General features: G+C 39.6%; 1 protein-coding gene across 1 annotated transcript; it reads right to left on the minus strand.

Annotated features, from left to right (window-relative positions):
- Positions 1-823: 823 nt before the first annotated feature.
- On the minus strand, positions 824-51,766 carry ntsr1 (neurotensin receptor 1 (high affinity)). Its single transcript, XM_076739994.1, has 4 exons — positions 50,995-51,766; positions 24,578-24,779; positions 13,327-13,411; positions 824-5,862 (listed from the first exon to the last, which is right to left on the minus strand). The coding sequence occupies exons 1-4, from the start codon at positions 51,661-51,663 to the stop codon at positions 5,607-5,609; spliced, it is 1,212 nt and encodes a 403-aa protein (XP_076596109.1). The 5' UTR covers positions 51,664-51,766; the 3' UTR covers positions 824-5,606.
- Positions 51,767-72,089: the final 20,323 nt, after the last annotated feature.

Raw genomic sequence — 72,089 nt, forward strand, 5'->3', positions numbered from 1 at the left:
AATGGAGAGCAAGCTGTACCCAGCATGCCATTCCACAGTGTTACAGTTAATAAGGGTCCCCTCTCAATACACAAAACAGTGTGTACTTCTGGTGGTAGTAACACACTACCAATAAATGTGTCCTGTATATCCCAAGAGCTCACACTTGGCACAGCACTTCCTTGGGTCTACAATAAATCTACCAAGTATGAAGTTGATCAAATGATCAGATGAATGAAATCAAAGGACAGACAGATACATACATCCTTCCATTTTAGTAAGATGCAGACGATGCTCAACTTCACAGTAAAGGCCAAAGACTAGTGCTGACCTAAGCTCTGAAAATGCATCTTTTGGCCAGCAACTGTCCAATCGTAGCTTTAGCAACGGTAGGCATGACAGACCTGTCAAGCTTACTACCTACAGTTGTACTGGAGTGTGACTTCCAAAGCCAGTTGGATGTTTACTGTATGCTCTGTGGTGGGGTTTGATTCCCTGCTACACAGAGGATGAGATAGTGATGTGCCATGATTTTTCCAGTTAGCATATTAAGTCAGACATATGGCTTGTTTGACAAAGCATCAGCCTTCTGGACCAACATGCACATGCTTTGTGAGTGACATTTCCTTTTTCAAGCCCTGGCCTGTTAATTGTCAGGAGTGTATTTTAGAAAAGGTCAAACACCATTCTGTTAAGTGGTGTGTGTGTGTGTGTGTGCGTGTGTGTGTGTGTGTGTGTGTGTGTGTGTATGTGTACACTTCTCATTATTCGTATATCCTTGCCTACCTTGCCTGTGACAGAGCCTGTGTGGCAGTAATAAACAAAGTCAGCACATAAGGGTGTTATATATCTTCATTCTTTTATTATTTGCTTTTGTGATGAAATGAAACACCATTCTATTAGAGAAACACGTGATATACATTTAAACATGGCTAATCTTAATCATCTCTTAAAATAAAATATTCATTTGACTTAAATACAATGAAATTGGGCTGAAACACATTCAGATTATAATATCCATGTACAGGTCTGTACAGAAGAGTACAGAAAATAGGTTTCTAATTGTATGTGCAGTTTGCAACATTAAAGGGATATACAATGTTTTTTCAAGGTATTTCATTCAGTGTGGCTGTCTGGTGGATCTGTAAGTGAGGCAGTCAGATGTTTGGCTGGATTAAATTCTAATGGAGTGACTAAAACTTCCACATATTTAACAACTACACAGATACTGTACAAGAACACAGAGATATATCAACCAATACGAAGCATAGCTACTAACTATCACCAGTAATAAGTAAGCACACTATATTAAAAATAATTAGTCAATAAAAACAATACACAGAGTTTGGGCTTTTTTGGGGGGCATAATTTACTGCTGTGATATGCATGGAGAAGGTGCTAGCAGAGTTAAATTGGCCTATTTTTACAGTACAATAGTGCTGAGGCACATTAGATGGCAATGTATGAGTCCTAATGACTTGCATCTTCTCATGCCACCAGTCGGTCAAAGTTATCACTTATCCAGTGAAATATCACAGCAACTGCTACATGGATTGGCACAATATGTACACAGATATCCATGATATCCTGATGATGCATCCTAATGAGTTTGGTGACTCGCTTACTTCTCCATCTAGTGTGACCACAAGGTTCACATTCACGTTGATTTTCATGAAATTTGGTATAGTCATGTTCCTCTCAGGATGAATTACAATCACTTTGGTAATCCCTTCATTTTTTCTGTAGCGCCATCATCAGGTCAAATTTTTAATTTGTCCAGTATTTTGGTTTATCTAATGACATTTCCATTAGTCCAAATTAAGATTGCAACCATATTAAACGTTGTCTACTTAGCACTAGCATTATTGTAATTGTTGCATTTCGCTCAAACCACCAGTGTGCCCAAGTACAGCCTCACAGAGACACTAGCATTACTGCAGACTCTTTTGAGATAAAGATTGCTAAATTGACTGTACTCATTCATGGTACATCTACTCAAACTTTGGTGTTTAACCTGACAAACATAAAAAAGGGTGCAAGATAAAAATTAAAACGTAGGACTTCAGCAACATAAACAATACAACGCTGAATGATCCGGCTGCTGTGAACCTGGTACCATATCATTACTACAGCTTTTTACAATGACATACATTGATTTCCATTTCTAACAAACTTAAATCAGTGTATAGCGTCTCATGAATTAAACCTGCAGCGCAGAACTTTTGTCTCCCCCTTCTGGCAGTGAGATAAATTACACAAACACTGTCAACTTGCTTAAGACTTAAGAAGTGCTTAAGAGGGCTCCGCTATACTCATCCTTGCTGTTGCCCACTCTGTCACTACCACTGCTCCCCTGCCCTGTTAAATTTTTGTTACCGCATAATGACATGAACATAAAACCGACACTTCTTGTATCCATTTCAAATTAAAGCCTGTAAAAACTACAAAGACTGAGACATTAAATTTAATTTATTCAAAGCGATGGAAATGTACTTTTTGCTTTGTTGTAGTAGTTAAATAACAGGCCGCGGGAGTTTATCTACACTTGTTTTTCTCTCCCAGCCTGTATTTGTCTACAAACACTCCCATTTCACACAGTTCAGAACTAAATTTTCAAAGAAATGCTGCTTACATTGGACGGACATTACAAGTTGCCTGGCAAAAAATACTTCCCACACACAACTATCCCTAATCTTTACAACAATCTGAGAGAGTACATTTCCAGTAACATCACAGAGAACCACTTCATTGCTCTGACTACTATGGTCCAGCACTAATATCTCCTATATGTCCATAACAGCTAACTGTGTTTCTAATGATTGGACAGTAAAATCCAAATGCCTCAGTACTACTTTCATCCCGGGGAGTTACACCGAGGTCCTTGCTGGAGAGTTCCAAGAGGGACAATAGGCATGGGGAATAGAAGAGAAAAAACAATGTGTATCATGACAGACAACAGAGCCAACATTGTTGGAGCTGTTCAAGACCTGAAGTGCCTGGGACTCAACTGCTTTGGCCACAATTGGAATATGGCAATCAACAATGTATTGAACTAAGAAAGAATTAAAACTGACCAGGCTTTCAGTTTTTGTCGCTCTGTCAATGCAGCCTTTTCATACAGAACTCTGAAAACAACTCTGAAAAGTTCAAGACCAGCTAAGTTTACCACAAGATAGTGATAACATCCTGTAAAAAAATACAAAGAAAAAAACATTTTCTTTGCTCATTGACCATCCCTTTTAATCGGAGGACATTCGCCTAGAAAATGTCCAACTCATAAATGCTCATACACTGTATATTTTAGTTACTCAGTTTTTTAATAGCATTAGGTAATGGGCTGGGGCTGCCAGTATGGAAAGACAGCAAGGATCCTAGAACAGCTACCTGCAAAATGAAGGGTTTTTGCTGATGACAGGAGTCAGCACCAACTACCAACCTTAACCTGGCAGGGTGTTGTTGTACTGGTGGCGGTCAGAGTTACAGTCTGTTGTGGGATTTACAGATATTATGTCAAGTGAGTGTGATGTGACCATATCGTCCCTATTGCCTCTGCTGCACCTTATGAACGATGAGCTCAAGGAAAAAGAAACTGATGTGAAGATGATGGCAGAAATCAAACACAGAATCTTGGAGCAGCTCAACTTTAATCGTCACCCTTCACTTTATACGTACAACCACCCTCCTTGACCTGTGGAAAAAGGCCAATCACATACATGCTGCCAACCTGGACCACACAGTTGACAGCTTGAGGATGAGATAGCAGCCTTCTGCAAAGACACCAAACCACCTGTAAGTGTCAGGATGGATGATGATGAACCAATCAGCCAACCAAAAAAGCTAAAACACTTGGCAGAATCAAGCCTCATTGCTCCAGCAATGCAGTGAGCACATGCTGAGATGGCAAATTATGTTTAAGAAGAGGTAACTGATGGAGATTCCCGCATTCTTGAAATGTGGCAGGTGAATTAAAGGCAATTCCCCTTACTTGCAAAATGGCAACCAGTACGGTTTCTGAGTGCATTTTCAGTGGAGCAGGTAATGTTGTCAAGGATCTAATAAGTCTAAGCTAAATACACATTATTTTGAAGTGATGTTGGGTGCTTTTTTTGTATTTGTGTAAGACAAGCTACCTCATATTGGGCTTTTTCCAATTGTTTGATCAAGTTATGTTTTGGGAATGTATTTTGTTAGGCTTTGCACCAGAACATGGGCCTGTTTTCTTGGCAAAGAATGTGTAAGCATACATAAGCATTTAATAAGCCAAAACGAAACATATGGTTATTTTGAAGTGATATCATGTTATTAGCTGTTTATTCTATTCATGTAAGACAAGCTAGTCTGTCTTATGACTTGGTGATATACCAGTAGGCTTTGTGCAACAGCCTGAGAGTTTCATGTATCTAAATAATCTAAATAGACTTGTACTATCTGCTTTTCAGTATTTAACACTTTACTTTAAAGCGCTGACCTCCCAATTAAATATGCAGTCGACCATCTTAAGTACATTTTAGATTTCTGAGAGTAATTAAAAAAGTTACTTGTTATCTGAATTTGATTATTGTGAACTGTTTATGGGTGAATAAACACATTTGTGCTGTTTTCATTACCCTACTTACCCTACAACATTTTCAGCAGTTGTAGTAGAAGTAGCAGTATATTTATTTCTTTTAGTTAAAAAACTTATTGGAGTGTCTGTTTGCACCCAGGTAACAACAGTCACACAGCACCTATTCAGCTATTTTCACCTCACTGCCTGTCAAAACAGATATTTTGAACAATCATCTTGAGCATGGCTCAGCCTTTGATGGAGCTTTGAAAGAACTGAACCTTGAAGCTTTCTGCAAGCAATATAGTTTAAGCTACGTGAATAAACATATATAAAGAGTGTGAATGTTATAAAAAAAAAAATTAAACATAAAAACCTACTTAATAGCCTCCTCTGTTCAAACAACAGCTCCCTTTTAAAAGTGCATGTGTCAGTGCTTGGTGTAACAGTATCACAGCATTGTGTTTGGTTTAATGTCTTATCCATAATATTTACTGCTCTTATGGAGCACAGATCAAAGTTTTGGTGAGCAGGCGCATGGAGAACAGAGAACTGTCAGATCCTTGGAATCCTTGGATCCTTGAATGGCATGGTGAATTATACATCCTTTAATTAAGTATTTATAAGGATTTGTAATTCACCCATCATTAGTGCTGATTAACAGGGCTTAACGCAGTGGGGCACAGATTCTAGAGATTATTTTCATGACATCTTAGTTCTGATACTAAGCTAGTTAAAATCACTGGAGTATTGAAGTATCAACAAATTATGATCCAACTGCCAGTCAGCACAAGCCTCCATCCCTTCCTTCTTTCATTCCTCCATTGTCACATTTTGTGTTTTGATTTCACAAACTCCTGTCATTCTAAATGAAGACAGAGCACACAATAAGATAATAAAATGTGGATCTGAAATTAAATCAAATCACAGTGGTCTCAGAGTGGACACATGACAATGATGGTGACCCCAGTACTAGATCAGCCTGTGCCAACAGTCCCCAAACCAGTGGCACAATTTCCTTGATGAAGTTGGACCAGTAATCACTGCAGCGACTGGGTTTCTAATAGGAGAAAGTGCTCAATCAGTAAGCCGTCTCTTTGATGATGTTGGTTGAGAGGGTGTGGTTACTCGAGATGCTGATGGAGTGGCGGGTCAGGGGGTGGAGGTGCCTCCTGGGTTTGTGTCGGCAGGGCATGCAGAAATAGCGTAGCCTGGAAAAGAAGATCTGGCGGTAGGTGGCTGACACCAAGTTGTAGAGGATTGGATTGATGGCCGAGCTAACGTAGAACAGGACGTTGGTCAGCATGTAGAAATAGTGATAGAAGTCATACAAGTCACTGTGAGAGAAAAGAAGACAGAGAGCCATTGTTACGTGTGGCACATTAAACATATTTGCTGAAGATAAAAATGTGGTATCACTGCATGACTATTTGAAATCCTTTGGACTCAAGAGAGAATATTCATATCCATTTTGTCCCAATGCAATTAAACGTAAGAAATTAAAAATATGTAGAAAATTCTGTTTATTGTAAAAAAAACAACAACAACCAACCAACCAAACAAACAAACAAACAAACAAAAAAGGGAACAGTCACTGCATTGAAATCAGTGGTTTGAATACCTTTCTTAAATAAAGTGTGTGACATTACCAACCAAGCCAACTAGCTTGCTTAGGGAGCTATTGTCAGTTTGTAGTGCAAGCATGTTCCCAGCTGGCTCGCCATGTTAGCCGTTAGCTCCTCAACAACAGTTCCTACTCATAGCTTGCTGGACAGATACTAATAGAACTCTTGTGTTGATTATCGACAGGCTAAACTGTTGTTCAGCAAATCAGAGAGAGTGATGCCTGGTGGGCCGATTAATGGCTGTTCAGCATGTGTTACACTATCCCAAGAAATGCTTCCCACTTCATGAGCAGATCAGCTATTAAGGAAGAAGAGTTTCCAAGTTTTTAGAGTGGGCTTTCCACCTCTCTCTGGCCTGATTAAAACTGCCAAACCTACAGAAAGAGGAAGAAACATTTTCTATGCTGGAATTAAATAGACACATACTGGATAGTAAGAATGACTTTTGAAGTCAGTGCGGTACAGATCTTATCTTCAGCTGTTCAAGGCACATAAAATTGGATTTATGGACAACCATAAAGACGGGTCTACTGCAGTTGAGCTTAAATCCTTTAGAAAATGGAGCATTTTCATTTTATTTTCAGGTCAATAAGGAATTGAAATGTGATACTATAAATTATTTTTTTTTTTTAAATGAATTTTTATCATATCATTACTATATGCATTTTTTTACACTCTGCTTCACACAAATGAGGTTTAAACCTATGTGTTTAACTGAATCATCTGACTCTGGGCCTCTGGTTTCTGTTGGACAGGAGCGGGAATAAAATTAAGCTACACAGCAGGAGAGGAGGGTTATAATATATATAAAGAATAAGAATACAAAAGATGGGGCAGGAGATTGGAGGAATACAGAGATAGTAAGGGAGGAAACAAGTGGATGAGGATGATAAGAGGAAGAGGAAAGATACTACAACATATGAGTGCATAAGACAACAATCAAGTTAGTGTAATGGTGATACTGAAGTGGTAAAACACAATGTAAAGGAATACAATGTACATGCTTAAAGTCTGCAGCTGTTACATTTTTCCATTTTTCAAGAGACTTGACACATTTGTGGAAACATCATCTATGTTTTAAGCCTCAGAGTGGGTGTTTCCCATCTCAGCAGCTGATTGACATTCAAATTTGGATATATTGCCATGAAACAGGAAGTTGTTGTAGAGGGTCTAGGGATGCTCAAAAACTCACATAATCTGGCCCAAGCATCAGAAGCGGTGAAAACTGATATCTAATATAGGTCTCAGGATTGGGTGTGGCAAAAATGCACCCCCTACAAAAATTTCAATGAAGTAGCCCCGACTGTACATTTACCCTAGTTGTATGCCTTGTGGTTGGCACATGTAACATCCAAAGAGATTTGGTACCATCACCTAAACCCAAAATGATGTCAGCCATTTTGAATTTATTTCGAAATTTTAGTGCATTTTCACAATGGTCATGTCTGTCCCTTTCAACATGTGGCAGGACCCATGATGCTGTGAAGTTGGCATGTTTTTCAAATGTTAGAACTAATTCACATTAAATGCTAGTTTTTCTTCATGTTATTTCAACATATGGAAATACGAGGCATTCCACAAAAACTAAACAGATTTTAGACAGACAACAAATGGCAGAAGACAAAAACATCAGATGTGTGTGGACTGACATACATAACATATATAATTATTTTTTCCACCCAGTTTGCCATATTTGAGATTTGACTGGCGCTCTTTTAGTTACATCATTTTGTTGGCCCTCTCCTTCAATACTTCAGTGATACTCGATTGGTCAAATAGCCGCCAACTGTAATCAGATAACAGTGGATGATAATGTACATCCATTTGCATTTTCTTTTTCAGATTTTCAGAAAATGTGTGCTACATTTGGATGGAAACTTGACTAATGCTCCTGCACACACAGTGCTGATAAATAGGTCTAGTTTTGGTGATGGCAATTGTCCAGGGTCAGGCAATCTTGTAACCTCGGCAACTAACAATTTGTCACACAGTAACACAGGTAGAGCTACATGGGACTACGCGTACACTAATGACATAGCCCCTAGCTGGTTGACTGCCTGTGTAGCCGTTGGAAAAGCAGTGATATTATAAACTATTTTAGTGCCTGCTCTCACAGATATTGCAGCAAAGAAATCAAATTACAGTGCTGAAATCGTCAGTCAGACCCACAAAAATCCACATCCTTTGAAGAACATTAATGCACAGGGCGTTATCACTGTAGAAAACAAGCTGGAAAAAAAAAAACCAAAACATTAACTTTATCCTTTACGACATAAATGTATTTCTTAGCAAAAAAAAAAAAAATGTTTTCATTTGCATTGATGAAGCACCAAAGCAAATGATTTCCCAGGGAACATATTTGTGAACTTGGTGGTTATGTTGTCATCTCTTTATGGATAATTTAACCACCAAGACATCTCTCATGAGATCACACAATATTGTATTTCTTTGAGCGCACAGGCAAAGCACAGATAAATGTTTACTCAATAGGTGGGTATGCAACACAGAAACAAGATGAAAAGATAACACAACTACACACACATGCAACTGACAATATAGGCAACCTTAAAGGTTATAAGTCAAAACACATCAACATGTCACATAGTGTGGCTACTCCCGGGTGAACTGTAGTCTGGTGTACTGTATTGATCTGTTCCAATCTTGCAATGGACAAGGGTCACTGAAGTGTGCAGAAAGTCAATTATGTGTGTGTCTGTCTGCATACAGAGACACCATTAAAGATGAATGGCGATAGGATTGAAATGGACAACAGGGATAGTTTTGAACATGACCTTTTCATTATATATACTCAAGTAATGGAGGATGACACATGAGCCATGAGCTGGCCCTTTCTCCACTACAATTTTGACTTTGATAGGAATCCCTCAAGCACCTGACAGTTTTCATTGTAATAACAGAAGACATCAGGAAAACTATGCACCACAGGTGCAGCATTGTCAAATGTGTTGATATTGTGTTTCATATACATTATTCAACTTCCTATTGTGGCAGAACCATGCAGGACCTATCTGGCTGTCATGAATTTATCAAAGAGGACTGCTATTACCTGGAAAGAAAAGCAAAATATTTGAGTGGCCGTGACAGCTTCCAGCTCCTACAGTACTGACCAAAGTCATCTTATCCCAACCCACATCCATCTCCACGGGGTGCTTCTTGGCATGAAACAACAAAATTCAGTCAACATGCACAGAGGTTCCTGTGAAGCCCATTTATATTTATCCTATTTTATTTAAGAGGATGTTAATTAATGTTGGGGATCAAAGTTAGTCCATCATTTGCAGTCCCTGGCAGGTTGATGGCATATAAAAAACAAAAGAAAACATTCAAAAGCATGTAAGCACATTTAAACACAAATAGTAAAACAACAACATAACCATGTGTCTTACAATTTTTTTTTGTATGACACAAAATCAATCAATTCTTTCTGTTATTTGCACATTGCACCACTGATTTAAGAAAGAGGAGCCCGGTGTCTGTCATTGTCATTATACAAAGATATTTACTGTCAGGGGCCATTCTATACATACGCAAAGTGACAGAATACAGGACCAGTCTGTGTCCACTAAGGATGGAAATGATTAACAAGTTGTCAGTTAACTGCCATTAATGAAGCACATGATGATGTTATGATGGAGTTACAGGTTTTTGTGTTGAGGAACAGAATAGAGAAGCACCCCTCTTTCACTGCTCTCCAGTGATGGCAGATAATTGCACCTCACTGTGTTCACTGTGGCCGTCCTGAGAGCTAGAAAACTCCCCCGACTGAGAAAGTATTCACTACATATTGATGAGTACTGCTCCATGACTTTTAACATTTTTCTGTTGGAACAGAAAGATTCTATTTTAATAAATCATGTTTTATGCACATAAATATATATGTTGGCATCTCTTATCATAGTTCAAGAAAAAAGAAAGTGAATTCAGGCTACATGGACGAGGATATGAAGATGGAGAACCTGTTTTTATGTCCTGGAAGTTGTGTAGCATTATTTGGTATATTTAATTCTCTGAACCTCTCTGGTCATTTGATGATAAGCAACAAAGGGGAGTGTTTAGCTGAAGGCATTTTTTAGTTCTTCCTTTCAATTCTGTTTATTAAATTCATTACTTAAATGCATAATTTATGTACTTTTGCAGTGATTATGAGCCAAAACAATATTTAACATAAACCTAAAATATAAACACACCCAATGATTGAGGAAATTGCTTGAAAGGTGTATACTTAGTATCTGGTGTCATCAGCGTCATTGTTGAAAACAAGGCTGGGTTTAAACTTAGTCTATGGTTGAATAGTGTATGGTCAATGTGCTTCTGAAGCCGTAATCGAGGACTGTCCACGCCTTGCTCGAAAGCTTTGTTCATGCTGGACACAAAATAAGAAGAGGCCAAAAGGATTCTATTTTAATAACACACCCCTTCCACTCCTTCACTGTCTGTCCTCTGTCTCTGTGTGTCCAAGAAAATTTATAGTTAAGGACATACAAGCAGAAGACATTAAAGAAATTGAATTGTCTAGCATCCTTTCCAGCTGACTTTGAGTGAGTGACCTTATGTTATTGCTGCCTTTTGGCTCAGAGAAGAACATTATTTCTAAAATTACACTCTCCTACAGCTGAAATGTATCAAAGCTGAATAACGCTGTCCGTTCATATTGCTGATGCCGTAACCTGTGGCCTATTGGGTGCCTGTAGCTAAAAGACTATGAGACAATAATAACAGTGCCTGCTTCTCAATAATGCCTTCACTGCAGGCATGATGCCGAAAACACACATCAACACACCAGTACGGTATTAACATAATCCATTTATTGTAACAGCTGCTCACATTTTTACAACCACTGTTGGACGGCAAGCAGCTTAGTGATGTGATATAATAACCACTGAAATCTCTTGTTAATAAGTAATAACTAATTGTGAGTAATTTGAGTACCGTTACAGTTTTGTTGCCTTCCAGGTAAATCAGAAATTGAAACTCAAAAGATGACAAGGTGTATCACACTGCAGTTTACAAGAAAAAAAAGGGTTGCTTTACCCTTCCTTATACAAATAGAAAACTGTATATGTTTAGCTGTGTGCAAACACACATAATCACATAAAAACTCAAGCCAGACAAAGCTTTGATGTACAGCAGGCAGATAAGCAATATCTTTTAAGCTCTTCCTCAGGCAACGATGGAGAGGAGCAGAGGAAATCCTCGAAATAAGAAAACTGACACTTATCTGAGATGCTTTTACTGATTACAATAAATACACATATACATACATACATACATACATACATATATACACACATACATGACAGCCACTCTGTCACTTCTGTTCATTCACACATGCCTAAAACATCAAATAACAGCTTGTGTTTCCAATCATTTTTAATTTCAATGTTGTGAAACAGCTATTGCTTATTTTTCTTTGATGAGTTTTCTTATACGACAAAGTCAAATTGATATTTGAATTCTCTATAATGCCTAATGATACTACAGATATTGTGGATATTGTTCCATTTTTTGAAACAGGGTAAAATACTTATCATGGACATATTTGTGATAACAGCCTCTGAGCCTCAGGCCTCTGGTTGATGCATTTGTAGAGATTCACTGACATTTGGTGACACTCTCAACTGTAGAAGTATTATAAGAACTGGATACCAGACTTCAAAGACGGTGCCCATTGACTGGAATGAAAATTGCTTGTCAAGCGCAAAAGGCAAAAGGTGCTTATTGGTTTTCTTATGTGTTGTGTGGCTTCACAAAAGGTGCAGCATTGGCAGCACATTAGCGGAACAGCAGCAGCAGCAGCTTCAGTCCTCCATTTACACAGGATGCATTCAGGCTTATTATTGAGTGTAGGTCACTTAACATTTTGGCAGTACTCACTCAATACACAAGTTCTGTTGTTTTGCATGTAAATCAGATGAAAAGCATGTGGATGCCTGCAGAGGCTTTTTTGGACTGAGCGACTTTCATACGAATGAATGGGGAGCCGTCTTTGAGCACAGTATCCAGTTCCCCATAATATGCTCATGATTTCTCATATTGTATATCCTTTGAATGTTGATATTAAATGTTTTTTCCTTTCAGAAAACCCTCATAGGCCATGTCCCGTGAATGTTGAAGAGGCATCTTCAACATCTGGAGGGTGCCACCACAATCCTCGGTTTGTATTACACTCGGAAAGCAGAATTTAGCAAGCAAGCTAGTTAACTCCTACTCTATGTTACTTTTTGTTCATGTTAACACCTCAATACTGCTTGCCCCACTTGGTACAAAGGAGGGGATATATCAAGGGTTAGTTCTATTTTTGTCATGGGTCCAGTTGTGGTATGACATACGACCAGACTGTTGAAACTCACAGTGAGGTACGTTAGTCTTGTAACCTCAGCACTCCACACATTTATTGTAATTCAAGTCTTAAATCCCCTCATGCTCCCTGGAGAGCACAGATGTATCACTATTACTGTAGAAAATGAAATAAATCTTTATCTTTCATTAATACAAGGTCAAAACAAACACCAGCAATATAATCAAAATGAATTTTCACTGTTAAAATTGAAATTGAAATATGAGAGGTTGACTCATAATAAATTACTGCCTTCAGGATGGAATATGTAATGAATCTGTGGCACAGGGAATTAGAAATGAAATTGACAAACTTACTCTGGTTCAATTTCTGTTATGTCAGGAGGCACACAGACTTTGTGTTCTGTGCAGTCGACTGACTGAACAGATGGTGTGTTTTACATCTATGATTCCATTCCCACATTCACCAACTGGGAACTAACATCCATTTTCTGAAATGGTGTCTGTTTGATTTAATTAGGAAAACAATATATAATTTGGAAAGGCCAATCATTAGACAGAGAGAGAAAAGAGAGAGAGGGAGAGAGAGAGAGAGAGAGAGAGAGAGAGAGAGAGAGAGGGGAATGTCAAATGAAGGCAATCTAATCAGGATGATATATCTGTCCTGCCTCTCTATGTCAGTTACTCTTAACTGATGACTCTCTAAGTGATGGCTATAGCCAATATTTGTGTGTGTGTGTGTGTGTATGTGTGTGTGTGTGTGTGTGTGTGTGTGTGTGTGTGTGTGTGTGTGTGTGTGTGTGTGTGTACAATGGTTTGCGCATGTGTGAAAGCGTGTGCAAATTAGTCTTTACTCACTTGGACCAGTCAGAGATGTAGCAAAACATGAGGCGGCGAGCGTGATAGGGCAGCCAGCAGACCACAAAGGCTATGACCACCACTCCTGAACACGAGGGAGAGAGAGAGAGCATCAGAAGCCAAGAAGAAGCTAAAAGTATACTCAGATTGATAAGGAGCAATACACACACACACATGCACACGCACCCCCACACACAATTACACACAAAAAAAAACAGAAAAAAAAGGCTTGCAAATTGTGCAGAGTGTTCAGAAGATTATAATGTGAATGTTTAAGAATCAGGTTTTAACATGTATATATACAGTATATATGTGTGTGTGTGTGTGTGTGTGTGTGTGTGTGTGTGTATAGAGGGCACAAGAATACAGAGAATAATGACATCTTGACTGTTCGATGAAAACTGTTAGAGGTTATGTGCCACCATTCAACCATTCAATCATACTCTACAACCCAGTGACAATCTTTGTGTACACCTTGCAACATCACATCAACAGGGAAATTATTTGTGATTGTATTTCATTGAAGCCTCATACCACGTGAATATGAGTGAAGTTGTAGATAGTGCCAAGAAGAAGAGAGTGAAGCCTTTGGAATAAAGGTGGTGTATGATTTAAAATAAAAAAAAAAAAACAGCCCATAGTAGCACACTGGGTCATTTAAAAGGGGAGGTTGAACGTGCAATTGGACAAGATTCAGGTGTAAATAAAGTCTGTCTTGCATGTCTGTGAAAAAATATGAGAAATCTATTCACAAAAATCTGAAAAGCTCTCTTTGCATGGACTTTTGAGGTGTCCCTTGCTTTAGTTCATCAGTTCTACTACTGTCCAGTCACACAGCTGTGACGGGTCAGGATATGGGATCATGAGGTAAAAACAGCAGAAGCAGAACACTAGTCAAGCTTTTTCTGCACTGCACAACAAAAACTGATAAGAGCTGTTGATGAGATTTGGATAGCAGAAGGTTAAATCCCCCATTGTGTGGCCATGGTGTAAGTTTTGATGCAGGTTGGGTTAAGAACACATTGGTTTTACACACAGCTTTTAAATAGGTATAATACTGAGGACTTTGCATAAATGAATAGATCCCACCACAGAGTGAGCTCAGCTGATTCTTGCACTGTGAATGACGTCTGTGTTTTGATTTGACTGATGCTCTGAGAAGAAGTGCTGGGACAAATTGTGTCAGTCAAAAAACGACAGCAAAAAAATTTAGATGCTGTTTTTAATCTTTTATCTGTGTTTGTATTTGCTTACATCCTGAGCAGATGCTCATATGCGTGGCAGCATTCCTCATTAAAAGAGAACCTAATTAAAAAAAATCAATACCAAATCAAAAACAGAACAAAAGAAGCAGTAGAGGGGAAATTAACCTGTGTTTCAACAGATGTACAAAAAGCATTGAGGAAAAGATCTGTTTTATTTTTTCCTTCTCTCTCATCTACTTCTGCTTTTTTTATCAGTATTGTTATAACTGCATGACAAGCTGGTACACTGCATCTGACTGTAGGTCAAAGTGTCCTGTAGGAATTTGTAGTCTTTTAACCTCCTTCTCAAGCCAGAGAAGTCATTACATTTTGTCATTACACCTCTGTCAATACAATTTCCACACAACTGTCAATTGTCACTGCATTCAACATACTTTCCTTGGCAAAAATGGATTCACGTTGCCTCTGGCAGAATGGGCTCAAACAACTCAACTCGGGTTAAAATAACTAATTTAGCACTAATGTGAAAACTCAATATGGTGTCAAGTTTTTCAACACATTTTATCATCTTGAAACCAGGATGAATTCACTGATTTTCCATTCTCCTTAAGAACTGTGAAAATCTCAGGATCGCTGTCTTCAGACGTGAACAGTAACAAAGTGCTCTTTGGCCAAACACCCAAGCTGTAATTTCTTCAAGTCTAGGTGAAAAAGTGAGCATGTATTCTGTGACTGCACCTAAATATATGGATCAAATCCCTCACGTATTTTGGACTGTATCTTTGGTATCTGTAGCTGAACTGCAGTCTTTGCTATACAAGACGACACATTCACTGTTTCAGGTTGTGGCTCAGCTGTCAGCCAAACTTGGACTATTCATCTCAATTCCTGTGGGCTCAAATGAAATGAAGTCAGCGGCTTTAAATAAATCAACTGCTGCTTGGCCACAGCCTTAAAAACATGTGACCGGGAACCAAAGGCAATCTATTCTGTCATTAAAACCAAGGATCCATCAGTTTGAGTGAGGGATTATAACTGAAGTGTGGTTTGGATGGAACCAGCGCCAGAGAACAGAAAGTGGAGAAAATTTAGGAGGTTAGAACAAAGTCTGTTTGGGAAATTGGTCATTCTTGCAGTCCTTTGTGAAAATGAGCTTGACAAGGTCCCAATAAGGATGAAGACCAAGACCACAGACACAAAACAGCGCTCTTCAGTATTCTTATTTTTGTTCACAGTTTGAGCATTATTACTGTCGTTTGACCTTATCATGTATGTGTTTGGTGACCATATGACTGATTCGACTCAGAATGGGAAACATTTGTTTTGACTTCAGAAATAGAAATTGAGGAGTTTAATAAGTGAATCCTGACTACAAAACAAACAAAAAAGAACAGCCATGCTGGAAGCTCTGTGAAGATGCACTCTGGCACAGCTCAATACACTAAATGCTAAATGCTTCCATCAGCATGCTAATATGGTGACAGTGACAATGCTGATATGCTGATGTTTAGCAGGTATAATGTTTACCACGTTTACTCTCCTAGTTTAACCAAAGAATCGGCCAAATTAAATTTTCAACTTCATGATCAACAAAGTCCATCATGAGGGGGACATGAAAATGTTACCAGATTCCATCCATCAAATAGTTGTCAAGAAATTTCACTCAAAACGAGAAATGCCAGCCTCATGGTGGCGTTAGAGCAGGGGTGGGCAATTAATTTTTTACATGGGGCTGCATCAGAAAACTGAGCTGTGTTGGAGGGCTGAACCAACAATAACTTGAACTTAATTCTGCTCAATATTAATTTTCTCCCATTGTAAAAAGCAGTAAATTATATATTTCGATTAGCTGCTACTGGTAATCAGAAGAAAAAGGATATTCTGTAAATATTTCTATAAATATATGAAATTGTAGTGTAGGTCAAATAGGAAAATACTCCTATAGAAGTAAAAACAAAATCATTACATCAGTGTTTCATTTTATTTTTAACATGTTCATCACAAATACTGAAAATGTATTTTGCAGTGTGTTAAAGATCAGCAGTTGGTCAACTTTATACAAAAAGCAAAATGTGCTTTTAATGTTTTTCACTTCATTTTACTTGTTGAGTGGAAAATTGTGCTTGAAATCTGGCTGAATGTCTGAGAATGTCTGCATTCTCTTCAAAAAACAGTTCACTTTTTCTGGCCATTTTGTGGGGTATGACATAACTTGTCTTGACAGCTGCATCTCTGGATGTGCAAAGTTTAGTAAGAAGTCCTTGTTGATTTTGCAGCTTAGCTAGCAAAGCATCTGACTCCCTCGCGCGCTCTGGATCAGACAACTTCTTGTATTTCTCCTCGTGTTTGGTCATAGTGGCAATTCAACTGTAATCCTTGAACACAGTGACCCGTGTACAGCAAACTAAGCACACGGCTTTACCTTTGACTTTTGTACATAAATATTTAGCAGTCCATGTCTTTTTTTATTATTATTATTTTTGGGGGCTTTTTTAGCCTTTATGAAGGTACAATAGGAAAGGGGCAGAGAGAGTGAGGTGATGACACGCAGGTGAGAGTTGAACCTGCGGCCACTGCAGATGACTGACAGCATCAAGACATAGAGTGCACACCCTACCAACTGAGCTATAGGAGCACCCCAAACAGTCCATGTCTTGTTGAAAACGTGGCATTCGGTATCAACTCTTTATTTTGGCATCAGCTGACATTTTGAGGGCTAGCTGGCCAGCATCACTTGTAGCTGTTCACCTATGCATGTGCATCCTTATGTCAATCAAAAAAAAAACAAAAAAAAAACGGCATGCTTTTCAAAATAAAAGCAACACAGTTGTATTGCGTGCACAGCATAAATACTTTTTCATTTATGTTCTAATTTACGATTGACCTTGCGGGGGCCGGACAGGGATTCCCTAAGGGCCGGATGTGGCCCGCGGGCCGTAAAATGTCAGGGGATCACTGTCATCAGAGTACATAGACTGGGAACCATGAATGTGTGGAACAACAAAGTCCTTAAGGTTCACCCTCTGGACCCCATGGATATCTGTACCAACAGTTGCTGAGACATTTCAGTGAACCAAAGTGGTGGGCCAACCAACTGACCAACTGACGATCCCTTGAGCTGCACTGCCAGGTGGACTTGGCTGAGACCAAGAAAGGTCCACAGCCCTGATGTCAACCTCGTAAAACATTTATCTAACCATGTTTAGCACAACTTTAGCTTGTAGTTGTCTTTGCCTTGGAATGAACTGTAAGATGTCATAAAATAACTTGCAGACACGTTCACGTTATAGGATGATGATACATTCATTTATTCATTTGAAACCAGCTGTAAAGTATGTGGCTTGTCACATAATGTGCCATGGTGCATGAACACGTATTACCTCTCAGTCCCAATGTGCTTGAATGATCAGAGGCAGTTCACAGCGGTAATGGCTACTGCTGTCATTTGTGGCAACTGGTTTTCTCGCAGCTTCTGAAAACAACCCTGCTGTTATCTGCAGAATTCCACTTTTTTTTTTTTCGAGGAAGTACACTCCAGAAAACAACAGGTGAAATATCACCACTGGGCTTTTCTGAGAAACTACTGTAAGAACAAAACTTGTCCCCTTGGATTGGCTATTTTGGGGCCTTGCCTAATCTTACGCATTGCAGGAAACTCATCCGGTGCAACACTGAAAGGGGCACTTATCACTGCATGATAAGGCAGCAGCACAACAGAGATCTAACAGATATTCAAGAGCCAATTCATACGTCTGTCAAACGAGATTACATCAGGGTCTAACATACATTTCTCCACAGGTGGTGCAGTATAGCTATGTATTCTTCAGGTGACATTTTGGGGTGCAGTCAAGAAACACTCTCAGCTCACAATGTCGCTAATGCTTAGCACTGATTGTTTGCTACTCCATAGTGGATATACGAATGTGCTCTGTTTACTGAAACATCAATGCATCTTAGAAGGGCAATTGTTTACATCTGTTTTTTCTTTGAACTGTCAAAAAACTGTCAAAGTACAGGGATGCTTAAATACACAAACAGTGGGAGAAGACAGAGTCAGCATGGATTCAAGGTGTGTGTGTGTGTGTGTGTGTGTGTGTGTGTGTGTGTGTGTGTGTGTGTGTGTGCAAGTGCATGAGTGTTTGCAATACATCCATGTCGTCCGTCTGTAAGTCAGCAGCAGGCAGGGATCTCATATCTCATTTATCAGGAGTCTATTCCAGCAAACAGCTCAGTCTTCAGCTTTCTGCCCATCGCTGTTTGCCACTTTCAGTCACTCCCAATCAGTAAGTCAGTCATCACACACACAGCCATCCATCAGAAACAGCAATTCTGAAACTATGGCAACCTAACCTCTGCTGTCACAGCTGTGTGACATACTGCATACGGCTTTGTACATTTTACCCAGGGACAATGAGTGATGGCTGAAACCTGAAATCACTATGACTTCAACTCTAAAAGGGTTACCTTTGTTCCAAAACTAAAGAAAAGATTAAGAATTACATCCCAGTGAGTCAGAGAATAATTGTGTACCACATGGTTCCTTGTCCTATGTTGGGATTAGACCTTCACAAGCACCCAACTTTCAATCCTTAGAAGTGGCTTTCGAGCCAAATGAAAGCAATATTTCACCCATTCTCTGATGACATAATATGATTGCACACGCTGTTCCACTGATCGACAGGTGGTGGCAGTAATATGCAAAAAAAAGTATAGCCATGCATCATCTGTGGCGAAGAAGACTGCCAGCTAACAAGCATTTATGTAAATAATGCACAATATTAAATTATTTTAAATGACTAGCTGTGGAATTGTTTGATAAGGAATGAAATTCAATACACTTGTTAGACTTCAAGAATACACATGAAGTGTTTTGGTGAGCAAAACTGAATTAACATTGAGCATTAACAGGACAGCAAGCCTAACTAGAAACCGGGAATCCCGAGTGGGTAAAATGTGTAGATTTGAGTTAGTCCAACTAAATGAACAAAAAGTCTAAGTTTAACATTTAGGCTGACTTTAAAGGATTAGTTCAACATTTTGGGAAGTATGCTTATTCAGAGACTTAGGTGAGAACACGTAACACTACAGTCTCTGCCGGACAGCCTTGATATCTTGAATTTTTCCGAACCACACAGTGTCTGACATCATTAAACAAATGTCCTCTCAGTGGCTTGTGTGATTATCGGTGGTGAAAAGATCTGGACACTGCCCGAGATTTCGGCTGATAAATACACCTTAGCACTAATACTCTGGGTAGTGACTGATGCAGGAGGAAGAATCAATCATAAAGCCTGTTAATGCAATTACATGACAAATATGTTGCTCCATTGTTTGGTTTAACAGTCTATAACCACTAATTTTATCTAGTGTGCACTAAATTACATAAAAGCTAGAACCATTAAGACAAGAGACAAGAGGAGTCTCGCCCCTCCCTGATTTGTGTGTGCAAGGCCCGTATGAGTAATGCATGGAGTCTCTGTATTCCAAAAAATGGCTTCCTCGCCTTCTCAAAGGTTTACCTCATTCTGGACAAAGGTCGTTGGTTTTTTATGTAGTGTATGAGAATCAGTCAGAGCTCTGAGAAAATACTCCACAATGAACTCACTTCCCTGCAACACAAAGCTGGTGTTTAAACAACCGCACTGCTTTGTGGTGAAAAGAAAAGTCATTCCAAGAGTGTGGGATAGCTCTTTCCTAGAAATTTGTGGCTATTTCTGGAAACCACAACTCACTGTGGGCAGCTTTATTTAATTTTCATCAGTCATAGGATTAAAGGTCTATAGGTTCATTGACCTGGTCATGAAATCCTTTGAGAAACTGGTGTTGACTCACCTGAAAGACATCACAGGCCCACTGCTGTAACCCCTGCAAATTTCTGACCAGGCAACACCTCAACCACCCAGGCACATATGCAAGGATGCTGCTTCTGGACTTGAGCTAAACCTTCAACATGGTTTGGACACAAATTCTCCCCTTTGGAAGGTGCTATAGATAACTCCAAACGCCAGAACAACCAGACACAAAAACATTTTCTTCCCACAAGCCGTCACGCTGGTGAACAGCTCGCTAGTCAGACAGTGTCACTAACCCTCTGATAACCAAACATCGACGCACTGGCCATTATTATATATAATCATTCTTTGTATATGTTGTTTATTGTTTATTTTATATTTTTTCACTATTTAACTTGTTGTTCAGTCTTGTCTTTTTTGTCCTTGTTGAGTTGTATGTGTTTTCTCTTAAGTACATTTAGCGCTGTGTTTAAACCAGAGTGAAATTCCTTGCATGTGCGCACATACTGACAAACTGGATTTTGAACTGGCATTGATTCGAATCTGAAGCATTATGACACACACACACACACACACACACACACACACACACACACACACACTAGTGATGGGAATTCCGGCTCTTTTAAGAGAGCCGGTTCTCACGGCTCGGCTCTCATAAAAGAGCTGGCTCTTTTGGCTCCCAAGTGGCTCTTCAGATTTTTTGTTGCTTAAATTTATTTATTACCAAAATAATGTAAAATTTTATGTAAAATTAATTACTAATGTGCAAAACATAGTTTACATCAAATGTTACTGCATTTCCTGCGGTCACTCATTTTCTCACCTTTCCAGCGTTTTGTCTGTCGCAGCTCTGTGTGTGTGTGTGTGTGTGTGTGTGTGTGTGTGTGTGTGTGTGTGTGTGTGTGTGCGCGCGCTGTGTCTGTAACCCCCGCTCCTCCCCCTCCTGCTCAGTGCGTACACACAGAAGCCACCACACATCATGTAGTTGGCCAATCACGTGCAGCTTGAATGGAAAAAAAGTCGAGAAAAAACAAAAAAAAAACCCAAAGCAGCTCCTACTCCGGCTCCCAGGCAGGAGCCGGCTCCGATCGCTCACTTCAAAGAGCCGGCTCTAACAGCCGTTTCGTTCACGACCGACACATCACTAACACACACACACACACACACACACACACACACGCAAAGAACAGGTCTAATTCAGTTAAAGATGACAAGGACAGGGAGAACAGGGGAATTACACTGTGCCCCATGCCGAGTCAATGCCTCAGTCAGCTTTCATTATGGATGAGTACAGAGGCACATCACAGTGAAGGTTAGTCATTTCCTATTTTACATTTGTATGATCAAAATGACAATCACAGAGAGTAGTGTAAGAAAACATTTTTAAAATCCTTTTTATGTAATTAAAATTGCCTGACATTGGAAGTGACTGCTGTAACTGGGAATATTACAGACAAATCCAGACCCATCTGGCCACTACCTTCATCTTGATCCAATTGAGCTTCAAATTCGATCTGTGACATGATGACATAGGTCAGACCAATAAAATGGGGAACATTATAGAAAGACATCATGTTTATTGCATATTCCTAATAAATTGCCAAAAATGTCAAGGTGTCAGAGCAAGTAAGGGTGAAAATCCAAAGAAAAAGACTTTTACAGTTGAAAAAACACATCGAAGCAGGCATATTTGTGTATACAAAATTTAAAGGAAGCGCAAAAGTAAAGTTATTCCACAAAAAAGGACAAAGGCATTGTTGTGGCTCCAAATATTTGGTTCTGCTTAAGCACTCATCATCAGGAGCAGGTGGAGGTGTCTGAAAACCACAGGCCAGGCGGGCCAGCTGATTATGTGTATGCAATAATTAGGCAAATGATGTCACAGGTAATGAACTCAAACACAGAACTCATCTTATCTTATGTGTTGCAAATCCATACTAAATTAACCAAACCAGGACTTGTATGGGTTCAGATCCATGTTTTAAACAGTCAGTCAGGTCCAGGTCCGGCCCCTTTCTATACTGTGGTCCTAGGTCTGTTTGACAGTAAGCGTAATACCCGAGTGGAACAGTCAGAACAGATCATGATGGAAGTTCTGTGCACGTGTGTGTGTGTGTGTGTGTGTGTGTGTGTGTGTGTGTGTGTGTGTGTGTGTGCACGTGTTGTATGTGTGTGCATTATGACTTGCAACATTGTAACATTCGGAGGAGAAAGTTTAGACCGGGAAATAAGGTGAAACTACCACAAGAGCCACACATGATAGAAAATGATCAATGCTAATGTTGGCAACCGTGGCAACGAACGCGCGCAATTTGTAATATAGTTCAAATGGGCAAACAGTCGACTTTATCTTTATTAGGATAGATGAAAACTAAAAAAAACACAGTGATGAGAACAAAACTGCCAAATTGATTCTAAATTAGTCGCATTTGTCATCATCACCTTGACAACTGGATTAGCCATGCTGTTTCAATCAGTAGGAAAGGAATAACAGGAAACCTGATTGTATTTTACCAACTTCCTTGGGAAGGAAGAGCTATTATGTCATGTCAGGGCACAGGGGAGAATGCTATTATTGTTACATTAGGTAAGACATGAAGTTTTGTTTTGACAGCTTGTAAATTAACATTAACTTGTTAATAGCAATCAGCTGTGAAGTCTGTGCCGATTGGGTCTATGTATTTCAGCTGGGCTCAGGACTTTTCTCGGCTCTGCATCATCCGGGTCCCATAGATGGGGTCAATCTGGATTCAGTTCTGGCATTTCTTATTTCTGCTTGAGTTCAGAAATAACAGACAAGTCCAGTTCAGTTCTGGGTAGCACAATTTTGGGTTTTTTGGAGTCAGCATGAGTATTTGGACCTATGAAGACCTCTAAAACACATCAATCATCAGCAGATACAAACCACCTCTGAACAGTGGTCTTAAACCTTCTAATGAACTAAAGGTGTTTCATGATGTTGAGACCTTTGGATGTTGGCGTATATGTGAAATTGGTATACTAACGTTGTTCTACCTTACAAGCAGTGTAGACCTGTGATTATCAACAGCCTTACTGATGCATCTGAGTATCCAGCTGGCACACCTGGTTGCTATTAATTGCTGTTTCCTGACACCTCTACCTACTCCTGATTATAGTTTTAAGTAAAACAATAAGCTTGACAATGCAAATATGCCTCAGACCTTTTTTTTTTTTTTTTACCTTATATCTTTTAAATATCTGTGGATCTCCTGAATGTCATGGCATAGTTTAGGTCCTAATTATTGTTTCACCTTTCGTAATTAGGAAAATCTAATAATTTCTCTGGAGTACTTGTTTGTTGTTGAGTGAGTGAATTGCAGATAAGTGACAATTTCATGGGGCAACTCACTCACACGCAACTGATGTATAAAGATCTTGATATCTTAAAAAAATGTGTGCATGTGAATGTGTTTAAATAAAGGTTGACTGAGTGTGTTGCCTTCTTTTCCTGCTGCATGATGGTGTGGACTACAGGCACAAAGGGTAGAGGACAAGCTAGGAGGCTGTTTGATGGTAGATCTTCAAGGCTTAAGGCCTAGTCAGACCGGAATTTAAAAATTTAAGCAAAATCCTGTGATAAAATCATTTAATGTTAATGGAACTATACCATTTTGAGTTTTTCTATTATTGCACCATGCACCTTTTGGGCCACAATGTACCACAATACTTAGTATTTGATATACAAAACAACACTATGAACACTTAGATACACTACGGAACTACTTAACCAACCTGCAGTCATACGTATTTGACAGGCAGCCAGGAGCTAGCTTGCTAACCCACAGTTAACAAACTAGCTAGCTCAAACAACCATTGTAACTGACTGAAGCTCACATGTACTGGCTGGCTGCTGTATTACTAGTTAGTTAACAGTTAGCTACAGTAGTTCACCAATAAGCACTGTGAATAGTAAAACCAGTATGTCTTCCTTTCTTTCTGCTGTGAGCTGGCCTTCACAGTTGGCAACAGTCAGGCAATCAGACAAACTAACACATAACATAGCAGACACTCAGTACATTGGCATAAGGGATTCAAAATCAAGAAGGTTTCAGGTAGTGAAAATGCGAACATGCAACGGGAATGACTGGACCACTGACATGCAGCAGATGAGCTGAAAACTGAAAACTCTGGTATGATATGTTGGAAAATATCACAGAGCAAAATCTTTTAGAGGAACGCTTTCAAATATCCAGCTCTCCTGTGTGTATAGGTGTAGGGGTGTTCACTTACGGAGAACAAGAACTCCATGGCGAAGCGACTGGGCACGGTTGGGCTCCACGGTGACATTTAGAATGGTGGGATTTCCCCCAATGATGCAGACACGGTTCTCTTGCTCTGCCTCGCGGAACATTCGCAGCAGCTGATTGGCTATAATCCCATTCAGTGCAGATATGGCCAGCATGGGTATCACAAAGGACAGAAATGCATTTACCTGTTCAGGGAAGAAACATGGAAGGCTGTAAACACTTGCTAGATTTTATAGCTCACACACTGCAAAACAATGACTTTTCAACAATGACCTCCTATTCCAGTAGGTCCCAACCAGAGGGATTGGACCCTACCAGTGGACTGCAAATTAACTTTGATGTGTCACAAGATCATTAACATGATAGAAAAGAAAAGAAAAAATCTACATTTTTTTTTTTCTTGTGGAATACAGGACAGGTTTGGGGCAGCTGTGGCTCAAATAGGGTGAGTTGTCCACTAATCACAGGGTTCTGGATTCAATCCCCTGCTACTCCTGTCCACGTCCTGAAGTGGGCAAGACACTGAACCTCAAATTGTTCTCAGTGGTTAGGCCAGCTCACTTCCATCAGTGTGTGAGTGTATGGGTGGATGGTGTGGATGGGTGAATGATAGCCAAACTGAAAGTGCTTTGGATGAAAGTGGTATATAAATGCAGACATTTAACATTTAGTGTAACTTCTTAACACTACAAAAATCTGTTAATGTTAAGGAAAAATAAGACAAAGAAGTGCAAATGGCTCTTCAGATGTTCATACACAATATGGCCAAAAGTCAATGGACATCCGCACTAATTATTGAGTTCAGGTTTTTCAGCTTCACGTAACAAGTTCATAAAATCCAGCACATGGCCATACCATCTACATAGACAAACATTTAGACTTGAGAATGGTAACGGGGGATTGAATCCAGAACTCAACTGGGCACTTCCAACTCAGCGGCAACAGTATGAGGAAGACCCTTTGCTGTTCCAGCATGACTGTGCCACATTGCACAAAGCGAGATCCATAAACACATGGTCAGAAGAGGTGTGGAGGAGCACAATTGGCCTGCACAGAGTCCTGACTTCAAGCCAATTGAACACTTTTTGGATGAATCACAACACTGATTGTGAGCCAGGCCTTCTCCTCAAATATCAGCACTTAAACTCACAAATGTGCTTTTTGTCAAATGGGTGCAAATTCCACCAGACACAAAAAACCTTCCCAGAAGTGTTCCATTTGTGGCTACAGCAGCCAGGTGCTATAACAGAAAGAAATGATCCTTCCATTCTTCTTGTTTTTGTTAGCACTCCAGCTGCATTTTTTATGAGTTAAAGTTTGATAATTAATGTCTTTGGCAGGCCAGTGAACAGGGCATTACAGTAATCTAATCGTGAAAAGATAAAGGCATGACTCAGCTTTGTCGTGTCCTGAAATGACAGATAGGGTCTAACTCTTGAGATATTTCTGAGATGGATATAGGCTGTTTTTGTATATAAAAAAAAATTCTGTTTTGCAACATCCAACATATTGAAATTCTCTATTTTAGCCCTTTGGCAGCATGCATCATGTCGAGTTTTTGACATTCCAGTGTGTGTTATATATGTTTGGATCGCCCTTTCTGGTTTTGACCCTTGCCTGTCTCACCATCCTGTAAGCCTTTTTCTTCACGGCCATTTTGTAATAAGTCATTTCAGTCTCTGTTTGGGTCCCACCTCTTGTTTTCCTGTACCCTGCATGCACAATTGTGACAGATGTCCTGTGTTTCATTCTACTAATATTAAACTAAAAACAGTTGCATGTCATCACTCTCATATTTTTTGTCTCCAGCTTTTTAAAGAAGTCAGTGGGAGTGAATATTGTCATATCAAAACAAATATGTTTATATGCAAATATTCCAGATTATTACTTGAAAGCAACCAATTTATAAAGTCATGGAAAATCCATTAGAAAGTGTTGAGCAAGACACCTAGTGGGGGTCGAGGGATGATGGAAAAGGTGTAAAAAGAGTGGTGGAGGAAAACCAGTGAGACAAGAGGCCATAAGAGGTGATCTAGGCAACAGTACAATACATCACAGACATACCAATGAGAGAAAATTGAGGCTGCAGGAAAGCAAATTAAGCTGGCCACTTTTTTGGCATTTCAGAACCTTTTTGCATCCAATATAATGCAGTCCTTTCATAAAATGAATTCAGCAGACATATGAATCAATAGATGGCAAATGGATGATTACTTCCCTGTCATTTTTATGCAATTCAAAAGTTCTATCGAGAAACAACTTGACAACACTCGAAGAAATGACATTTTACGTCTGAATGCCAACTTCAAACAATCAAATTTGGAACGGAAAGTTTTGCACAAATCATTTTCTTCACACCGTGCTGCCTCACTGCTGATAGAACATAAAAGTGGGAGAAGAAAATGAGCAGTGAAGATTAATGAGAGAGAAGACCGGAGCGAGAGCACAAAGGAGAAAAAGGAGGAGGTGCTGCTAGATATCAGTTATGACGGCTGATTTACTAGAGCTGCTGTTTAACTGTGTGGAGCCTGTAGGAGAGGCTGGTGACGAGAGAAAACGTGCATAGATATTTGCTTAATTAAAGTAACTGTAATTTTACATCAGATCTTCCCTACAGCATTCCCCCTCCATCTACCGCACACTTTCACAGACACACACACACACACAGACACACACACACACACACACGCAGATGCAGTGCTGTTGTTTTTCTATGGGATAATCATGGATGAAAAATGTTAATGGTGATAATGAACAGGCTGGCTGACTTCTGAGGGTCTCCTGCCTCCTAGACATTGATGAATGATTAAACCTGAAAGGGAGAGCAGAAGAAAAGCAGCAAGGCAAACCCCAGCTTGGGTTGACAGAAAAAAATATGAAAAGCAGCCAAAAAACTGTCACAGCTAATGTGAATAATTGGGACTGAAGTCCAAAGAAATTGAGATATTAGGCAATAATGATTATTGGGGAAAGGGTGACATGTAGAGAAAATAACTATGTTTAAAGTGCCTCATTTTTGACATTTGATGTATACAAAAGGAAAATCTAGGTGCAATGCTATAAAATCTTTCAGACGTACAAAATGTACAATTTTGTAGGCTTGCAAACACAAACACAATAGGACTTTGATGTTTCCTTCACTGACGGCAACTGTGTGCAATATATAACTCTTATCAAGTGCTGAGAACCCATTTTTCTAATTTACCGCCTTGTCACCAGAGATTTACGACTAAGTGTCTCACTTATCTTTTAGGGGGAATGTGACTGAAAGTGGGTGGTGAGTCGATTTCCTGGCGCTTCATGCCCTGATAAGAACACCAATATATTTCGAATTAAGTGAAAAGTTGTTTTTCTTTCTTTTGGAGCTTGAGTTTAAAAGACAAAAACCCATCCTGCTATGTTTGTGGACACAGTTATTCAGTTGTATGAGCTGAGTGTCACACGGGCGTTTAAGTGAAGACGCTGAGATTTGCTAGAGGTTTGTGCGGGGAAGCGTGTACTCAAGGGATGTGTATGTTTGTATCTGCTCTTGTGTTTTTGGTCACTAATTTCTATTTCCTTTTCCCATCTAGTTTGGGTTTTCATATATAAGATAGCCCAAATGTTACATTAGTTTATGCTACATGATTACAGCTCTGAGGAAACACAAGCTATGTGAGTGGTTCTGAGCTAAATGCTGATAATGACAATGTTGAGGGCAGGCTGAGTAGGATTTTCCTTTCCTGAGACTCTGCATTGGCCCGACCCATGAGCCATGACAAAAACAGGAAAGGATGCAAAATGCCAAAAGATATGAGTTGTTTATTGCAACAAATAAGATAAATGGACGGATAAATTCAGGTGTGAGGTGCATTAGTCAGTAACATTAGTAGTGTTTATGTGAATGTGTGGGTAGTGTAGTGTAATAACAAAACACAAAGGTGCAGGCGCCCTGGGACTTTTATCCTGTGGAGCACTGGACCCGGGTGCACTAGATATGGTTGGATACTGCGAACAGGTTCTCTGGTCAACATGGGTAGACACAAAAAGAATCATCGCTTATGTCCCTCTAGAAGTGTGTGGGACAAGTGTGTGTATCTACAGTGACTCTGTCTAACCCTAACCCTAACCTCTGCCTGTATTTTCCTATTTTGCTGTGTTCAGGATGTTTCTGGACGTCAACCTTTGGGCAGTGGGTGGGAAGCCCCCAGCCAAAAACAGTATGCAGGGTGTGAGGGCTGCAGGCGGTGCACGGGACGGCGGTCAGGGGGCATGTGCTTCTAATGCCGCTGAGGATGGGCCAACTTGAATGTTGTGTTCAAATCGCAACTGACAAATCCTACTCATTCTGCCTTTAACATGCTGATGTTTGTCAGCATGTCATGTTCACCATCTTAATTTAGTGTTTTAGCATGCCATAACCACTTTTTAAATGGGAAAATTAGAGGAGATCCATCATTTATATGTGTGGAAGGCATACCTACATTCTATGTGTCTAATAACAAGCTGTTTTTGAGCACATACTGTCAGGCACATGAGGTATTTTGTTCTCAGTGGGAATCTTTTCTTCTGTGTGAGGTCAAAGCTTTGAATTAACTTCTAATTTAGTAATTGTACCTGCAGGAAGTAAGGGCGACATTATTCCACACTACTAATTTGAATATAAATAATATTAATTTAAATCAACATTGCATACATCAACAGAACAGGTTGACTCAATATTGTCTTGCAGTAGTTTTTTTTTTTTTTTTTTTTTTTTTTTGCCATAGCTATAGGGATGGCCATGTTGGTTGGTTTGACCCAGACTGAAAAATTACACCAACCTTTGGATGGATTGCAATGTAAAGACATTCATGGCCCCCATTCATGATACTGTGAAGCTTCCTCTCGCTTGAAACATACAACGATAGTAGGATTTCATTTTTAATGCCATTCTTATTAAAGGTTTACACTTATATGTTGATACAAACTGAATAACAGCTATCTTATGTAGCCTCATAAAAAACAAAACTCAAATTTTCTTTAAAAACAGCATAAGACAATGTACAACAATGTATGCATGCATAAATCACATGTACATGATGTAATTGAAGTAACACGTAGTTTTTGTTGTTGTAGCTGTTGTAGCTGACAGAGGAATCCTTGTCGCCCATTCTAGAGGCCATTAGGCGAATGGAAAAATCAATGAACACAAGGTTTGATAACTCTGAAACATCCCTTGCTAGAAGAAAAACTGTCTCAGCTGAAAATTCATCCTGAATCATAAGACCTGCATCGCTGAACTGAAGAAAGTTGCATTGAGCTGTGTACCCAGAACAAACTCTGAAAAGACAAACTAAGTGACCTCAAGGGCCAATCGAGAAGACAAAATATTAAAGCCATGGGTCTCCCCGAGAAGACTGAGATGGCCATTTGTGCAAGACCTGTTGCCTAAACTGGAATTAAAGTATACTGGGCTTATCGAATCAACCAACAAGCTGCGTATCACGATTACCAAAATATATCATGACCCAGTGAAAGGGAAGATAACACAACTAGTTTACAATAAGAGTCCATGAAACTACAAAGGACAGTACATCAACATCTTCTCAGACCTCAAAGCAGACATGATTAAACACTGCAAAGATTTTGATAGAGTCATTAAGAGAAGCTGGCATTCACCATTGATCTCTGTTCCCTGCTCATCTCATCTTCACACATAGAGGTGCCACTGAAATATTTGAGTCACTGCAGGAGGCAGGCACATACGCCAGCGAACACATAAATGTGGCTGCAACTGAAATCATGGATTAACTATCAACAACATCCGAGCTCAGACACAGTCTGAATCGAGGTCACAGCAGTTTGACTATACCGGTAAAGTTGCCTATGGACAATCTTTATGGGCCAACAAGAGTGCATGTTATGCTGTTTTAAGGTGCATTCCATTAATGTTATAAGTTATATTTGAATCAAGTTATTGTTCAGCACTCAGGGCACTTGAGTGCTGAACACATTTTGACTGAGTTATAGTACATTTTCTGTCCCAAACTAACTCAGATGGGCCGAAAATGACCCACAGTGTGTGTTGTGAGGTTTGGGTCCTCTTAGTTTCTCATTGACGTCTTTCTGTTATCATTTGCTTACAATAAGCTGTCAAATTCAGGGTTTTACAGTTTATCACCCGTTAAAAAGTACAAAATAGTGCATGAGGGTGGTGTGGAACTGAAATTGGTGATTGTTATCTAGCTGTCTTTGTTAGTAGCTAACCAGATTTATGTGTTGGCCCTTTGCCCAGCAGTTCCACTTTAATGAGGGTTTTCCTTTCCACCTCTTATTAAGGGAAGCAAGGAGTGAAGGGAATTGTTAATTTTCTTTTTTTCCCCTCTGTGTCATTCGCATAATACTTTGTCAGGTGTCATAAGCAGTTTTAACAATGCCCTTAATGGAAAGAAGTTTCAATCTCTTACTTGGAATGTAAGAGGTTTAAATAATCCAGCCAAAACAGCCAATGTATTTTCTCACCCACAAGACCTACACGCTGATATTATGCTGCTGCAACAGACACATACTAAACACATAGATGCCCTGAAATTGCGATGCAGTTGGATAGGACAAACCTTTCAGTTGACTGTTTCAGTTAAAGCACGTGGTTTGGCCATACTAATTAAAAAGAATATTCCTTTTCAACATATGTCAACCAAGACTCACTCAAATGGTTTCTTTATAATTGTGACTATGCACTATTTTGACTCAGTAATAGATCAGCAGCTTGCTTTCCTTAGGTACCATCCTCATCTGTATTTAAGGATTTTGTAAAACTCCAGTTACTCTTAGAATCTCAGGTTTAATCACACTTCACTTGAGATTGAGCCAATCACAGCTGATTTTGAAGTTGACTTATGATTCGAACAGCCGTTTTATTCAACTTGGACTAGGGTCACCAAAAACCACGCATGTACTTTATGTCTTTGATAGGCGTTTGAGGCACATTTTTACTGGAATGGTAAGGGGATTTATATACTTTTCAAAACACAATGTAGCTGTATCAGTGACCATAGAAACATGTAGTGTAGTGTACAGGAATTCTCTCTCTGCCCCACGTACTGTACTGTCTCCAGTCTGAGCCTCGGCACACTCTGGGCTTCCACGGCTTTACAGAGTGCTTGGGAGGGATCAAGCTCATTATCCTGAGAAGCATATTCATACGGGATCATTCTTCAGTTTAACACCAACATTTAACACCAGTGCAGTTGCAATGCATCCCTTCTCCGACTGACAAACAATGCTGGATTTTTTTTTTCTTGCCATGGTGCCAATTTTCTCCTCAGTAAAGTGGCTTAGCTGTCTACTTTAATCATATCTTCATCATACAGTAATTGCGACACATTGGATATTGTAGAAATAAATACATTTTAACAGACATACAATGAAAGTGTCCCACAAGAAAAGGGTATAATTTCTCCCACATGTTAAGATCCTGTTTTTTGTTCCCTCTAACCTTTTGATTTTCTCAGTATAATCTGACTAAATTGTCAATAAAATGTTGATAAAAATGTTAACATTTTTATCTGAGTCAATCAACTATAAGCTCATAGCAATAGCAGTGAGGTGGGAAGAGTTATTTTGAGGAAGGACTTTTCAGTTCCAAGAAAATGTTTGATGACTCACAGTTAAAGCCGCTCCATGGCCAGTGGGCATGAAATGCTTCCAGTGGATTCATCAGTTGTGTGTGTGTGTGTGTGTGGGGGGGGGGGGGGGGGGGTTAACTTCAACTCCCAACAGATATTTCTGTGAGAAACACAGCATGTGCACATATAAAAAGTGATTGTAACTAACAATTCATCATACAGTAATCTCAATGTCACTGACTGTATCATCCACGTTCATGACAGAGAGGCAGAGGGGAGTGAGTGAAAAAAAGAGCTGCTGTCATGATACAGACACCATTCACTTGTTCAGAGACACTGGCGATAACTGTTGAAAAAATAGGGAGCAGCTGAAGCTCCTAACGTGAAATTTGGGCAATGTAAAAATGAATGTTCCGTTAATATATTGAGGTTGAAATTGGGGTTGAGTTGAGAAATTAGGGTGGACAATGTTGCAGACAAAGTTTTTTCTAAAAAAAAAAAAAAAAAAAAGGGAGCACCCAAAGCACACAGTATAGAGAGGGTAAAAAAAGAAAGTATAAACTTTCCTTAACATTGTGACATTGCTTTGCTTGGGAATGGCTGGACCTTCATCAAAACAGATGATTGCGTCATATTTGACACCTGGTGTGTGAGAGAGGGTGCTGCTGGAGAACAACTGTGAGTTGGAAAGTTGGGAGAAACAAGGGGGTTTTTTTTAACAGTGAATTTCAAATGAGAATGAAAAGACGTGAAATTGGAATCAATTCCTACAACCCCCCATTCCAAAAAGGTTGGGACACTGTCTAAAATGTACATAAAAACAAAATGCAATGATTTAGAACTTCTTTTCAATCCATATCCAATTGAATACAAATTGAGTGCAAAGAAGATGCATATGGGTTATTAAAACATGAGCTTGGGAGCACTTCTGAAAACAGAATACAAGAAAACAGTTCATCGCTGCATCAACATCAAGGAACACCGCCAACTTGTCTGGGCCCATAGACGTCATGTCCTCCAAGACAAGGACCATCCTGATTGCTACCAACACAAAGTTCAAAAGCCAGCATCTGTGATGGTATGGGGGTGCATTAGTGCACATGGCATGGGTAGACTGCACATGTGTGAAGAGTAATTAATGGTGAGGGGTACATACAGGTTTTGGAGCAGCATATAGTGGCATCGAGACGAAGTCTGTTTCAGGGAAGTCCCTGCTTATTTCAGCAACACAGTGTCAAGCTACATTCTGCGAATTACAACAGCGAGGCTCCCTGGTGAAAGAGTGCAAGTACTAAACTGACATGTCTGCAGTCCACTTGTCACCAAATGAAAACATGTGGTGCATTATGAAGGGCAAAAATATGAAAACAATGAGGCCAGACTGCTGAGGACGTAGAGGAACCAAGAACGGGAAAGAATTTCACTTTCAAAACTTCATCTGTTAGTGTCTGCGGGGACCTGCAGTTTCCCCCTCCTTTTCCTATTGTGTCTTTGTGTTTCCCTCTCCCTCCTGTCTGTCTCTCCCTTGTCTGTCATATTTGAGTATGTTTTACTTCAGGGTGTGGCTGACAGGTTGGGTCTGGCCTCCTCCTCTCTTGAGCACAGCCGCTCGCAATCAGACAATCACACTCACCTGCTCCCGCAGTACATGAGCAACGGTGTTTCCAGCCTCTGTTTGTCGAAACATCAGTTCATCTGCGTGGTAATGACTAAGACCTCAGAAGAACGCTTTCCTGCCTTCCTGACACTGGTTTTTAGTGCTCAGGTGCCAAACTGTCACATCAGTCCATGTCCTGTCGGTCTGTGCCTCCAGACTTTACTGGATTTGGACACTCTTCTGGCCTTTTTATTCTCAGTCATCTCTCTAGTTTTAGTGTGAATCATCTGAATGAGATCAATGAGTGAGTGTTTTTGTGAATAAACCAACCAAGTTTATCAGTTTGACCATTAAATATCTTGTCTTGATTTCTGCTTCTTTGTACTGTATTCAACTGAATATGGGTTGAAAAGGTTTGCAAATCATCGCATTCTGTTTTTTACATTTTACAGTGTCACTACTTTTTCTTAAGGTTTGTGTGTATTAACAAGTCAAAATGACATCAAGCGTATGTCAGGATGCCTCTGCCTCCTCCTCCTCCCCTTCTTAGTATCCCTTTGCATCTTTGTGAGTCCTTGTGTGTGTCCCTGGTTTTGTGTGTGTTTGTCTGGACTGGTCCTCCACAATCATGGCTCATTTACACCTGATCCCCATCCCAATCAGCCACCACAACTGCAGCCAACCCACAATCACCAGCCACAGGGTAAACACCCACTTCTCCTCACCAGCCACCTGACTGTTGATCTTACTACTCTGGTAACACGTGTCAGCCCTTTAGCAGTCTTAGTATCTTGTTCTTTGCTCTAGTTTTTGCGTTGCCTTTTTCTGAGTTACTAAACTGTGTTCTCCTTTTGTCTCTACCTGCCAAGTCTGTGCAGTCCCAATCCACCACCTGAATTCCTGCCGACTCAGCTCACCTGCCTGCCTACTCCTTCCTGGATCTGCACAGATCGTTTACCAGTGATCAACTTAACTTTTGTGACAATAAATTCTTTTATTGTTCAAACCACATGAATCCGTGCCCTACATTCGGAGTCCAGCCATTTACTCAGCAGCAATATAAAAGTTTTTTCATCTGGTATGCCTATCAACAAGACAAAAGACTCATTTTCTGATCTGACACATTGTTTAAGGAACTTCTGTCATCAATGCTAAAATTATGATAATATTAATTTGGGGAATGTTCCTGGTCATGGTTAAAAGAAACCAATGTTGACTGTTGATAAGAAACCAGCAATGGTGGCTATGAAACTATAGGAAACTAAAAATATGAATTTGTAAGTACATGTACATACATGCATTGCATACCAGGCAGCAGCTGAACTGGCTCTGGAGTATAGAATGGACAGTGTTTTCAGTGGGATCACTTTGGGTAGACACTGTAAATAATTTGCACTGTGAAGATGTTACAAACAGCTATGGGTGCAAACCACCATAAAACTCAACAGAAGAAGACAGCAGCAAATTTAATTGTCATCAATACACATTTCTCATTAACACATTTGATCCAGTGAACGTATTGTGAGAAATGTCAGAAAACAACAGACCTTAAGCATCATCGCAAACTCAAGCAGACGAAAAGACTTCTCTGAAAAATGGCTCCATGTGCCGAGGCTTGAAGCCAACAATGAGCACACCGAAATGTGGTGCAAGACATGCTGTTTACATCCACATATAACATCTAGACAAAACATGTGCCTTTTATACAGGCAAGAATTTCAATCATCCATTACTTGATAAAGACGAAAAGAGTAAGGCACAAGCTACTGCGAACAAACAAGCTAGTCAAGGTGAAAAGTCCAGTTGCCCACTTGCTAAATGGCAAAACAAATTGAATAAGGAACAATGGCAAGCTCTGTATAATGTTTTCCTCTCAGCATTTCATGTCTGCTGAGGATTTTGCTTTATTGAAGCAACTAGGAGTTAATGTTGGAGGTGCTTATTGATGTGATTATTGATGTTGCAGTGCATCATACAAACTATCAGTGGGGAGTTAAGAGCAAAGCTGCAGTCCAATGCATCCATCTCCTGAACACCTCACCTGAGTACCTAAAGTTTTGTCCACCCCAGTTATACTGGTGTTGTGCTGGTGGCCTTGCTAGTAATTCCTAAAATTGTCAAGAAATGTTATACTACATGCCTGCTGTTCCTTTATTCTTGCCATCTCCGTGTCCTAACTCTTCTGAACAGGTGTGAATAACGTGTATGTATGTGACATCCCCGTATATGTGAAAGTCACGACAATAACTCTCCCTGAATGACAAACACACCATTCAGTCTTTGATAGGTGTTCAACAGCCTGTACAAAAAGAATTCAGGTGGAAGTTTTCGAAGTTAGCCAAAGACTGAAGCAAAGAAAAGCAAATTCTGTGCAAAATTTGGAATCTTGTTGGTGAATTTTGGATGAGTAGTTCTGTTTTGTGCCAGGCATGTTATATTTTTAGGTAAGACCTTACCTTAGACCTACCTTAGACTGTTTTTTGCAGTGACTGTCTTTGTATGAAGCGTGGTGACCACAATATCATATCATAAACAAAGCATTTTTCATTAATGAGGGTGTAATGTGAGAGGGTGCAGGTGGAGAGGCTAGCAAGATTAGCCATTAGGCTCCGGTTAGCAAGTTAACTTAGAGAGTCGGCAGACAGAAAAGTGGGGATTTCCACTCAACAGTTTTATTCTACAATATTGAACATCGACCATACAATGCCAGGTCTCCACAGCGCTACGTTCATTAATCATACATGAGCAGTAAGGCGTAGACAGCACAACCAACACCAACTCGTTACCAAGAGTCTTTTTGAGAGGACTTCCTTGTGGAAGTCCACGGAGCATGAGACATGACGAACGACAAAATGGCTCTGTATGCACAACAAAACAAAGGGAGGCGCCACCACCTTGTCGCGCTCTTAAGTATTGCAGTTTTAGCACATCTAGACTCTGACTGTTAAAAGGTACATACGATGTGCGAAGAGCACTATGCACTATTCAACCCAACAGCTGGCTCTAAAACTATAAATATCTAAGACAATTTTGTAAATGTTCATAAAAAAGGTTATTCTGACTCTGTTATATATGTGTGGAGCTTTGATGCAATATGATGAGTTTGTTGCAGGAACAACATAAACTGAATTAATAGGAACTGTCTCCACATATCTACTAAGCAAGAAAAGATATAGATAGTTTTTTTTTTTTTTTGACTCTTTTCAGAGGGAAAAAAAAAACCTCTTTTCACAAGGAAGGTGAATATATTTCTAAAAATTACCAGTGAATCAATCAATCATCATTGGGCTAACTGCAAGCTGGAATATCAATTCTGACTAACAAATGCAGTAGGGGGGAGATATGTGTGTGCATCTGTTCCACCCCTCCCTCCACTCTCATAAGGGAAATATAAGAAAATAACAATTGGTGACTTGTATTAATTTTCATAATGTATTATAAAGAATGAATAATATCAAGAGAGGGGGATTATGCTGCATTCTGACAAAAAATGTCCACCTGGAACATCCATTAAAGCATGTAATTGTCAATAAAACAGGCCTACTGGCTTGCTAGTAGCAACTATGCACATACAAGACAGAGATGTATATACACACTGTTAGCATGTGCTGCACTGCTATAAAGACTAGAAAATGAGTTGAATACTGAATGATGCACACGGTGGGGCAGAGCATGCTGGGCAAGAGGGCTGTTTTGATGAGATGTCACTTAATGATGCAGCATTAGACCACAAGATTACCAGAAATGAGGGCAAAGAACCTCGAAATGTCTGTAACTGTGTCTTGCCTCAGCCTTCATGCCCTGCTGAGTTTCCAATAACTGTTAAACTTTCTGTTGGGAACACATTCAGTCTTATTATTCTGGAGACAAGGACGACAGAAAACTGTATACTTGTTTGTGTCTCCTCCTCCTTGTTTTCTCTGTTCGGTCTGGCTGACAACTCACTCGGTTGTTAGCAGGCATATACGCGTATGTGCTATATGACAACAGGGACAAACACACATGTTGTACCAAACACACATAAACTGACAAAAACAGCTCATGGCCAAAGCTCCATCTGTCCTAGTATAGTGTGTTTGCAGCATTCTGCTTCACACATTCTTCAGATCTTGCCCCCGCTCGGCTTTCACTTTCTATCAGTTTGCCAACTCTTACAGGAAACACTGGATGTTTGGTCTGTGTTAAAAGACTGGCTTTCATGCCAGTGAGCTGTCTGCGTGAATAAGGCAACGTTGATTTTTATCTATCAGCTAGAGTTTGTCTTGAAAGGTCTGTAAATACGTTCTGAGGTCAACAATAGATGTCTAGTCTGTAAAACGTAAATATAACTAGAGTGATTTCTGGACAAAGAGGATAAAAAAAAATTCTTACAAACTTTACAATCGGGGCATAGTGTGGATACAAATACAAAATAAATACAGCCATACACTTATGTGTATTGCATACTTGGAAAAGAAAGGGTGAGGCGAGGAACATTCAGTTGGTTGCAATCTGCAACCTCACCACTAGATGCCACTAAATTCTACACGCCGGACCTTTAAAATCCTCTGTCAGAGTATAAACTGCTCCACAATTTTTTGAGTTTGCAAACTGATCATTAAGCTCATTAGCTTGGGGAGCTTTTTTCCTCAACACTTGTGTTCCCTGTCCTCTGCCTCTTGATCTTCTCCTGCTGGCAGAACCTCTCTGGGGAGGTGGGTGATGGGCTCCTCTCTCCTGATGAATCACAGTCCTGCTGCTCCACTCTGTGCAGGCGCTTGCTGACTGGGGGAGAAGTATCCAGCTCTCAGTCCTTGTCCAAATATACATCAGATTGCCTATTATGTGAAAATAAAAGTTATTCACTAAACTTTTCCATGTTTTCTGTAATCTACTTTTTTTTTGTCAGGAGTAAAACCTGAAGACACACAAACACCTCCCTTCCCCGAACAGGTCAGCAGACTTATTGAGAAAACACACGGGGAAAAGCAGTCTACAAAATGTGTATTCATAATTCATACCAAAACTTATTTATATCAAAATATACAGTAATATATTAGTTACATAAAAAAAATAGACACTTACTTGTCTAGAGCAATGTCTTGTCCCTTGAGAAACTTCAGAGAATCTTGTCTCTCTTCTCTGAGTCCATAGAGAACATTTCACCATCCTCCTCAAATATTTCTTCCCCAGACTTGTTGCTTTCTCACGCCAAGTACATTCTTCTGGGAAGAACTGCAGAACTCTCAAAAACTGACTTTTGCCGCATTACACATGAATGGAATGCCGTCCACATATGGGCTGCTTTACACATGCCTTCCTTGCTGGAATTAGAAAGTTACCCAACGAACTGGAATATCCTTGTGTTCAAAATTTCATTGGCTACACAAAGTGCCAGTCATTGGTTGGGATTGGCTGGATCTCTACACAATGCAAGTGAGATTGGCACTTTGGTAAGCTGTAGACACAAAATGGAGTCAAGTGAGGTGTCAATCTAAAGGTCAGAGTGCAGCAGCCATTTTGGATTCAAGCGCAAAAGAGAAAACACAGAAGATTTTGCACATCAACCGGATGATTTGAACAATGCAACAGGATATTTATTTACATAATAATGTGTTTTGGACTAAATATTTTACCATACTTTACCTTTGCGATTGTTAAGGGGTTAACTGTCAAGTTCACAGTCTTACAAATAGAAGATATTACCGAAAAGGGAATGAATAAGCAGCGAGGTATCACAAGAAAAACACATAATGCACCGCAATCCTCATATTTCACATGGTTAAAGTCAATTTGAGGCTATATTCTAGTTTCCTTATTTGATCACATTACACTGTGACAAAAGATTTTAGCCACATCACAAACCCCTAACTGCAAACCACAGCTGCTGCCTTGGTGACAGACTTCATGGCCACTGTGATGCCTTGTAAATTCCAGGCCATGCAGAGGGACTGGTCTGCTGGGCTCACACCTCACTTGCCACTCACTGGTGCAGTGTTCAAGCAGCTTGGCATACTTTGCCCTCTTCCTCGTGTTGACGTCCTCAAGGCAAACATTATTATTATTATTTTTATTTGATGAAGACATCAGGGACAATACATATTAATAGACACTTTCGTGTAAATACGTAGGATTGTAGCAAGTAGCTAATTTCCATCCTTTGTCCCTAGGCAGGTTGGTGTTAACATGGAGTTAATAAAACAAGATACATTATCAGTAAAACGGGTGTGAGGTACAATAACAATAGGAATGACAGGTACAGTACATGGCATAGACAGACAAAAAACCTTGTTACTCATGACAGACAAAAAACAAGAAACAAGAAACAATAACAAAAACAGAAATGACCATTAAATGTTAAAGTGCCTGAGTACTAAAGTGATGTAAGTGCTAAAGTGCTTTGGTGCTAAAGTGCTTAAGTTTTAAAGTTCTGAATGGATATTGCACATTGCCCAATTGCACATATTTTGCACACACAGACGTGTGTGTGTGTAGGTGTTATTGCACATATTAGCATACAGAGATATAATTATATACACTCTTTACAAAAGTTGCATACATAGCAAATGTATGCAGGCATACAAGATCACCAGACTGGCCCGTCACCAGCAACATTCCCAACATCTAGACAAATACACAGGAATAATACAAGTACAAATTTCAGATACATTAAGTACACATAACAATACAGAATATCCAATGACTTAAGATTCAGGATTCAATGTGGGTGCAGTTTTGATTTTCTAGTAGCCACATTTTTAGATGCTTTGTGAAGGAGGTAAGGGTTGGTAAGTCACGTATGTCACTTGGTATCATGTTCCATGAGTGAGACACTCGATATGAAAAAACTGACTGCCCAAATGCACTTTTCCTGAAAGGGACCAGACAGTCACCTCTGGAACCTGCTCTGGTTGACCTGTTCGTATTAATTTTTATGAAATCTTTTAATGGCGTTGGTGCTAGTCCATGGAGAACCTTGTAGACTAGGGTAGAATCTGCAATCTGCAAACATCTCAAGGGATGGAGAGTTCTAGGAGGATGACTGGCTTGAAGGCTACCAGCAGTACTAACATGTCTGGCCTCACTGTTGTTGCTGCAACATTTTCTGGGAGCTGGTGACTCCGCCTTCCCGCAGCAGATCAAGTTGGACTCTCCTCTTCAATAACCGCCATCAACTGCCACCTCAAGCTCTTCAGCTCTCGTTAAAGCTGGTGGATCTTGTTCCCTGTGTTGTTCTTGGTGTAGGTATTCTGGGACATTGTTTTTCTGGACATTGTCTTGAGACGTTTATCAGCATCATGCTTACAAGATGGAGTTGGCGTCCTCATCAAACCAGAGTTCTTCCTCCTCCTTGCTTGCTTGGATCCACTTGATCCAACTTTGCCACAGATGGATTCTGTACACATAGTCATGTTTCCATTGCCATATGCCATTGTTCTTGGGTTAGTATGGATTGAATGGGCTTCCCTGAGCAGTCCACTGTCTCTCCAGCTGTCACCTTTTTTTATTTGGGACTCAACCAGTCTGCAATCTGGGAACCAAACAGCTATCATCTGACACGATTTAGCTTCTCGGGGCAATGACCAATGTTTCGGGGTTTTTGGCATAGCCAGAAGAGTTAATGGATCCAGTTAATGGATATATATAAAACCTACTAAAAAGCTTAAATGTTGTCAGACGATAGATGATGGGTTCCCAGATTGCATTTTGGCAACTGTGTTCTGCTTCTTTTGCTCTCCACACAAACTGTTTACCTGCATGCAACCAAACCCTGCTAAAGGTTGGTCAATCCTACCCAGACTACAAACATACTACAAATTGAAACCTGAATTCTGATAACAGAATCTTGTCCCTTGCCTACAGACTCTGCATTCATATGCAAATATATGTTTCTAGAGATTAAGCAGTCTGTTCCTGGTGGATGTAAATGTGGAATACATCTTGTAATGCAGATTTGAAGGAGAAATGACAGAAAGTGAACAGGAACTCTTTCTGATGAATGATAAATAAATGTGTTGTGATTCATTTGTTAAATGAGGGCTTTGTTGGTCTGATAAGAGATCTCCAAAAGGCTGCTCTCGTGTATCCTAGCTCAAGCCTCCTTGAGGATCCCTCCTCAATCCTCATTAATCACGGCAGAAATATGAACTCGAAAAGTCTTTCTTGGTAGATCAGATCAATGAGAGGATCAAGGACCTAGGAGGGATAGAAATAAGGGAAATGGGATGTATGTATACTGTATATATTAAAGGCTAATAAGCCAGCAAGGAAAGAATGAGCATGAGCACTTGGTGGACAGATGTAGTAATAATAATAGTGATAATAATAATAATTTTATTTGTAAAGCACTTTTCATACAGAATGAAATGTAGCACAAAGTGCTTTCCAATCAATATATATACGTGTGTGTGTGTGTATACATATATACGTGTATATGTATATATATGTATATGTATGTATATATATATATGAAATAGAATAAAATAAATAAAGTGAAATAAAATACCTAAAATTGATTAAAATTAAAAATTTAGTTAAAAGCCAGACTAAAAAGGTGTGTCTTAAGTTTGCTTTTACAAGTACCAGTATTACATGTTGCCCTCAGATCTCCAGGCAGGCTATTCCATAAACGGGGGGCATTGTAATAAGAAGATGCCTCACCGTCTGTTTTGATTCTAACTTTGGGCACTGTTAAAAGGCCACTTCCAGAAGACCTGAGGGCTCTGCTGGGTTCATATGGTAAAAGCAAGTTAGATAAATAAGGAGCAAGACCATTCAGAGCTTTATAAACCAATGAAAGAATTTCAAAATTCTAAAACGCACAGCTGTGGGGAAAAGGCCAGTCTGTAGTGAATGATCAATGATAGTCAGCAGATCATTTTTTAAAAAACTATAAACATCTTTAAAAAATGATGCTGGAATGGGGTCTGAAAGGCAGGTTGCTGAACTTAACTGAGAGATAACTTTCTCAAGCATGTCAGCATCCACCAGGACAAATCTCTCCAGTGTTTCCTTATTTAACAGTGAAGATTCTGAAAAATTAAAATGCATAGACTGACAATGTAAAAGATTAGATCTAATAGTATCTATTTTGCTTCTGAAGAGGACTGCAAGATCTTCACATGAAAGGTTTAGTTCAAGAGGTTGGTTAAAAACAGGGTTTATTAAATGGTCAATGGTTGAAAAAAGGACTCTTGGATTTTTGTGATTGTTACTGATTAATTTTGAAAAATGTTGTCTTCTTGCATCTTTAACTGCCTTGTTGTAGATGGTCAACTGTTCCTGAAAATTTTGGTTAGTTTGTTTTTCCACCACTTTCTCTCTGCTATTCTGCAGTTTCTCTTCAGTTTTATTATGTCACTGTTTCTCAAGGGAGGTTTTGAGTTTTGTTTTAATCTTAAAGTTTTACTGGTGCCATGTCAAGTGCTGAGTTGAATTAACTGTTAAAATTATCCACAATAAAATCACAAGAAGATAAAATCTCTGGAGGAATATCACGTAAAATATCAATAAAACTTGCAGCCACTTCAGATGTTAGATTGCGTTTCCTTACAGTATGTTCTGGAATTTCCTGTTGCTTAAAATTACTTACCTTAAAAAAGACACAGAGATTATCTGATAAGCCCACATCCACAACAGAGGAAACCTGTACTGACAGGCTATGGGTTATGACCAGGTCTAATACATATCCTCTATTGTGGGTGGGCTGAGTAACATGTTGGATAAAATTCATGAAGTTAATTAAGTTTAAATAATAAAGTGTTTGCATGTTGTTTACAACTAGTAGAGAGCCTTTTTATCTTCTCCTCCGGCACATGGCTCATGACCTTGCCATGACTTGGTTTCTCATATCTACATAAACATCTATCTCACTTTCAGCAGGGAATAATCCAAATATTTACATCATGGTGACATTGTTTAGTCAAAGGTCTCTACACAGGCATGTGTCATGTAGTCTTTTATAATCGCTTGCAGAAACAATCACTGATGTAAACACATCTGACTCTTGTCTAGTGTCATCTCTAACGTTCCGTTCACAGAGCAGAGAACCCAAACATGCTTTTACAAAAATGCCCTAAATATACTATATATCTATATCTATATATTCTATAGATAGATAGATAGATAGATAGATAGAATAGGGTTTTTGGAGTATCAGTGATGTGTCACACACAGAAACATCTTTTCTGATTTCAGAAACCTGGATGAACCCTCATCACAGCTTTGAGAAAAGCTTGCTTGCTAGCTGGAGAAGTCAAATAATAAGTCCAAAAATCTTCAGGCATGTTAGCACTGTGCACTTATGCACAGCTACACTTTGAGCTAAATGCTAATGTCCGTTTGCAAACATGCTCACAATGACAATGCTAATATGCTGATGCTTAGCAGGTAAAATGTTTACCATGTTCACCATCTTAGTTCAGTGTTTTAGCATGTTGGTTGTTTGCTAATTGGCACTACACACAAAGTTCAGCTAAAGCTGATGGAAATGTCATCAGTGTTGCAGGTATGTAGTGATAAACCAAAGTATTGCGCAAATTAAACATTTTTCTCATAATGACTGCAGTGGATTAAAAGTCAGAGGGTCCCAAAACATATTGCAGTTAATCATGAGGAGAACATGAATATATGTGCCAGAATTAATGGTAAATATCCAAAAATTGTTAGCATATTTCACAGCCTGAGTGAAAGCCTTGACCTGCTAGTGGCACCACATTAAAAGTAAAGGGATCATAAATTAGGGTTTATCCTGTGGGGACCATAAATATCAGTACAAATTGTCATAGCAATCCATCCAACAGCTGTGCTGCATTTGATGAAAAACTAAAAATGGCATCCTCACAGCTTCACTGGATGAAAAATCATCCTCAAGGGAACATGAATGTCAACAAAACTTCATGACCAGCCATATTTCAATGTGGACCAACTGACACTGCCAACGCTGAAGCTAATGGCCCTTTAAAGATTCTCACCATTAAACTGAGACAATAAGTGACATGACTTTGACCTCTGGATAAGATACATATTTTCACGAGAAACCTTTACACATTTATTTCTAGCTCAGCTACTGTATTAAGTTTGCATTATGCTATTATGAGGTCACTTATTTGTTAATTACAGCCAGGTGGGGGGTCATAAAGTGTCTTTATTCTGGAACAACAGAGGCACAAAAAAAAGTCATCAGATATCTAATACATGAAGGGACCTCAAGGCACCACCTTACTTTAGTGAACCCACAGCCCAATTTGTCACTCCGTGATCAGCTACTGCTGCTGTGTGGATGTAAACATCACATCTACGTTCTGTCTACAATCCACAGAAGTCTGGACAGGCTTCTTTTGAAGATGAACACAAATATTTAAAAGAAGAGTTCTGGCAGTCTCTTAAAAGATTTCTATATAGAAAGCATTATGTTTTGGTAGAAGCCCCAAGTTTTCAAGATGTTTATTACTGATGAGGCACAGTTGTGTGCGTATCTGTGATCAAGAAACATCCTCTGCTTTGGACTTAAAAATACGACACAGGGCCACTGCAGAGCTTATTAACCACCTGTTTCCTTCATGTTCAGTTCTGGCACCTCTATTGTTTGTCAAAAACAACGTGCTAAGTCTAACAACAGATTTCCACCATGCGGAAAGCACAGAATTTGATAATAAGAACGGAATTAATTATAAAACAATATTGTAAAAATTGCCAAAATGTCCATGCAATTTAAAAAATCATGCTTTTTTTTTCTTTTCTTTTCTTTTTTTTTTTAAATGAATATGCCATGTCCGCTTCTGGTCAAATATTGTAAACGAGGAGGATGCAGTGCCTGAAGGTGAGTGTGGCCTGCATCAGATCATTTACATGGTGTGTTCGGGCTGCATATGGAGGCCGTCCTCCCGAATATCAATGAATTTGTTACATCAAATTCATTGATATTCCTTAAATTTTGAATATTTTTTATTGCACTGTTGAAATTCTAAAACAGAAAACAGAATTTAATAAAATAAATAAATAAAAGAGAACATGAAAAAATGAAAAAGGATTTCATCGGGCCTTGATTTTACAGTGTGCTGCTGCTGTGTAGTTACCGTATGCAACATCTGCCTTTGCTGGACCATATGCTGCACTGTGCCATGCGTGCCACCACTATCACACCCGACATGTTCTCCTCAACAAACACGAGTGGCAAGGTGCTCCACATGATAGCAGGTAGCAAAGGGTTTACGAGAAGTGCTGCCTTTATTTGGGAAAGCAGCACTTACGATTCCACATCTGTGAGATAGACGTACAGACTAACAATGCTCATGACCTCAGTCTCATCATTTAATGGTACAGAAGTGTTCACTCTACTATATTTTAATTCATTTCAATTTACGTTCTTTCACACATTGCACTCAAACTGAAACGGACTGAGGAGTTACAAGAATGTGAATTAATGGAGAGTTCATCCAGATATAATGGAAATAATTGAACATTGAAGGATTATTTTAGGTTGACCATTTTTGGACTCTACGACTGCTTCTGAATGCAAACTTAAAAACCAACCCTCTTCATGCAAAGGGTAAAAGCATCTAACAGAGCACCAAGAGGGAATATCAAGGCAAAACCCCTTCAATCCAACAAGAATACATGTAACACATTGTACTGTCAGTATGAAGTCCGTATATTTGACATCTGCACTACCAGTATCATTGTCATCTATCGAATCATGTTCCGTTGACTGCTGTCAGAGCTAAACAATTATTTTTATATGAAAAACTGCAATTTGAAAGAATGTAATGACTCTGACTTTAAATTGCAAGAGCCTCCATTTTAATTGCACCCAACAGTATTGACAGCGTAAGCTGTGATAAATAAAAGGTTCAGTGACTGTTGATTTGACCGGCTATAACAACAATAGAGGCCAGCAGAGTGACCCAGCTGTAGGTAATTAATGTTGTTCCTTTGTCCTTGTTCAACAAATGAGAAATCTGCAGCTGCTGCCTTGCATGCTGTGTCTCTGTACATGAAAGCCAAAGCTTGTTTGGTGGAAGAAGAAACACTGTATCATCATAGTCAAATTTAAATGACTGATAGATGGTGAACTGAGAAATATCTAAATGCCAGTTTTAAGCACATCATATCATTGTTTTGAGCTTCTCATCACCATAACAGTTCTAAAGACCTGTGGGATTTCTCAGTCTGTAACATGCTTCCTGACAACATCAAACATGTCAAAAACAGATTTACTTTTAAGAAGTCAAGAAGTTTATTTATTTATTTATTTATTTATTCATTCATTCATTCATTCATTCATTCATTCATTTATTCATTCATTTATTTAGGTGCTGTACGTTTTTGACAATTTATGTGAGTTACTGTTGTTGGTAGTTTTATGAGTAGAGTCATTTCATTTTTTCTGATATTTATGCCTGCTTCACACTGCATTTTTGGTCTTACTACAATTTTTGCTATTGTAGTGCCATTTTATCTAGTATTTTTGGTTTATGTGTCAATTAGGACCCCAGGAAGACTAGCAACCACTCTGTGGAAGCTAATGTGACTCCCATAAAAAATAAAGAAACAATAAAGAACGACATATGCATTTAGCTCAAAGCACAGCTGTGCCTCAGTACAGCCTCGCTGAGCCACTGTCGACTTTATAGGCTCTTCATCTTGTTAATGTTTAATATGCTGCATGTGATAGTCGTGTTCAACAACAGAAGAAGCGTCATCGTGTTTTTAGAGTGCTTCATGTGTTCTGTCAGTAATCTACTGGGTCCTCCGATCCTATTGGTTTAATATTCTCCTAACATTTCAATAGTTTTAACATTGTTGTCTCTACCTGCCACATCACCTCATAGCCTTTGGATGATAGGTGGTAGTCTGATTTAAACTTTGATGATGGGTCATCTTTAAACTGGCTGATATACATATACCATATATCAACAATACAGAACTCAGATTAACCTTGCAAGAGTGCTGGATTACTTACATTTCCCCTTATTAAAAGGGAAAATGTATCAATACAGTAAAATAAATACTGACACTCCCTATTAGTAATGCATAGATTGGTTTTAATTCTATGAGCTGTTACATCACGTGTGAGTTGTGGCATTAGTTGATGTATGCAAAAAGAAAGATACAGCCTGCTGTTTGTAAAATGGACTATATCACGAAGATGTAAACAAATGGCCAAACACAAACAAGATTCTTAAAGTCCTCTGGATGAATCAGTCGGTTTTGCAGTTGAAACTCATCCCATTGCACAAACAACACGACCCTGTGCAAGCCAAGCAGAGACCCCTGCACAGCAGGAGACCACTCAGTACAACCACCGCAAACACACTCACAGGTATACAAGCCAAGGTGAGTGCACACAGCAGCACCAAGTTAAACACACAGCATGTCAAATGTAAATGCACTGGAAACATCTGAGCTGACTGTCAACAGCAGCGAGTTAACTTCGCTTTCAGTCTGCTCACATCCTGCAGCCTTGAAGACATTAAAAACAAATCCTGTCTTGCTCATTAAGTCCACTGGCCTCTCATTCACACTTTCTCTTCTTCTCTCATACAACACTCCTGTGTCTCCCTGGATACTTTACACTCATGCACATATTTATGAGTTGTGTATATTTGTGGTAAAATGAGGTCAATGGTACTTGTTTGAAGACGTTTCTAGGATTCAGTGTGAGCACCTTGAAGGAAGAGGTCACTGATCTAGAATAAAGAAAAATGACAAAAGAGAAAGCTTTTTGCAGTGTGTGCAGTATGTGGCTGTCAAAAAAAGTATTTAAATAAAATATATTTAAATCTGAAATGCAATAGAAATTTCAGAAGCATAAACTTGCGTAAAATATCTCAAAATTGTACCTAACTACAGTCATTTTATGAAAACCACAACTATGGATTGTTTCCATTATTGATTAATTTACCAGTTATTTTCCCGATTAACTGCATCTGTTACCAGAGTCCAAAGTGGCATCTTCAAATGTCTTTTTTCATCTCAATTTTTACCATTTGGCATAAAAAATTCTTGAAAGACTTAACAACATTGCTGCTGATTTGTGTTGAGCAAATAATAGATTTATCAACTAATGATGAATCATTGATTTGAATTATTGCAGAGAGTGATGGAGCCACAGTGAGCAGCAAGATAACAGCTCCATTGTGTCATGCTGTTAGGGAGGAAACTACTTGCATCGTGTGCAACATCAGATCACAGTTGCTTATGGCACTATAGGAAAGGTTGATTATTGGCTAACTGCTTTGTTGAAGCAGCACCAGTTGCTCCTCTGATGTATTTCAGACAAAGAAGCCGCTGAACCAGTGTTGGCGGCTTCAGAATTTTGAGACTGAAATTTTCAGGATCGTCACTGAAAGAACTCATAAATGGTTCAAATGGTAGTTTTAGTTCAAATGACAGTTTTCAAATGTTCTGCATTATTTACATTTACATTTAGAAGACAGTTACATTCACAGCACAGCAGCTGAATTAAAGTCTGCGTGCTAACTACAGGGAAAACTGAGCTGCTACCCCAGGCACTGTTAGTTCCATGCTCTCTGACCTCCTCATCTTTCCCTTTTACTTCAGCTCTCTCACACAAGTGCGCACATACACACACCTTCTCCCTCCTCAGTGTCACTCACTGTTGTCTAAACAGGCAGTGCTTGGACCCTCCATAGCAGTAGGACGTCTACTGAACCAGCTTCTACTGAATCTTTCATATACACATGCTCTGTACAGTGTATTCCCAAACACGCACACTTATAAAATGTCATAGGAGTCATTTGATCGTTTGCTGTTTTTAACTGTACATCATTTAATGTCCCAAAGGGAAAATAAAGTCTTATGTGATTTCTATAGGGTTTGACCTCTTGTGTGGAAAAATGACCATTTCCTGGCTCACCAGTGTCAATAACCTCACTCAAAGCATGGGAAGATAAGAACTGTTACTCTTGGCACCATTTCAAGTCATTATTGTCATGCAGGAGTGACAACTTGAAGAGGAAAAGAGATGATGTATAGAAAGACAAAGGACAAGACAAGCAAGATGGGGAAAATATCAGTGTGGTTTGAGAGCAGGAGAGAGTAAAACCAGACTCGGTAGACACTGGCGCAGATGATAGTGATGATGGCGAGTGCAATGATTACACTAATGCTAAAGATGGACCTTCAGAGATACACAACAGCTAATGTCATATTCCTTTTTGCCTTTGTCTCGTGCCAAGTGTCTGTAAAGCTACACAAAACATCTCACCTAATCATTTCCAGTTCTCTCAAATCACAACACTTGGTTTTCTGAGGCAATGCCCAGTATGTGCATTGTAAACAAAGCTAGGGACACTGGCCTAATCATTTATACAACCTAAGACCTGCAGAGCAACACCATTTATCTCAGAGAGCAGTGGGGACAGACTTGAGAAATAGCTTTTTTTGTTAGAGGGGGCATTTTCAGCTACCATCTTTGTTTGGATTCAGACACAGAGTCAGACACACTCAGAACAATTGTCAAAACTCACATTTTTAGCTGTAACTGTGACTGAAGGGTGACTGAAATCAAACTGTCCAAAACCCAAACACACTCAGTTTACATTAATGTAAGAAACGAAAGAACAAAGATCATTTGAGAAGCTGGCATCATCAAACCTTTTGATTGAAAAAAATGTCTTCAATGATCGATCAAAGTAGTGACCAATCCACTGACGGATTAATCACCAATCATGTCAGCTCTATATGCAGAGCGTGTACACATGCAGAGGAGCTGAGCCAACAGGAGGGGGTCCTGTTGGCTCACACCTGTAGCACCCTGCATGCTGCTGAAAGTTCGCTCATCTTTTCAGTGGCTGCTGATGATTTTTTCCCTTTAGATTTCAGTCATAGTGAGTTTCTTTCTTCTTCTTCTTCTTCTTTTTTTTTTTAAAGATATTAACAACTAAGGAACTCATCATTTCCGTGCGTTTAGTATCATGTTTGATTAATTTCGCAGAAACAAGCATCATGTTGTTGATGTTGGTGAGTCTGTCTTTTTCATTTCCTGGCAGAAATGAACCTGCAGTTAAAGGGGAATTACTAAAACCCTATGGCTAAATGTCTTTTAATATGCTGAATTAAAGCCCAGTTGGCTTAATACAATCAGCCTCCTTTGTGCGGAGGCAGGGATTTACTTTGTTTGTATAATTTCCAGTGAAAATAAACAGATTATGGAATCTAAATGGGAACATTTTGGACAGATGTACGCGCAAAGTCAACACGCAAACCTACCTGAAGCACAACCTTAACCGTGACATGGGAAACAACAGCGGTGCATATCTTCTCGCCGTTACGCACCACCTGGCCCATGATGAAGGGCATCGGCGTCGCGAGGGCGAAGGACGCGAGCCACATGGCGCTGATGAGCTTCTTGGTGCGGCTGCGGGACATGATGCTCTTGGCTTTGAACGGGTGACAGATGGCCATGAAGCGCTCCACGCTCAGGCTGGCGATGTTGAGCGCGGTGGCGTAGGAGCAGCTGTCCCGGAGGAAGTAGTAACCCCTGCACACGGCGTCCCCGAACACCCACGGGTGGTGGAACCAGATGAAGTTGTAGAGCTCGATGGGCATTGAGAGCACGAGGATCAGCAGGTCGGAGACTGCCAGGCTGGCCAGGTGGTAGTGCACGGTGCTCTGGAGGTTCTGCAGGGTCTTTTTAGTCAGCAGGGTGTACAGGGTGATGGAGTTCCCCAGAAAGCCCACAGCGAACAGAGCCACGTAGATAACTGTGACTATCACTTTGGAGTAAATGTCCGTATTGACTTCCAGGTCTTCCTCCTCCGATGGGGCTGCAGTGGTGCTATTATCATGTGGAAACAGTGAGTTATTCCCAAAGAGTCTCTGCGCCAGTTCGCCAAAGCCGGCCAAGTCGCGCCCTGAGAGCGTTAAGTTTAAATCCATTGTGCCTCTATGTGTGAAAACATGGAAACAAAAAGTGTGAGTGTTGAAACTGAGTGGACATTTGTTGACTTGTTAATCACCCAGAGTTAAACAGGTTCAGTCTGTGGAAGTCGGAGGAGAGCAGCTTTTATAGTTGGCATGACAGGAGGCGTGCTCGCTCCTGGAGCTGCTGCGATGACGCACAGCCATTCAGTAAGTGGAGCCCTTTTCACTTCGTTCTGTCAGTTTTCACCTTGGAAGCGAAGCAGCAACAAAACAACAACCACGGTCTTTCATTTCAATTCTGAGCCAGAATTACTCTTTTCTCTCTTTTAGTATGTAGGCCTACCCTTGACTCTCTCTCTCTCTCTCTCTCTCTCTCTCTCTCTCTCTCTCTCTCTCTCTCTCTGTGTGTGTGTGTGTGTGTGTGTGTGTGTGTGTGTGTGTGTGTGTGTGTGTGGCTTCTCACTTTCCTTTTCTCCAACTCAGACTTAATGTGCTAAGAAATAGTGGTTATGTTCATGACTTGGAGCTCACTGTTGATCATGTGTCTTGCGTGCAAAGGCTCACACACACATGCAGCAGTATAACATCGCCTCTACTGAGCGATTCTGCTTGGAATCAGCAGGCTGTCGGTGATATCCTTCGGACTGAGGAAACACCCTTCTTCTTAAATAGGAAATCTCTTTATGTTTCCGGCCGTGGGGCCAGTGTCTCTTAGTGTACAGAGTTCATTGTGTTTTGCTGACAGGCTGTCATAGAGGACTGAAACGTTAATCATTACTTATAATAACTGCCAGCTGGTCACAGTATAGCCTGTTTCCAGTATCATTCGGGGATAAGTGGATGTATAGTGCATACTGTGTCTTTGCAGTACCTTAAATCTGATGTTTACTGTGGGACAGGATGTCTTCTTTTGCTAATGGTTTTCCTAATCTCATCCACTTCCTAAGGAGTCAGAGTTGTGGTGGACAGTTGGCTTAGGGATGAAAAAACAAAAACAGATTCACACAGTGACTTTTTTTTCCTATTCAATGATAATCATGATGAAAAGCTCAGTGATTTAGAGCCTGTGGTTTCCCAACTGAAGAGAGTTCCAACAAGGATCGTCAGCTGTTTGACGCACAGGAGATAATGGACACTGGGGCAGAGAGCATCAGGTGTTATGTTAAGAGGTGATTGACAGATTTCCTAAAAGCAGCAGTATATCTTTGTCAGCTTTTTATGGTGTAATAAGATATCGTTAAATTTCAGCATTAACTACGTTTCTGTTTTTGTCAGGAGATAACTCATCTTGAACCTCTAGTAACTGTATAGGTGTGTATAGGCTGCATGTGCTATTGATTTTTCAGGATTATACTGCAAGTGATGCATTATTAAAACCCAGGACATTTATTGGACCATTTAAAGAACATGTAGCCTATCATGCTGTTTATCTGAAAACTAAGTGTATAGCCAGTTCTGTAGAATGTGTATTGTTTTATGAATCTTAGCATAATATCCATGAAGGACTGCTGATGAGGATAACATCATATACTGACATTGCTGGAATGTTCAGGGAAGAGACACAAGACATATTTGTGAACAAATCCCTTTTTTTAATTTATGGATTATAAAACAAAGATTTCTGACCACAGCGTCCTACTATAGTCACTCAAAACACAAAAGTGTCACAGTGTTAAGGGTAAGTATGTACCTTTTTCTATGTGTGCCTCATATGCCAGAGTGTAATTTTCTGAATGTCTGGGGAATCCACAGGCTACATGTCTGTGAGAAACGTAAGAGTGTGCATTTTCCATTGTATGTGCTCTCATCTTGTCATGGTTCGTGACAGGTTTGAATGAACCAGGCATCATGAAATAAAAGCGGCAAGGAAACATTGATGGACTAAGCAACTGCAGCTCTGGCAGCCCTGCACTCCACATATAATGGCACCGTGTGAAATTGTGCGAAACAATGAAAATTCCTTTGCTTGGTTTTCACCTGACAACAGCAATGTTAAGATAAATGGTTCTTTGGTCTGAAGACTGAAGATCTGCTATCTAATCTGAATTCCTCATTTACAGTCATTTCCTTTGCAGTTTAAAGCAAACATGCCCGGCCCAGTACATAAACAGTTAATGTACACATCTGAAAGGAAAACCCAGAATGAAAGCCAAATTACTGACTGAGATTAAACATAAGCAGCCCAGTGTCACACTTTCCTGTTCTACTGTTTGGTCATCACTGCCGGCCCAAAATGAGAATAAAAAATGTCTGTATGTACAGAACAAAATAATAACTCTGGTGACATCATCAAGTTTTTTTTTCCCCCAAACTTTATAAAGCTCCTCCAGAGCCACAGAAGACATTAAACAACTGACTGAGTACTGATCATCATAACAAGTAATCCGATCTTCATGTAAAATTGGTGGAGTGTCCATTTAACTTTTTTCAGGTTATAGCTAAAGCACAGTGTGGAGCGTACTGTACAGCTGACTTAAAACACTGCAGTACAATTGCAGAGCACATGACATTTAGAGATATACATAGATATATAACATGTTCCATCCTTGCTTATGAACGACTGAGTCTTTCCAGGATGCCCCTTTCATACCCAATCATGATACTATCACTTGTTACCGATGAACCTGTTTACCTGTGGAATGTTCAAACAGGTGTTTTTGGAGCATTCCACATCTTTCCCAGTCTTTAGCTGCTCTTGTCACAAACATGTTGCTGCATCAAATTCAGAATAAGCAGATATTTATAAAAATCAATAAAGCTGATGAGTAAAAACATAAAATATATTGTCTTTGTGCTGTTTTCAATTGAGCATATGTCGAAAACCTTTAGCAAGTTATCACATTCTGTTTTATTTGTTTTACACAGTGTCCTAAATTCTTTGGAATCAGGGTTGTGCAGTACACTTATGGCCCCCAACTGGCAACATTCACTTTGGGAACCACTGCTTTAGACTATGGTAGAAAAAAGAGCATTTATGTGTTTAGACTGCAAAGCTAATGTATAACCACAGAAACAGCCTTAAAACAACAACAAACCATAAGTTCCATGACGTCTTCTACATCTGTGTGCATTGGTAACACTCTCACAAACATTACTGGAGTGGAGATGTTGAGTGATGTGTGTGAGATCTTTCCTGCTGTTACTGAAGAAAGCATATTTTCATTGAAACAAATCATCCCTCTGAGACTGCTCACCCCCAGTGATGTAGCTGTCAATAAGGTTACGCTTCCAAAAATGTCCCTTGTTCTCTGTAAAATTAAAATAAGAGATGAATAAAAAACAAATCAGGTGAGTCTGCTGCCCAGACCTTCTCCCAGCCATTTCTGTATTGTGCTCAGAGGGATAGTGCCAGAGACTATTTTCATCTCTCATATGCCCCAGTATCACAATGATGAGGTCTTTTTTACAATATTTATAATCCTTTTCTTTAAATGCTGACAACACCGTTCAGGCTGATCCCCTTCTTTATGAAATACATCAAACAATCCCTGAGGCACTAGATAACCTTTGCCAGGTATACAAATATCTCATAATAAACAACTTGAGAACAAAAATACACAGCATCGATAAACAATAAATATTATAAAATAGATTTCATGAAGATTCATGGCCGAGTGACAAAAGAGCTTTGGACTGTGGTGAATTAACAGTGGAATCAATAGCAAAGTGCTGCTGTTATCGTTTTGCACAGTTTTACAGGTGAACCTCTGTTTTTTCTGTCCTGTTTTCTTCCGCTTCATCACTTTCTATCTTGTCTTCCTATGATAGAGATAATAATATACTTTATTTCTACAGGCACCTGTACCACCACATTTATGATTACATAAAAAAACAACATTAGGGACATAAAAGATACAAAATATGTCCATAAAGATATGAAAGATGCTCAGATTTGCAGCAAAAAAATTAGGTTTTGGAGGACAGTGATTTTTCTCCTGAGGAAGTTTATTCGAAAGCTACAGGCAGTCATCATCTGAGGATCTCACACAGATCACTGGTTTTTATGGAGTTAAGAGCTCTATAATGGAACAATGAGATAAAAGGTGCCATAAAGGTTAGGAATAAAATCATTTACATTTAGAGGTTATTGTCCCACAGGGATATTTGTTGTCATGGCCAGTTCAACACAGAAACACACCAACACAAATAGAATCTCAATAAGCACATTCATACATCCCAGCACACAACATTGTCAGCAAGGCAGTTTGTTCAATGCTGCAACAACAGAGGAGAAAAATGTCCTGCTGGAGCGAGCTCTCCTCCATCCAGATTGCAGTAATGTGAAGGGGTGATCAGTGTCATTAGTTATTGTGAGTGTTAGGTGTGTGGTGGCTCTGTCATGGTTCATGTCTGAGATCCTATTCGAAAAGTCACTGGTGGTCAGCGAAGAAATGCAACGTCTTTTCAAATTAGAACTTGCTGCATTCAGAAAAAGATGGAGACATGCAAGAGACTTTTCATCTGTTTCAGTGTGCACTGCAAGATTTACACTAGCCAAGACAGGATTTGATAACTGAAAGGATGAGAGTTTCAAGGTTTTAAGCAGATAAAAATACATTCTGATATCTCACTGATATCTGCAGAGAAATAAAGAAGAACAAGAAAAAGAACACGAAGAACAAAAATAAAAATCTATAAGATAAAAATAACAATCTCTCCCTGAATGTGGGGAAAACAAAGGAGAATGTTATTGACTTCCCGAGAACCCACACTCACACCCCCTGAGCATAAATGGGTCTGCTGTGGGTGAGCAACACCATATTTCTGGGTGTGCACATCACCAAGACAAAAAACACTGCATCACTGGTCAAGAAAGTCAGCAGCACCTCTACTTCCTCTGCACATGCAATTTAAAGACAGCAAGAGCCCCGGCACCCATCGTGTGCTCTTTCAACTGAGGCACCATCGAATGTATCCTGAGCAGCGGCATCACTGTGTGGTATGAGAGCTTGCTGCATCCAACCATAAGAATCTGCAGTGCATAGTGAATACAGCTGGACAGATCTTTGGTGCCTCACCCCCCTCCCTCCTGGACATGTACATCTCCCCCCTTCCTCACAAAGCAATCAGCACTGTGGGTGGCTCAACTGCTCCCTCACACAGCCTCTTCAGCTTCCAACCATCTTGAGCCTCCGTGTCAGCTTCTCCAGACATAATTTCATCCACCAGGCTGTCAGGATGCTGAACTCTCTCCCCTCTCTCCCACCTCTCCCCTCTGTACCCAAAAAGACTTGACTGTAATCCCCCCCACCCCCCTCTTTTCATCATATTTCTTACTCTTCAGTAGTTTTGTACCCCTCTATTTATTTTGTTGTCCTCTTTATTGTTATATTATTGTTTTTACCTTTAGATTTTCTGGGACTGGGAGAAACATTTTGATCCCTCTGTCTGTCCTGTACATAGGATGCAACTGACAACAAAGTTCACTTTAACTTTGCAAAAAAAAAAAAAAAAAATGAACAAGAAGAAGAAGGATGAACATGGACGGATGAAGTACCTGTCAGATGAGAGGAGGCTTACCCAGAATGTCAGTCCAAGTCATGCTTTTTGTGAAATGTGTCACACAGATTGTAGTGAATCACACAGAGGGAGAAGTGACAAATCCACCAAGCACAAGTGCATCCAAGAGGTCCAGAAACGTGCTCCACCAGGGACTGTATTTCTACTATCTCTCAATCCATTTTCATAATCACCCCCTCCTACCTCCTACATTTCTCTTGCCAGTAGCCTCTCAAGATCACAGCTGAATCATAATGTGTCAGTGATGTGTACATATCCTTCAGCTAATACAGATTTAATGCAGGGATGTTCACAGCAGTCCAACCAGGTATGTGATTCTGACCTCCCTGCAGTCACTGTGGGAACTAGTTAACTCAATCCTTGTTGCTCTGATGTTTTTGAGCCAGTAGTTGCCTTGTGGTGATTTTAGGATTCATTGTCTAAATATAAGGGGTATGTGGACAGTGGAAAATTTCCAACTTTCAAAATCCCAATGTTGACAGGTTTGATCTAAGTGCCAGATTAATTGAAAAATAACACGTGCTATGTGCTAATGAAGCAAGTTGGTTCGTAACTAATGAAGTTGTGTTTTCATGATACATGATTTTTTTGTTGTTTTCATAAGGTTTTAGCTCATGCAGCAGTGAATAGGCCTTAATTACAGCAGATATTGTGATGTGTCACAATACAAACAGCGACTCATAGCAATAACAATGACTCTATGTTCTTTTCAAGTGTCCCTGTATGTCTTGGCAGTGTGACAGTGAGCCAGAATGCATAATCCAGGACCATGAAACTGAAGCAGCAACTTGGAATTCAGCCATCATTCATTTATTTATTTACACCTGAGCTTTTTCTACTGTGACGTATAAAAATGTCTCCCGTGAAAAAAGACTATATTACAGAAAGAGGGGGCCCTGGTGGGTTTTGGGGCACAGGATTAGTACTGCTGGGTTTCTGCATAACAGTACATCTTGATATTATGTCAGTGCAATAGATGGGTTTTCCTGTTTACAAGCAACTGAGGATGTGCACACAGCAGAGCAGTATTCAGCACATTGTTACAGTGTTTTATAGCTTTTATATGGACATGTTCTGTATTTAGTTGTGTTTTACAGTTGTGTTTGTATGTATCTCTTGTCTTCACATCCCCAAAACTGGTTTTAATACATGCCTCATGTTGATGAATGTTGATAACTGTTTGATCAAATACCGACACTTTGTCATGTGCCTCAGTGCCTTTAGCACCTGTATTAGATGCTCAGAGCAAGGTGATGTAATATGAAGAGCAAACCAAACCCAACCAAACTGTGACTGTTCCACAATAGTAAACACATGTTAGAAAGGCTTTCTGGGATGAGAACGTGTTGGATGGCTGGCGCAGATGCTCTGGGTGTCTAATATTGCTGCAGATGAGTTTACACTGGAGTTAGTTCACTTCTCTCTTCTCCTCTATCCACCAGATGTCCAGACTTTTTCACCTTCCCTCATCTAACGCACATCTCAAGTCTTTTAAATTGTATCCACGTATCTCTCACTTAATCTTTTCTTGTATCTTAGTTCCTCCCTGCGCGATGAATGGATAGACACAAGGAAACCATGTGAGAAGAAAAGAACTGAGGAAATATATTTTGAAAGAAAAAAGACACCCTTTCCTCGTGAGTCTCGTGAAGACGTCCGTTTCTGATGATGGCAGCATCTGATCACAGCTGGATCAGCTGGCTTTAACAGCTGTACAGTTTGGATGAATGTGTCTGTGCTAATGCTAACAAAGACACACAGTTATCAGAGCCAGAGCAGCAGTGTTCTCTCTCTGTGGCCTGTAACCTGTTTAACAAACACCTGCACATGAAGAACAACCTTCATTCTGCATTTACACTGTGAACTGAGTCCTGCTCAGAGGCACAGGAACCATTTCTACTGGCAGAGTGCATTTAGAATATTTATTCATTATCTGCATCTGTATTTATTGATATTCTGAATGTGGAGTCATTATTTTATAACCCAGAATATGATTATGGTGTCTTTTGAATAATGGAAATCAGTTATTTGGCTGAATGTTTCAATTAGACGCATGAAAAAATGCTATTACCAGTAAACTAAGTGTAACTAAGGGTCCGAACCTACTACGGCAAAGACATGACCCTCATTTGCCAAAGTAACCAGTTTGTCTAGTTACACATCAATACTGCAAACAGAATTCTATCTTCTATCTTCACCTGGGAAGAAGTTTTCCAAAGGCTCTTTTTCAGTGACCTAAACCTGTATTTGTGTGTAGATGAAACACATAGAGAGAGCTGCATTTTGACAAATATCTGTGTAGGAGTGGACTGGGCACCTGCTTCTTATTTCCAATAATCAGCCCAGTAGTACATCTTCTGGTTCATTTCCACCAGTTGTCATGTGCCTCATGCTGTTGTTTTCTAGCTTCTGTAACCTGTTATCTGCAACCATGGACCCTAAACCCTGCATCCTGATTCCTAAAACTTGCTACCTGCTGGCTTTGAAGCTTGGACTGGTATTTCTGGACTTTAGAATTTCTGTCTGCCTGTCTGCATTTAGTCTGGTTTTGACCCTTGTCTGCATCACTGATCTGTAAGCTTTTGTACCAGATCCAGTCCACCTATTCATCTGCATTTGGATCCTATCTGTGTCATCCCACCCACACCAGCTGTGGCAGTTTTCAGTCATTCTGTTTTGTTTTCTACACCCATTTGTGCTCATATATCACTATGATGTCACTACCATAAATGCATATTGGAATCAAACCTAGAAAAAGTTCTACCCTGAAGAGAAGTCTCAATTCAAAGAAGTCCAGTCCTAAACAGTTGATGTCTATGTTGTGTTTTTGTGACAATCCTACTGACCTGTTTTCTCCTAGTGTGTCTCCTTGCCCTTTTCCTGCCTTTCCTGGTTTTATTGTTGTCTGTCTGTTCTCCCCTGTCTGTGCAGCTGGGTCTTTCCCTACACCCAGTCAGCTCCGCCCCCTCAGGGGCTCACCTGAGAGGCATGTTCCTGATTAGGCACAGTACTTAAGGAGAGAGCCCTCTCCTACCTGTGCCGGATTATTCCTGTATCCATGAGGGTGTCTCGTCGTTCCCAGTGTGAGTACTGCACTTCTTCATCTCCTCTCCTTGTGAAGTTTACTAACGCTAACTGCCCTTTAACTGCCACTAATGGTGTGCTCCTGCTGCTTCAGCGCATGCCTTGCTTCAAACCCACTTCATCGGAGCTCCCTTTGTTCTCTCCCACTCCTTATGAGTGCATTTTCTGTTGCAATTGACTGTTAATAAATTCTCTTTTACTTGATTAGTGTTTCGGGGCTGCATCCTTGGGTCCAAACAAATTTATCAGGCAAAAACAGTTTTATGATGGAAATTCAAGATATATTGAAAGATCAGCATTGCCAAATTTAGTCAAGGAGAACAAAGACTAATGCGTCACCAGAATAGGGAGTTTTTGAAATTGTAACTGTAACTGTTCAAAATGCTTTGTTTTAATGAAGTGTTTTCCAAAAAAATGGACTGTGGTATTCCCAAAGTAGGATAGAACCAAAGCTACCTGTTGCTAATGAGCATTATGTTTGTTACAAGAGTAGGCAATGTGTATCAGACTCTTCTCTCTCAAAAGTCTATGCAGTTAGAAATCCTCCAAAATGCTCAGTATCCAATTTGCAGCGCATTTGCATCTATCTGGCGTGCATAATCTTTTTTTTTTTTTCATAATAGTGTGTTCATCTCAGTGTACGTACACCATGGAGATACAGCAGTACGTGTGCTTCAATGAAAGAGACACAGAAAGGCTGTTCACCTTAAATGCACAAATGTAATTGCGTATATTAATGAAGGAGGAGGACAATATCACTGCTTACTATTCTGTCTGTGTGCCTAGAGGAAAATAATATTAAAAGATGAGAAAATTTAGAAGGAGCCAAGGAGGGAGGACTGCGCTTGCACAAGCCCACAAACACACCACAGACAAATTGTTGCATTTTTCCACATAAATGACGTTCATTTTTCCTCTAGGAAGTTAGAATCCCCTCATGAACAGTTAGGGGCTCTTGAATCAAGGCCAGACTAACAAGAGAGCCTGACTCAAGAGCAATATTTGGTGCACAGAGAGCCAGAATAATGATATCTGACTGCTTTTATTCATTATGTATGCAACAGTTGCAGAAAAGAAAGTGAGGGAAAGTTGTGAAAGTCGAAACATTGAGCTTCCTGTCTGGTGAGGTGAGGTGACCTCCAGGTGTCCTGTAAATATCAGGACCAAGAATCCAGTAATAACCTATTCATCCCATGAATGAGAAGGCAGCATGTCCATGGTCTGCCAGCATCTATTTGTCATGGGGCCGGCGCTCCGATCGGTGTAGATAGCAGCACAATGCACAGAGCATCAGAGCCATGACACTGAGCCCTGTATCATCATCATCATCATCATCATCATCATCATCATCATCATCACTGATTCTATTATTTCATTGACTGTAGAAAAACACAAACCCAAAAACTGGATTTCCATTTAGTTTTTCTGGCATCAGATGTGGAACACTGTGATTTCAGTTTTGCATGCATCTCACAGGAGCAGACAGAATCAAAGAGAAAACCTACTGTGATTTTGTTGGGCTTTCAGTGCTGCCAAAAGGCAATACTTTCTGTACAATCTGTGCAGCCTTGTCTCAGTTGATTTTCTTTTCTGGAACGAAAATCTGAAAAATTAAAAAGAAGCCTTTTAAAAAGCATGGTTTTGTCACGCATTTTCTGACACAAAATAGATTTATAGCAAAAGGCTCAAAGTTCAGCTAGTTCAGTTATCCGGAAGCTGTGTCTAGTTTAAAATCTCAATAGGAACAGTATGGGCCGAGCAGACAAAGTGCAAGACAATTTAGACAACTATTTTATCAAACTTACCGTAAATTTGTTTTAATGTATCCAAGTTTGTCATCCTGTATTAGATAAAATTAGAAATAGGCTAAGCAATTTACAGCCATGTTGATAATATAAGAGCTAGTCTACAGGCAAATAGAGCTAAGGAGAATGTTTGGATCTCGCCTGTCAGGCTCCTTCAGAGTGTGCACTAAAACACTAAAGCCAGTGAGCGCCATCAGTCGCTGCCGTTTCTATTGTGGTCTGCAGTTGTCTTAAGTCATCTTGGCAGTAGAAAATAAATGCTCATGCAAAGCAGTGGAAGCATCGATGGGCAAATTTCACAGTGAGAACAGTAGGCATAACTTTCAGTGCCTTTCAATATGCTGTAAGAACCTCACAAGTGGTGAGCTTTTGCTTTGTGGCCTCTCCATCCATTTCTGTAGCACAGGACACGTGCAGAGGCAATGCTGTGTGGGCTTGATGTCTGCCTGTGCATCATCTCCTTCCTAACTTGCATATTGTCTTGAATTAAGCAAAGGACGGGAGCAGATCCATTTTCTGATACGCATATTCACTGTTACATATTTAGATCAATAGCCCACAGCTATTTCAATGCAGTCAGAATTCTTAGCTATACTTTTATTATTTGGGTTGAATTACCAGTGATGTAAAGAAGAGAAAAAGAAATTCTTCTTGATCAATAATCTTGATACTGGTTCACTGTGTGCGGTGGAGGCGAGCATTCAGCACCCCTCTGTGCTGACACAGTCAGGCAGTGCTCGCTCTTGCCAATGGTTGTTCATATGATCAGTTTTGATGGACACCCATGCATCCTGTTAAGTTCATGCTCATCAGTCCACAACCCTGAAGCCCTACTGAGCTGCGTTCAGTTGAAAATGACCAATTGTTTTCATTTGTTCAATGCGATTTATGGCCAAAATCCTAAAACAAATGACATTTTCATCACCCTCAGTTGTAATTTGTGTTTAGTGCCAGTTAGTAAATATTATTTGAATGACATGCTAAACTAAGAGTATTGTAAACATTATAGCTGCTAAAGATTAGCACATTAGCAGTGTCATTGTGAGTATGGTAGCATGCTGATGTTAGCATTTAGCTCAAAGCACCACTGAGACTAAGTTCAGTCTCACAGAGCTGCTAGCACAGATGTAGAATCGTAGTCTTGTATTTCATATGCTACAGGTCATCTTTCATGGCTGGTGTATCTGATATTGAAGCTCAATGTTTGCCATGAACAATAATTATAATGTCTAGTGACATTCCATTTTTCACGTTGGGTGCTACAGTTGGTTCAAATGCTTTAACAAAGGAACTGTCCATCCCGTGTACTCTAAAGTGAGGTTAATCTTAAATCTGAGAAAAGTCCAGCACAAGGGTATCAGTGGTACATGGTTTAAGGTTTTAATGGGAAATGGCAGAATAGCCACTGATTTTCCTTCAGTTGGTGCCTGAATAAATCTTCTTGACATCTTAGCATTTTGCAAGATTCCACTGCCACATGAATGGTTAATCGGGGGCTGTGTATGAAGGATAGATTCTCCTAAAAAAAGTGACAAGTACTGCTAAGAGAGCCCCAACTGAGGAGTGCTTTGGCCATCAGCCCGGCTGTGTATGTTCTGAATATAGTGTTTTATATTTCGTACATGGTGCACAGGGGACGTCCTGAGGTTGTTGATTCAAGTATCCTGTGAAATTAGATGAGGCAGACCGGTGCAATGAATTTAAAGGTTGGGTATGGGCATATGGATAGGTTGAGGTGAAGTGTACAAATCTGCAGGGAAGTCTAGTCGAGATTGCAGCCATGCCAGAAGTACAAGGAGGAAAAATCAAAGTGTATCAATTGATCAATGATCAATTCCAATTAGGCCTCAGGCCTCCTGTTGGTTTATTCTTGGGATGAAGGCAAAGATGAGGTTAATAAATAACCTTCAGCACTTTCTAGTGTCCTCATGAAACACTTAGTTTGTCGTTGTGTGTATTTGCAGCATGTTTGCGCATTTGCTTTTTAATTTGTTTTTTAAATGCTGAGCATGCATCAAATTCATGATGTTTTCTTAATTTGCTTGTACAATAGTAACTAACTAACTCTTTATGAATAATAATTATTTATTGAATCATTAGAAATGCAAAGTATTAGTAAATTATTGATTAACCATAATCAGATACAACTTAGAAAGTATGCCATGTTAGGAACCAGCTGATGCCATTTGTCATGGGCAGATACAGTGTCTATAAGGCGAAAAACTTTTTTTTTTTTTTTTGATGACCATGGTTGAAATAACACTTTTCGAATGCACATCACTATGTGTGCATACCATGGTCACCCCTCACACTCCACCTTCCAATGGGGAAACTCATGGTGCATCCACATGACACAAACAAACATAGATTTAATGAGACAAACAAAAAAATGTATCTCATTACTTGCATGAATTGACTGGACATTTAACAGACTGCACACTGCCAGTGTAATGTCTCATGCCGTCTCTTTGACCTGTCAATGCATACCTTCAATTGTTTTTTCAGACACAGGTCACATTTTGGTAGATGGATGGTTTCTGAGAAGGCCTGTGTGGAGATCTCATCATTCGCTGACCTATTAATAATTCCTCTTTCTCATGACTTTCACTGTATCCACCACAAGCTCTAGCACCTGACATTTCTGTCTAACTAGTTTCCTGTGGAGGCCAACTGCTTTCCACTAAGCAGTCTTTTAATGTCAGCGTTAGACACATTCAATTAATATGCTTCAGCACAGGTCTGATGAGCTATTCTTGTGTCATGGTCCACATGCTGGTGGATGTGTCTCCAATCTTTCATGCTTTCATGATGAATGCCAAGCTGTCAGTGCACTTCTGCCATGCAGATTGAACCATGTAGTGTATGATGATCTTGACATAAGGCAAGTAATTTCCTGTTTCTGCTGTCTTTGTTCAGTATTTTCTTTATGATTGTATCACTTGTTTCTTGCTGGGGTCCGTAATCAAAAAGCAGCTTAAAGAATTCACACTGAAAAAAATCATTGTGTGCTTCTGTCTTTTCTCTTCCCTCTTTGTTCTCTGCTCTCCCTTTGTTTTATACATTCTCTCCATTCTACTCAAGTATCCTCTGGGCACAACCTCTGGGACACACTGGGCATAACCTGCACATGAATACAAAACATATAATAAGGGCAGGACAGCCATGTTGCACTAAATTGCACTTTTAGTTATTTCTCAGTTGAGATACCAATCAATAAGCCAAAATTCTACCCATCACATCAAGAGCCTCCCAGGAAATCCAACCTACTCTGCCCTTTTGCGTTCACCAAATTTTCTACACTCATTTATACAGTGACAATCATTGGAAAATCATAGCCTACTCTATATCTAATGATTATAGTGGACTGGCAATGGCACAGCTATTGATAAACTGTTTGATTACAGTTAATTGTACTTAATTGTTTATGCCTCCAAACAAAGACAGAAATACAACTCTGAAACCTGAGCAATATAAACCCTTTCTCCAGTCAAGAGCACTGATCTCGGGTAATTCTGCAGAACCTTGGAACCATTCACAGAACCATTCATTTTGAAATTGCAAAAATGATATGAGAAAGGAAAGATCATTGTTCTGGCAAATAAACTAAGGCTTGGTAAAGATAGAGCAGCAGCTGTGGGTGAATCTTTAGCTGATCAGTACATCCGTCTTTGTGTCTCTGTGGCTTTTCCACTGTATGTATTAATGAGGTTACTGTCTCAGTTGATTGCTCACTCCTCAAATTTATTACACTTTGCCCTTGTGAGGAGAGTAATTATGCTAACTGGCATGAGTCAACCCTCATTTCTATGTATACCATGTATGTAATTACATGGACCTCTCAGTTTGTTTGTGTTTTGGAGGGGATGGATGATTACATCCATTAAGATGCTCAGTGAATTATCACCCGTGTGTGTTCTTGTCAGCAACATTGAGGTATCTCGGGGCCTGTCCTGGTCCTGCACTCTGCACAGCCAGAAAGCCTTCAGTGATGAGGAGAAGGATGGAATTAATTGAAGCTATGAAGCAGAAGAGGTTAATTTTGGACACTGCCCATACTAGCAACAAACGAATTGAATATGAAAAATATGTATTTCTTTATTCCTAATTAAGTGATAACCGCTGATATTGAAAAGGAAAACTTAGTCATATATGGGCAAATATATCTGGAAGCAGTTGATTTTGACTGCTTGATCCCATCTATGTTTAAATATTTGGCAGCAGCCAGTAGGAAAAACTGACTGGACTAATGGAAAGCTTTTATTGTTATACCTGAAATAAGAAAAGACTGATTTTAATTCAAATGGATGAAGCCATAGTCAATACAAACAATCAGCATACCACTCAAAGGATGCTTGCTGGGTGTCATTATGCTTTCATTAACTCAAAAGGACTTTGTATTTCACAGACATGGTGGAACACAGCCATGAATGCATCTGAGTCTGCCTTGTTGAAGCATTGCAAGATCTGATAATGGTATTGATTATGTAATCTCAGGGAATATAGTGCTGAGGGCCAGTCGCACAATAGGCCCACTGATGCAGCAGTGGAGAATTACCTGGTCTGGATGGAAAAACAGTGGCCTTACAGGTTGAAGTTGAATCAGAGGCAGACCTCCCGCCAGTCCACCAGCAGCAAGAGAGGAGGAATGTTTTGATTGAAGCAATCATTTCAAAAGTATATATATTTATATACATGTATATATGTTTGCACACCATCAATGTACGTCCACTGAAAGGGTTTGTTTTTGCCACTGACAGGTTCACAGTGTTATTGTAAGTGTATGACAACATTATGGAAAGTATCCTTACAGAGATAAACTTTTTTATTAAAGAAAAAGATCAGTTTCATTACATCGGTCTAGTTAAAGCCACTATTCACAGAAACAGTCATTTTATCATCGTAAAACACACTGAAACAAAATAAAACTCATCAAAACCTTGATTCATCTTTCACTGTTCCAGCAATCATAAACACCTCTGGACTGGAAGAGGCAGAAGGTGAAACAGCTTGTGGAGACAGAATATTTTCATATCTAACTCAGGAATAATTGGTTTTGTGACTTCTGTCCATCACGTAGTGCATTCAGTGCATCCACTGTGCCAGTGTTGCGTTTTTTCCCCCTCAATCAAATATCAATTTAATTAATAGATCCTGCCAGGCGTCATAGCAGCTAAGCTGATTCAGTGCATAGGAACAACACCAGAGAGTCAAAGCATCAACTACTGGTTGATAGAGCTGTCACCCAAGACTCTAAGACCAGGCAGACCAACCTGAGCACAGCCTTAATTGACTTCAAGAAAGTCTATGACTCAGTACCCCACACATGGCTACTGGAGTGCTCAGTACTATACAAAGTGAATTGTAAATTATTGTCTTTTTTGGTCCTTATGAGTCACTGTAACTTGTATGTTCGTTCTTAATAAATCATCAGTTACTTCAAGACAGTGTGATTACTGACTCACACATGAAGAAATGAATTTCTATATTTACTACAAAATAATTGCTTAACAAACAGAAGGTAGTGTAAACACCATAGCGCTGCCAACACGCTGTTCTGGGCTGTGCACAAACCAATTTGTAATGTTTCCAGTCACTTATTGCCTTCATAGAATACAGAACAATTTCAGCACTGTTTGAATTTCAACGACATTGTTAGAACTTAATCCCAGCAGATAGAAAAACGTATCTAATCCTTCAAAAAGACAAGAAAACATATCGTTACTACAAGGAGGACCAGCGTGGAAGTGCTGGTTCCCTTTAGCTCCTCCTTTAAAAAAGCCATAATTGCCCCCCTGGAGGTGCGACATCTTCTGGGAGTGGTGAACAGCCAGAGTTGGATGACTCATCGTCCCCCTGTGTGATAATGCTGCTACTTGTGCCAGGCTGTGCAGCGTCCTCTTCCTTCTAACACGGGTTGGCCATAAGTCGCTGCTCCAGCTCCAGGAGGAGATTAGCCACGACCATTAGAGACCACATTAGCCATAGGTTCATGGTTTGCATGGTGTCAAAATGATTGAAAGCATCATTAGTCTGTAGGGTTGCTAGACACCAGAGGTATGTAAGAGTGCTGCATGTTTTATTATATACGTAAGTGATAATAGGTAACATTGTGCTTTCCTGTTTGGCATATTGATAGTGCCGTTGTCACACTGTTACTATGAATAAACTGACAGGCAAAATTATTATATATATTACTGTTGTGTACTGTCCAAAATACTTAGGCAACATTGTTCTTCACGTCACTCATTGATATTCCTTTGCACTGAAAAAAATGATGAAAAACTTCAGAAATATTAGCTCACTGTAACAGTCATATGCTGGAGCAGCACCAGGCTGTCAGATAGAGTGCACAGCAGCAGATTGTCTGATAATGTTGGGTTTTGAGGACAGTAGCTCTGGGGTTGAAGATGCACCTGTGGCTACTGATGATGAGGAATTTGTTTTTGTGCCATTTATGAATCAGGTCACTTAAAGCAGATTTTCCTGCCAAATTTCCAACTGAGAAGACAGAACATCTTAGAAGTGTTACATTTTCCTGGGGAACCTTTCAGCTGTTGTGGCCATGGCTGGAGAAAAGGAAAGAGGCACCACAACTTCCAAAAGCTGATGGATGCTCTAAAAGTGTTTGTACAGAAACGGAACAGCCTTAGCAGACGATCTCCTAAAAAACACCACCTCAATCCATCCAGGCTTAACCACAGCAATGGAACAGTGCACACAATCATGCTGCAAGCAAGTGACTGTAATTTGAAAATGAATCAAACAAACATTTCCTGACCACTCTAAGACTGTACACATTTCATTAATAGCAAAAATGTGTGCGTATGTTTATGACATGATTAATGAAACATTCTGAAATGTTTCCAAACAGTATGATTTTCATTTTAGTCTTAAACCAAAGCAGAAGATAAAATTAGATTTTAATTGACTATGGTGCTGGATGAAGTGACAGTTCAGTTCACTCAAAGCTCTAAGTGATATTTTTTAAGTTTAATGTTGGACATCTTTTCTGTAATTGTCAAGGTACATGCTGCGTATGACTGTCACACTAAGGAGCGATGCCCGGCGTACTGATGCCTGTCACAGAACAGGACAGCCTCTTACAGCGGCACATTTAGTAGCTGTTGACCATTACTGTGACTGAGTGTTACAGTTTATGTCACATAGCAGCCAGAGTGATGCTGATTGCCGCTGCACACCCACTGCCAGAGCTACATCACTGCCTTTGATAATAAGCAAGACAGCATCATATTAATGATCCAATCAGTATACAGCCACCACATCACAATGTGCATATTTAATTTGGCTCACACAGCAGCAGCAGCAGACAGCTAAGGGCTCCGGTAGCTATGATAAGTCCCCTCCAATATCCCCGAGGGATATGATAGGGCACAATTTAGCATGGACTAAAACCCAGTTTTCTTACTTTGAAGTGTTCCTTATCTTTGAAGTTTTCCCTTTCAGCTTGGGTCTTTTCTTGCTCAGTGCCTCTAATGCACTGTGCTGTGTTGTTTCCTGAAGCGTGTGTGTTGTCTTTGTTCTCTAGCAGATGTCCTGAGCTTCTTCTGACAATACCTTCCTTTCTTCCCTCTGGTCCTTGTATCTATCTGATGTTGTGCAAGGTCTGTTTATTAGCCAGATCACACATTATTCACAAATCTCAAATACATTTGAGTAGAATTTTTACTTGACCTGACTTTACTACTATTTTTTTACTTTTAAAGTAATGATCTATGATATTTAACATTTACTTATTTTTCCTCTTCTTTTTATTTATTTACAGCAATGCTGTCATTCTTTTTCCAACAGTGAATCAAGCACTCTTCATTCAGTTGTCACAAGCTCTTATTGCCCTTCTGTCTGAATAACACAAATCAATAAAAACATCTTCTCCATGACCACTAACACAAATCTGCAACTTATATAATATAAAAGTATGCATGTGAAAAATTTCTTATGGGATTAGCTGACACAGACATCTGTTCACAATGCATTTTAGGTAGCACAGACAATTATTTTCATGCCACTTGCGCCTGCCAACCAGATCACTCCATTTGGATAGCTGTAACTGACAAACTCTCCACTATCTTGGGCTCCCACTGTCCCCATCACTTTGCTTGCTGGGAGATATGCCACAGTTCACCCTGCCAACTAAATACAGAAACCCATCACTCATCTATGCAGCATCAACTATTGCTTAGAAAATAATCAGTCAAAACTGGAACTCTAAAAGCTCTTGTCATATCACTCACCGGCTCAACGTACTTACAGCACATATCAATAGAGAGAACTTCTTCTCTGCTTGGGGGTCTCTCGCTTGCCTCTTCGATGGCCCGCTCTGGCCTCATTCCTGTGATATATAAATCTCATATTAATGATCGTAATAGTCAGTCATATATTATATTGTATTGTATATAACAATTACTTTTATTATATTATTATCATTATTATGTTATTAGTGGTTACATCATATTGATTGTCACTATAACACTGCGTCTTGTTCTGTCATTCTCTATAATTCGCACAAACAGCTGACTAGAGCACTACACACACGTCAATACCTCTCATACACACATCTAAACATACACACACACACACACAAACATGCACACACACTTATTGTGACTGTTATTTCATTCTTGTTTAGTTTTCTACATTTTTCATGTCATGTTCTGTACATCATGTTTTTGCTCTGTCTGTCCTTTGCATATTTTATCCCCATTTTTGTCATTGTTGTGCCTGTAAAGTCACTTCTGTTTTCTTTTTGAAATGCACCAATAACGAAAATTGACAGTAGGTTGTTTAGAACAGCACGGTGGATGCTGTGTAATGAGCTTTAGCAGGAAAGAGACCAACAAAGAGATGTTTAATATTCTGAGGGAAGTGTAATGTCATGTATTGCAGTAAAATGCAGCGGCCCTCAGAGTGCAGTACAGAACTTCAGAAAAATACAGAAATGGGCTGCAAATATAAAAAAAACACTCTCAAAATATAGAAAGTTTTAGTTTATTAGTTTAGTTGACAGGGACCATGTACAGAACCGGTTCTATACCAGAGTTAGCTAAAATAGCTAATTTGCATCTGTGGTCCCTGGGCAGGGAGTTAAAAAGACAATAAAACACATATTAAACATTACAGACAATATCAGCAACAAGACAGCAACAGCCACAACAACATTACAGAGTAAACATCATAAAAAACACATAATACATTTGGTTTTCTATATACAATATCAATGAGCGCATAATTGATTCTCTTTCAGCCATGTCTTCAGAGAAATTTTAAAACTGTTAAGAGTTGCACAGTCTCTAATATGGAGTGGGATTGAGTTCCATTTTCCAGTTGCTTGGAATGAGAATGTTGATTGCCCAAAAGTGGTCTTCCTAAATTTGGTGGAACAATCGCCTCTCATTGAGGCCCTGGATACCCTCACACTGTCCCTGCAGAGTGACACACATTGCTTGAGTGGTGGTGGTGCAAGGTCATGAAACAATTTGTACATCAAGCACATGTCAGCAAAAAACAGAAAACTGTCAAAGGTCAACAGGTTATTCTTTTTTATAATGGTACAGTGATGGTAATGTCTTGTTTTTTTGTCAAAAACTTTCACAGCCTGTTTGTAAAGGGTGTACAAGGGTTTAAGCGAGGTCACGTCTGCCTGGGACCAGCTTGTAGCGCAATATGACAAATGTGAGAGGATCACTGAATGCATAAACAGTTTAGCAGCATGCATAGGTAACTGATGCCTAATATGTCTAAAATTAATTAAACTAGCTCTGACATTTCTGGATAACTTTTTAATATGCTTTTTAAAAGTTAGATTAGAATCAGTGATTATGCCCAGGTACTTGAAGTTGTCAAGAATTTTAATCCCCTCTCCTTTGACAAAAATATACAATATCATGAAATGCAGTTGTTATGCATTTCTCTTGTTGGAGAAATGCATAACAACTGTTGATTAACCAGATGTGTAATTGGAGTAGAGAGGATGTTTTTATACTTCCTCACAAAAGCACAGTCACAGCCAAAAAT

Source organism: Chaetodon auriga, chromosome 10 (genome assembly GCF_051107435.1).
Source record: "Chaetodon auriga isolate fChaAug3 chromosome 10, fChaAug3.hap1, whole genome shotgun sequence".
Classification (NCBI taxonomy): domain Eukaryota; kingdom Metazoa; phylum Chordata; class Actinopteri; order Chaetodontiformes; family Chaetodontidae; genus Chaetodon; species Chaetodon auriga.

Bases quoted from the DNA above. Each gene is read 5' to 3' on its own strand.
- ntsr1 (XM_076739994.1), bottom strand. From the start codon at position 51,663: ATGGATTTAAACTTAACGCTCTCAGGGCGCGACTTGGCCGGCTTTGGC. The intron at 24,780-50,994 runs GTAGGTTTGCGT...TTCCCTGAACAG, and splicing joins CGGTTAAGGTTGTGCTTCAG to GTAAATGCATTTCTGTCCTT. The intron at 5,863-13,326 runs GTGAGTAAAGAC...TTTCTCTCACAG, and splicing joins TACATCTCTGACTGGTCCAA to TGACTTGTATGACTTCTATC.